General features: G+C 45.9%; 4 protein-coding genes across 5 annotated transcripts in view; 2 read left to right on the top strand and 2 right to left on the bottom strand.

The window, feature by feature from the left end:
- Nucleotides 1-12,375, bottom strand: part of SERPING1 (serpin family G member 1) — a 13,253-nt gene extending 878 nt beyond the window's left edge. The window contains exons 1-7 of the mRNA XM_081275879.1: nucleotides 12,304-12,375; nucleotides 11,711-11,791; nucleotides 9,733-10,174; nucleotides 7,472-7,606; nucleotides 5,227-5,430; nucleotides 4,904-5,040; nucleotides 1,396-1,615 (exon numbers count right to left, since the gene is read on the bottom strand). Of these exons, the coding sequence (XP_081132005.1) occupies nucleotides 1,396-1,615; nucleotides 4,904-5,040; nucleotides 5,227-5,430; nucleotides 7,472-7,606; nucleotides 9,733-10,174; nucleotides 11,711-11,767 (1,195 nt within the window). The 5' untranslated portion in view covers nucleotides 11,768-11,791; nucleotides 12,304-12,375. The remainder of the gene's footprint in view (nucleotides 1-1,395; nucleotides 1,616-4,903; nucleotides 5,041-5,226; nucleotides 5,431-7,471; nucleotides 7,607-9,732; nucleotides 10,175-11,710; nucleotides 11,792-12,303) is intronic.
- Nucleotides 12,376-31,938: 19,563 nt separating this feature from the next.
- On the top strand, nucleotides 31,939-43,545 carry UBE2L6 (ubiquitin conjugating enzyme E2 L6). The gene is made up of 4 exons (XM_081263604.1): nucleotides 31,939-32,102; nucleotides 35,286-35,381; nucleotides 39,567-39,753; nucleotides 41,524-43,545. The coding sequence occupies exons 1-4, from the start codon at nucleotides 32,076-32,078 to the stop codon at nucleotides 41,673-41,675; spliced, it is 462 nt and encodes a 153-aa protein (XP_081119730.1). The 5' UTR covers nucleotides 31,939-32,075; the 3' UTR covers nucleotides 41,676-43,545.
- SMTNL1 (smoothelin like 1) lies at nucleotides 43,352-53,936 on the bottom strand. The gene is made up of 9 exons (XM_081263618.1): nucleotides 53,779-53,936; nucleotides 49,810-50,291; nucleotides 49,447-49,641; nucleotides 49,043-49,175; nucleotides 48,880-48,931; nucleotides 47,725-47,883; nucleotides 47,427-47,541; nucleotides 47,105-47,256; nucleotides 43,352-43,586 (listed from the first exon to the last, which is right to left on the bottom strand). The coding sequence occupies exons 2-9, from the start codon at nucleotides 50,287-50,289 to the stop codon at nucleotides 43,442-43,444; spliced, it is 1,431 nt and encodes a 476-aa protein (XP_081119744.1). The 5' UTR covers nucleotides 50,290-50,291; nucleotides 53,779-53,936; the 3' UTR covers nucleotides 43,352-43,441.
- Nucleotides 53,937-60,228: 6,292 nt separating this feature from the next.
- On the top strand, nucleotides 60,229-63,158 carry TIMM10 (translocase of inner mitochondrial membrane 10). Of its 2 annotated transcripts, none has more exons than XM_081280510.1 (3): nucleotides 60,229-60,357; nucleotides 60,789-60,904; nucleotides 62,656-63,106. In XM_081280510.1, exons 2-3 carry the CDS (start codon nucleotides 60,834-60,836, stop codon nucleotides 62,855-62,857), a joined length of 273 nt encoding a protein of 90 aa, XP_081136636.1. In that variant the 5' UTR covers nucleotides 60,229-60,357; nucleotides 60,789-60,833; the 3' UTR covers nucleotides 62,858-63,106. The 2 variants fall into 2 exon arrangements, with proteins under 2 accessions (XP_081136636.1, XP_081136637.1); XM_081280511.1 differs by having other exon boundaries at nucleotides 60,255-60,395; nucleotides 62,656-63,158.
- Nucleotides 63,159-69,721: the final 6,563 nt, after the last annotated feature.

The following is a 69,721-nucleotide window of genomic DNA, read 5'->3' as shown; positions in this document are numbered from 1 at the left end:
GAAATACATATCTTGGTCTCTGCCTAAAATACCTAACAGCAAGCTCCTAACACCTTCACAATTGCCTTAGCAAATAGGGGAGCTAGGAACATCTTTTTGTTCTAACATTTGGTCTTTGACCCTGGCTCCTGACACTAAACTCCTAATTCCCTCGGAATCTCCTTGGTGATAGGAGTGTCTTTTCTTCCAAAGAGGTGACTTTCGGTGGGCTCCCGGATGGGGGCTAACCTCTGGCATGACCAAGTCATGATCAGAGCTTGGAAATGACAGCCCCATTCCACATCCTCTACGGAGGGGACAGAAGCAGGGAGTGGGTGAGTTAATAATTACTCAGGCCTTTGTAATAAAGCTGCCATAAAAATAATATTAAAGTATGGGATTCAGAGAGCTTCCAGTTAGTGACCACATGCATGTGCAGGAAGGGCTGTGCACTCTAATCCCCTGGGGACAGGAACTCCCTGCCAGCGACCCTTCAAGATTTTGCCCTACTTACTTTTTCATCTGGCTATTTCTCTGTGTCCTTTATTATAATTAAACCAGTAAACAAAGCAGCTCCTTGAGTTTTGTCAGCCATTCTAACAAAGACGAAACCCAGGGAGGGGGCTGTGGGACCCTCTGGTTCATAGATGGTTGCTCAGAAGCATGGGTATCATCCTAGTCTTGAGACAGGTATCTGCGTTGAGGTGGTCTTGCAGGGACTGAGTTCTTAAAGTATGGGATCTGACGCTCTCTCTTGATAGGGAATCTGACTTAAATTGGAGGACACACAGTTTGTGTCTGCAGAGAGCTGTAGAACTGTTTGGGGTGGGGAAGAAATCGCCACCCAGCTGATGACCAGAAGTATCATCAAATGAGAATGCAGAGTAAAGCAGATGCCACATCCTAGAAAGTGAGATTGTGTATGGGGTGGTCAGGTCCTATCACAGGAAACGAAGTGACAGATCTAGGCCTAAGGCCAAAGGCTAGGAAATGGAGTCTCTGTGGCTTCTCCCAAATTCATACCCAGATGCGTTTCATGGGGTGGTTGACTGTTACAGATGCCTCTGGGGAAGGAGCATCCATGACCCACCTTGGCCACTTCACTCAGTGTCTGTGTCACAGTGAGCCATAGTAGAAGCCTCCAAGAGAGCTGGAGATCTGTACTGGTGTTCTGGTTTGCTTCTAACTAGCTCAAGAGTAAGTCATGTAAACTCTGAGTAAGTCTCATAGAGTTTCTGAGTGTGTTTCCTCAGTGGGATCCAATGGGATAATAGCACCTACTCCTTTAACTCGCAGGGTTGAGGGACAACCTGAGATGATAGATGAATAAAAAAACCTAGAATGCTGTGTTTTAGGGGACACCCTCACTTTCATCCTCTGATGGCCTGAGAGGAACCTCAAGCTGCCGGGACTCACCCAGTTTCTCCATGATTGACAGCAGGTCTTGATTACTCTTCACTTTGATGCGGGGCATCATCAGGTAAGTGGGCTGGAACTTGGACAGCTCCAGCTTCTTCATGATGGCCTTGAAAACGGTGGGATTGAGAGCCTGCTCCAAGTCTTCAAGAGGCTGCTTTAGCTTCTGGGGCACCATGATCACAAAGCTCAGGTTGTGCGAGAGCTGCAGCTGCCCCACCTAGAGGATAAGACATGCACCTTCTCAGTCTTCCTCCCCAGCTCTCTCCTGGCCCCCACCTTGGGTTCCAAGGCTGTCTTCAGTGTGTGCTATTTCAACAATCAGCAGCCGGAACTAGTCCCGCTATGCTATGCAATGAAGTTCCCAGCTGGTCAAAACCAACAGGGCTGGACTAACTGTGCTAGTGAGAGGCAGAGGAACCAGCACAGATTTCATCCCTGATTACTACTGACTAGCTATGCAGAGCCCTGCTGTGAGAGCCCTGTGAGAGCCCTTTCTGCCAAGTGGGTTGTGCATGAAGTATATAATCTACAAGCATCACCAGAGTTACCAGGTCAATCCCTTTAAAAACTTTGTTTATTGTGGTATTGGGGACTAAACCCCGTTCTACCTCTGAACTAAATCCCCAGATCTTTTTTTAAAAAAAATTGTTTTTGAGGCAGGGTCTTTACTAAGTTATCTGCTGCCCTCGAACTTGCCATCCTCCAGCCTCAGTCTCCTGAGTCACTGGGATTACAGGAGTGCACCTACCATGCTCGTGTCATTAAAAACTTTTGATGGCACTTCACTGCCTATGAGATTAAGTGCTGATCTGTTGGTACGGCATTCAAGATGGCTCACAGGCTCAGCTTAGCTTGGCTTTCCAGTTTGCCATTAGAAGGACTTTAACTGGGGGCTGGGGTTGTGGCTCAGTGGTAGAGCATCTGCCTAGCACATGTGAGGCACTGGGTTCGATCTTTAGCACTACATAAAAATAAATAAACTAAAGGCATTGTGTGATTAAAAAAAAAAGGACTTTAACTGAGGCTGCCCCCCCCAAAAAAAAAAAAAAAAGAAGTATGTGAGAAGGTGGTGCAGGGCTTGTAGTTCTTGTTCTGGAGCAAATGTCTCCCCTACTGGACATTGGGTAATGGCTGGAGACATTTTGGTGGTCTGGCCAGTGGGGTGGGGCAGGATGTGCAAACAGTGCTACTACTGGCTTCTAGTGAGTAGAAGCCAAGGATGATGTTAAATCCCACAAGACAGCTCCCCACAAGGAAGAATTATCCAACCCAAATGTCAACAGTGCCAAAGCTGAAAAATTCCAGTAAGAGAGGAGTATCATTAGATGACATTACGGTTGGGGTGAAGAGGTAGACAAGAACTTTGAAGAATGATGGACTTTGAATCACTGACCAAAAATATTTACCATGTGGTGGTCTTGAATTTCTAAGCCAATGACCTCAACATACCAGAGTCAGCAAATCTAACTCCTATACTTGGTAAACACCCAAAGTCCCAGGAAGATTTGGAATTTAGCATGGGAATGACATAGTAAACCAATTCGATAACATTAATATCAGGGATTACACTCAGGGTAATCTGTGTTTGCAATTTTCTTTTCTTTTTTTTCTTTTCTTTTTTTTTTTTTTTGGTACCAGGGACCGAACCTAGGGGCATACAAACACTGAGCTACATCCTCAGTCCTTTTTATATTTTATTTAGAGATAGGGTTTTGCTAAGTTGCTTAGAGCCTCACTAAATTGCTAAGGCTGGCTTTGAACTTACCATCTTCCTGCCTCAGCCTCCTGAGCCACTGGGATTACAGACACATGCCACCACACCTGGCCTGTATTTACAATTTTGTGTGTGAATGTGTGTGGTGCTGGGGATTGAACCCATTTATTTACAATTTTTAAAAGAATCTGATATGCTAATTTTTATGCTTTTGGGCAAAAACGTTCAGAATAATTTCATTAAGTTTGAGAATGATATTGGAATGTTAGTTGGGAGTTGATTTACTCTTTAAATTTAATTTGCAGTTCACAAATGGGCTTTAGGTACTAAGATGATAATGGCCATGTAGAGTTGCAATTCTGCACTGTCAGGCATTTGACATGTTTGAAAAGAAAATCAAAGTCAGGCATAGTGGTGCAAGCCTATGTAGCCACTCGGCAACTCAACTCAGGAGGCTAAGGCAGGAGGATCAGAACTTCGAGACCAGCCTGGGCAACTTAGCAAGACAGCGTCTCAAAATAAAAAATATGACTGGAGGTTCAGTGGTGGAGTACTGCGCTAACATGTACAAGGCCCTGGTATGGTGAAAAAAGAAAAAGAAAAGAAACAAACAATACGGGCCCCTATACTCAAGTAGAAAGACAATATATCTCAGGGAGATAGACACTACTATAATCAAATAAGCAAATCAATGACATAATTTTGGATGGTGATTGGTACCATGAATATAATAAGATGGGGTGAATTTACAGGATGAGAATGAGCTGGGGTTTTTTTGTTTTGTTTTATTTTGGTACCAGGGATTGAACTTGGGGGCACTCGACCACTGAGCCACATCCGCAGCCCTATTTTGTATTTTATTTAGAGACAGGGTCTCACTGAGTTGCTTAGCACCTTGCTTTTGCTGAGGCTGGTTTTGAACTCTTTATCCTCCTGCCTCAGCCTACCAAGCCACTGGGATTATAGGTGTGTGCCACTTTGCCAGGTGAGAAGGAGTTATTTGAAAAGGGAAAATGCTTTTCCATTCAACTGACCTCTGAGCTGACACCCAAATAACTAAAGAAGAGCCATATGAAGATCTGAATGAAGAAGGATCCAGGCAGAGAAAAGCTCGAGAAAGCTCCCAGAAGGGAACAAGCCTGGCTGACCAGGAAAGCTGATTTCCCTCCTAGTCTCCTACTGAGGCACCCCCACTGATCTCTATCCTACAGATTCCTGTCTGCACTTCCAACAAGGCTGACACACCCGGTCACCGGGCATGAGATAGTTCACTAACCAGAATCCTCTGGGCTGCATATTCTATATTCCTTCCTTCCCCATCTACTGAAATCATTGTTCAATTTTTGCTAAGGAACTTATGCCTTTTACCACATGTGCAAACATGTCCTTACCACACATATGCACCCACGTGGATATACTTATGCACATACTATGCATGCCACACGCAGGTACACACGAATACACACATACACACAGAGGACTCGTGAAGCCACCAGTCCACCCAGAGGGCTGACTGAAAAGAGAAACAGTTGCCCAGAACAGCAGCATGACCACTCGCTGCCATTCAACGCAGTAGAGCTAAATCAAAAAACTTCAGAATCATGTTTTCCATCTAAAATACAGAATGCGTGGCTCAGTCAAGACTGGAGAAAGGAGGAGGGCAAAAGTTAGGATGGAAATACAGATGGAAGGAGTAGAAATGATGGCTTTGTAAGGATGCACTGCAAAATGATGTGGCCACAGCAGAAACCGAGGTCTGAAACAGGAGCGGGGAATAGGCCAGGAACTTACCTTGGCCTTCAAAGTTGGGTCAGTGAAATGGGCCACAGGATACTTCTTGCTACTCAGCATGGGCACTTGTATCTCAGAGTTTTTTAAGTAGAAGGACTCCATCTTTTTTTTGTGATCAAATGTTTTCTTCCACTTGGCTAAAGGGAAGAAAGGGTGTTCTAATGCAGTTAGGGAAAGGATGAAGAGAAACTGAAGACTCTCCTAGCAAAGAGTGGGACAGGCAGTTTGGGATATGGTTATGGAACTCAGGGTTGGGTGGACTTTGAAGCCAGGAGGATAGGAAGAACCCCAAATGAGAATACTACCTGGGAGGTGTCCCTTACCACTCAGGTAGACAGCATTGAGCAGGACAAGGCGGGTGTCAGAGGGCAGACTGTCCAGGAGCTGGGAGATCTTGTGGTTGGTGTTCTCAGCCACCCAATCGTTGATGAGCTTCAGGCTGACATCACTGTCATTGCTCAGGACTCTGGGGCTGCTGCCATACAGACTCTGAGAGGTGCTCGCAAAACTGTCCCTTATGGCCAGGTCTGTGGGGCAGGTCAACGGAGGGAGGCCCCTGAACACCCTCGCCAGTCCCAAGAGCAAGCTCTGAGAGTGATCAAGCTTCCCAGGGTTGCATTTGCTCATGTTGAAGCAGGGGTCCCTCCCGCTCCTCTATCACAGATGCAGAAATGAGGCCCAAAGGAAGCAAATCCTGAACTAAGAGCAGGAGAGGAATTCCTGGGCTCTCTGCTGGCCACATGACTGTGGCCTGCCTGGCAAGACAACTGGGATGTTAACTGCCATTCGCTTGTATTTCCCCTCTTTTCCTCCCTCCATTCATCAGGGAACAGACTGCTTCCTGGCCTTAGGGGGCAGTTCATGATAAGACTTCCTGACTTGTGCTCTCTAAAGCCCAAATCTACTGGAAAAAAATTAAAAAACAAACAAAGACCAGTGTTTGAAAAAGAAAAATTTCCTGGTCTAAATAGATCAAAGATATTTCCCCAGGCTTTGCTGATGTTTTAGTTACAACATAAGACCCAGAGCCTTGGCACAGCCTGGGGAGAAGCCCTAAAATACTATTGTATTTTTCAGGGGCAAAAAAGGATAAAGTTGATTTATAGCAAGGAAGTAAATGTAATATTTATTGACACCTCTGAGTCATTTTTTCATATATGTGTGTGTGTGTGTGTGTGTGTGTGTGTGTGTACGTGTGTGTGTTCCTGGATATATATATATATCTCCAGGAATTGAACCTAGAGGCATTCAAACACTGAGCCATATCCCCAGCCCTTTTTCATATATTAATTTAGAGACAGGGTCCCACTGAGTTGTTTAGGGCCTCACTAAGTTGCTGAGGCTGGCTTTGAACTCATGATCATCCTGCCTCAACCTCCTGAGCTGCAGGGGTTACAGGTGTGCACCACCATCACACCCAGTATCTTTTCCATATTAAAGAGGATTTTTTTAGGTGAGTTTTATTTCTTTTCTTTTCTTTTTTAAACTTCTTTGTATTTTCTGTATTCTACAATGAGTATTAGCTTGTAGTTAAAAAAAAAAAGACAGAAAATGTTCCTCTTTTATAAAAGGTGCATTAGACCAGATCTGTAATTTTTAAACTTTTTATATAAAGCAGCAGAGCTGTTTTCAAATCATATCACCTCTAAAGCTCACAATATAAATGGGTCTCAGTGAGGTTGGGTAGGAGCTCAGAGACCATCGGGTCCACTTTCCTCTTACAGAGAGATGCCCCACTCCCCACCACTCAGCCTCCCTGATACCCAGCCCCATCATTACTGCTGAAGCAACTCTGTAGAACCCCTGGTGCTCAGGTTTAAAAACGAATGCTTTAGATCATTTTGGAAGAATATTATAATCGATTGGTATTATTGGCTATTTAATAATATAATACATGTAAATGATAGCACATTCCTATAACACAAAAGAACAAAGAATTAGAGTCTCAAAATTCCCTTGACCTAAAAATTAGCAAAAGAATTTTTGTCTATTTTAGGTCTATGGCTCTCTAGCCCTACCTGTTAATGAATACAAAGGGCATTTCTATTCTACTGGTACTTTTTCCCTCCCCCAGTACTGAGAATTGAACCCAGGGCCTCACACATGCTAGGAAAGAACTCCACCCCTTCATTTCTATTCCAAAAGAAGTCAATGTTCAGCTTGGTGGCACATGCCTGTAATCCCAGTGGCTCAGAAGGCTGAGGCAGGAGAATCTCAAGTTCAAAGCCAGCTTCAGCAATAGGGAGACACTAAGCAACTCAGTGAGACCCTGTCTATAAATAAAATATAAAATAGGGCTGAAGATGTGGCTCAGTGGTCCAGTGCCCCTGAGTTCAATCCCCCGGTAGCCTCACCACCCCCTTAAAAAGTCAATGAATACAAATAACTTTTCCAGGTCTCACCAGGGGAATATCCAGCTCTTTCAGCTACTAGATTCTCCTACCAACGCTCTCACCTCCTCTGGACTCCATTCCCAATATTCTAGCTCCAACACTCCCTCTGTCTTCTCTTCCCAATTAGGACCCTCAGGATGGTCCTCTGTAGCTGCTACCCTCACTGAATGCTCACCTGGGCTGTGGAAGATCTGAGAGACTGAGGTGACGCCTGTGGACGAGAACCCCTTCAGGGCCTGGTGGACACAGTCAAAGTCCTTGGGGTAGGAGAGGACGCTCTCCAGGTTGCTCTTGGTGCTGTCCCCAGCCCCTACAACAAAAGACAGAGATGATGGGTTCTTGCAAGAGAAGTGGGGGACCCACCATTTAGAAGCAGGATTGAGTTCCCTGCTATGGAGGGGATCACAGAACACTGGAACTAGAGCCTTCTTTTGGAAGACAATAAGTAGGTCACAAAGATGGGGGCTGGGGAATCTTGAGTAATCCCAGAGTTCAGCTTTTCCATTTAGGCTTTTTGAATATCCCCCTTCCTCTTTCCTATTTCTCTACTTAAACCCAGGCATCTTTCAAAGCCAGGTCTAACCACACTGCCTGTCCCACATTAACCATTATTTAGTTGGCTCACCCTACAGGCAGGGAAGCTAGATTGCTATTTACAGCAGAATCCAGAAAGTCATAAAGAGGATGGATGCTCACACCCTTCCAGTTATCCATTCATTATTCAATACTTATTGTGCACGTCTTCTGTGAAGTGATAACTAAAATTTACTGAGCACTCACTGGGTTCCAGGAATTTTAAGTGCTTCTTCCAGATCTCACTGAATCATTACCCTAAGTCTTCCACAGAAGGACAATTATTATTCCCATTATGCAGATGAGGAAACCAAGGTATAAGGGAATAAATAATTTACTGAATTCAAGGGCACAGAGGTAATAAAGTGAAAGGAGGAGGCAGGAATTGAGCTGTACATTTTGGGCAATAAATAAACTGAAACCAAGTGACTAGAGACATTTGGCAACTTGGATACAATGTGTCTGTCCTCACTGGGGAGCCCGGTGCTGCTGGCAACTAGTGGGATGTGAGGATTCTGGGACTCCAGAGGGAGGATCTTTTTTTTTTTTTTTTTTTTTAAAGAGAGAGCCAGAGAGATAGATAGAGAGAGATAGAGAGAATTTTAATATTTTATTTTTTAGTTATCGGCAGACACAACATCTTTGTTGGTATGTGGTGCTGAGGATCGAACCCGGGCCACACGCATGCCAGGTGAGCGTGCTACCGCTTGAGCCACATCCCCAGCCCAGAGGGAGGATCTTATATCTCACAGCATGGCCTCTAGTAGCCATCCTGGAATTCCCCTCCAGAGTGACAGCTCTCACTCTATTGCTCGTGTTAAGTTGCTTGTGCCAAGTTGCTCGTGCCATTCCTGGGGGAATTACACCACAGAACCTCACAGCAATCCCTCAAAAGAGAAGGGGGTGTAATACTTTTTTGGGCCTCAAACCAAGTCAGGCTCTAGACTATCTATCTGCTTCTTGATTTTTTTTTTTTCTTCTTCTATACTGGAGATTGAACCCAAAGGTGTTTGACCACTGACCTACATCCCTGACCCTTTTCATTTTGTATTTTAATACACGGTCTTGTTAAGTTGTCCAGGCAATCCTCTTGCCTCAGCCTCCAGGGTCACTTGGATGACAGATGTGCACCACTGCACCTTGCTGCTTCTTGAGCTCTTTTTTTGGGGGGAGGGGGGGTTATTAGGGATTGTACTCAGGGGCACTCGACCACAGAGCCACATTCCCAGCCCTATTTTTGTATTTCATTTAGAGACAGGGTCTTACTGAGTTGCTTAGCGCCTCGCAGTTGCTGAGGCTGGCTTTGAACTAACAATCCTCCTGCCTCAGCCTCCAGAGCCTTAGTTGTAGATGGATACTATGTCTTTATTTATTTCTTTAATGTGGTGCTGAGAATCGAACCCAGTGCTTCACATATACTAAGCAAGTGTTCTGCCACTGAGCTACAACCCCAGCCCCTGCTTCTTGATCTTTTGAGATATCACCATCTCTACACATCAGGGCTCAGGCTCAGAGAGGTGAAAGTGACCTGCCAAGGTCACACAGCAAGCATTACCATGATCTGTTCTAGGTCAACCTCTGATGATTTCATCTCCTTTACAGCATTACCTTGAATATGGTGGTTTGGGGGACCTTGTTGTCTATGTTCTTGATTAGCCCACAAGGTTTTTTTTTATAAGACATAATGCCTATTAAATCATTTTGGAATAAAGGAATGTTCAAGAATAAAAATACATGCCACCACCAACACCCCCATGTAGCCCATTTTACAGCTTCCTCCCAGTGGCATAGCTTTGCAGGTGTCTGGGTTGGTGACACTTATGGGAGGGTCCCACCTCTGGCCTGGAGAGAAGTCAGTCTTACCAAGCAGGAGCTGCGTGAGGAGACTGGCGATGCTGAACGGGGAAAAGGCCATGTTGGTCTCAACCTTCTTCGTGGCTGAGAAGGCATGGTAGAGCTTCAGGGAGAAATCGACCAAGGCTTCCCCCAATTTGGCCTCCGCTGATTTGCTGTCCACATCAGAGCAGATGGTGACAGGCCCTGGGCAGAAGGGCCCAGTAGGGGTCTGAGTGGGAGGATCGGTGGGGAGCTGGGTAGTTGGTTGGGAGTTGGATTCACTAGTGGTGGTAGCTGTCAATATGGTGGACGAGTTGGTTGTTGAGTTGGTTGTTAAGTTGGCTGTTGGCCAGGAAGACGGACTCCTGGAGACATCTTCCTCCAAATTCATGCCTTTGCTTTCTTCTGGCAAGCTCTCTGGATCCTCGGCACTGTAGCTGGTGGCATGAGGATTTGAGGAGGCTCTGCCCTGTGGTCCAAGAAACTGAGTTGCATTTTTCATACAAAGCACAGTCCCCTGAAATGCTCAAAGCAGGAAGAGGAGCTGGGGATATACAAAACATTCTGTACTACTTAGCAATTTCTGTTATAGTCTGGCGGGTGAAGGGCCTGCCTTGGGACTAAGATCACAATTCTTTTTTATTTTAATACAATATCTTTCTTGATTTATTTGGATGTGGTGCTGAAGATTGAACCCAGTGCCTCATACTTGCAAGGCAAGGGCTCTGCCACTGAACCACATCCCAGCCCTAAGATCACTATTCTTGAGAGCTGGGACAATGCTAGGGGCAGAGCATTTAGGATATTCTCTGCAGAAGATGAGGGGTAATCTTGGATTCTGTTATCTCTGACCCACTGCTGACATGTAGGGGATGGTCATCTTAAAATATCCACCCGTTTTGACTCATTTGCCTGGTCAGCAAGAGACATTCCAGCTTGTGGCCCTTGTTCTAGGGGCACTGGATTTTCAAATTGTCAGTTGGAACCCGCTAGTGGGTACTGCAAACAATTAGCATTCCCAAAGGAAGGACAGAAGAAAGGGTGGGAAAGATGGGGGAAATGGGAGAGGGGCAGACAGAAAAGGTAGTACAGACCATTTGAGGCCATTTTGACTCTCAAAGGAGATTTAACAATGTCTGGCAGCATTTTGGGTTGTCATAAGGAGAGAAGTTGCTACTAGAATCCAGTGGGGAGAGGTCAGAGGTCCTACAAAACATCTCACATCAGCATAGGGCTGCCCCTCAGTGATTTTTTCCCCAACTCTAATTGTCAACAGCTCCCCAGCTGAGAAACCAGGTATTATCCCCATTTTTCAGACAGAGAAACTGATCCTGAGACATATTAAGTAACTAGCCCAGAGTCTCAGAGATTGGAAGGAAAAGCCAGGAGTCAAACCCAGGTCTCTGAGTCAAGTCCCACCCCCGCGCCCCCACCATCGCTCTTAACTACATCATCTGCTGAATCTCAAAGGGCACCCAGGAAGCCGACTCCCCCAAACAGCACGCAGCACCCACTGCGTGGGAAGCAAGCAAAAAAAAAAAAAAATCACCTTTCTCCTGCACCTGAGCTTTTAGCTGTTATCCCGGACCTCCCTGTAGTTAACCTCTACTGAGGCCCAGGTGTGTCCCTCCAGGGGCCCCTCTCGGAGACCCAGCGTCACAGCAGCCCCTACTCTGCTCGGCTCGGGTTCAGCAACCGCTATCCTCTCCTTGCCCTCGGTGATCCTCCAGCCAAGCTAGGCTGGTGGGCAGGGTGGGGTCTCCTCTCTCTTTTATAAATCAGGACAGGGAGGGGGGGACCTGTCCAGGGCCACACAGCTTGTGGCCCGCCAGGATTAGAACCCGCGTCCGTCCGGGTCCGGGGCTCTTTGCACGCGGGAGAACGCGGTGCAAACTTGACACGTGCGGATCCAAGAGCAGCTCTCCTCATTCTCCGGGGCCTGAAGGGTTAATTCTCGCCCCACCGCCACCCCGTCCCATCCCCACCCCGCGAAGGGGCCACTTACCCCTGCCAGCAGCAGCAGCAGCAGCAGGAGGGTCAGCGGGGTCAGCCTGGAGGCCATCTGGGCGGCAACGTCTGCCGCGACCTGCGAAGCCAGCCCGCGTCGGAACGGGGCCGGAGGCTGGGAGCTCAGGGGGCCTCCACCCCATCCCCGGGCCCGCCCCCACTCGGGTCGGGCCTCGGCCGCGGTCTCCCAACCCCGCCTCCTCCCTCCGGGGACCACCTTCTCCCTGGCCCCGCCCTCTGTTTTGTTTTCCTCAAACCGCTCCCCTTTCCCGGCACCGGCCGGCCCTCCCTCTCCCCCAGCCCGGGTCTCAGTCCATCTGTTCCGTCGAGGGGTCCTGCGTTAGCCAGACAATAAGGCCACAGGCGGCGGGGACGGGAGGTCCAGAGGGGGCTGGGCACAACAGCTCTGGGGAGGGCGCGGGGGGAGAAGAGGAGGAGGAGGAGACCCAAGTCTCTAGTGGAAACCTCCGCAGAGACTTTGGAGGTCAAAGCGAGCAGAGAACTGGAGGAGAGAGGAAAGGAGACTAGAAGACCCCCCTCCCCAGGCCTCTTCACTCTGTGGTTCCCCACCTCCACCCCCCAGCACCAAACCTGCTCCAAACTCCTAGTCACTAGGCAGTATCAGTGCAGACTGAGTGCTTAAGTCCCACGGGGTCAGGGAGGGTGGGGTGTGGGGGGCCGGTCTTAGCCATTGGTTGGCCCAGGACACTGCCCAGTTACAAATTAAGGATGATTGATCGCTGCAGTGAGTTCCCGTAAATCGGGCCGAGTGGTCCCGCTTCGTGGGCCAAGCTAGGAATTTAGTCTGAAGCCCCTTGGGTGCCGGCTGGGATGGAGGAGCTTGGAGCAGCTCTCAGTTCTAGGCAACCAACCAACACTTCCTCCTGTCCTCATGGGTCGTGATGAAAACGGCAGGAAAGTAAAATGGGCTCCACAATTTACAAGGAATAAGGTTTTCTGGAATTGCTTATCTCAGTGGATCCACAAAGCAATCTCTGGGAAACAGGACTGGCTGTGTCCATTTGATAGTTAAGAAACCAATTCAGAGCAGTTAAATGTCTAACCCATGGTTACCCCCACTTGGAGGTAAGCCTGGACTTGGATCTAAGTCTCCTGAAATCCTAACCTCAGCCCACCATCCCACTTTGCCCCTGGTAGGTATTAATTCTGTTTTATCTCTTGGAAACATAATCAGTGGTTCTCGGTGTAACAGACAGGGAATCTGAGGCTCCCAGCTCACCATTCACCTCAATTAAAAAACCGAGGCTTAGGTTCTATCCCCAGAACTACAAAACAAAGACGATGATGTTGACAACAACCCAAAACAAACAAACAAACAAATCTAAAAACTGAAAGCTGAAGTATATGTTGGTGGCTAGGATACTACAACAGACCTAGCTATGGGACCAACTTGCTGTATGACCCTGGCAAGTTACTTTCCTTTATCACCTAGTTGTCCTCTCAGGGTTGCCAGATAAAATACAGGAAACCCAGTTAGATTTGAATCTCAGAAGTACAACAAGAACAACAACAAAATTTTAATATAAGTATATTCCATACAATCTTGGGATATACTTATGCCAAAAATCTTTGTGATTGTCTTGCATCAGAAATTCAAACTTAACTCAGATTCTCTATTTTATTTGCTAAGTTGGACAATCCTCCTCCTCTGCAAAACAAGGAGGTTGCCTCTGATGTGACACAGTTCAGGTGTGATGTTCTATAACCATCTTACCCCAGGCCTCACCCTCTAGCCATGTTTGGCGCATTAAGGAAAGTTTGCTGCTAGTACCATTTCTGCTACTCTAAGCAACCCACCAAAGATAAACAGGAGAACATTTGTGTGTCTCCCAGGGGGTCCTTGGAAAAGACCCAGAAAGAGTCAGCTCCAGCTTTGTGCTTTATTCTCTGTAGTCCCTTGGGAACTTCCTAAGCCATGGGGGAAATTCTGTAACACCAGAGCCATCTTTGCCAAAGCTGCCGGGCTTCTCCATGCCCAGGGCTCAAGCTGATGACCTTACAGAGACTGAGCTGTGAATTCTGGGAAATGGGCAAACCAAACAAAAAGCCAGTGGTAGAAAGCAGTTTCATTCACGAGGGCTTAACTACGCGTTTAAATCCACTTTCTCGTGCATTCTCATGACTCCTGTGAAGTGGGTGCTAATATTAATCCCATCTTAAGTGAGTGAAAAAGAAAATGAGGCTCAGAGAAATTAACTGATTCACCTCAAATCATGTAGCTAGGGATTGACAGAGCCAGGATGTGGACCTAGTCTGGTTGACCTTGAAATCCTTTATTTATTCTTATAAATGACTAAAAGACACTGGGTGTATTCTGAAGTAGGCAGCAGAATAAACATCCTGAGTGTAGCTGCAGGGTTTCTAGTGGTTTGTGGGCCAAAATTTCAGGTTGGACCAGGCCCAGTGAAGAGATTTTCCCAGACTATGGATTGATCTTCATTTTAGCTCCTGGCCAAAGCTGCTTCTGTACTCTGGACATGCTTTGCCAGGACTCTCCTGCCTAATGAAGCTGGAGTTGAAACGCACTTAATCAAGGTGTTTCCAAAATTTCTCCGTGTGTGTGTATGTTTATATATTCAGTTACCTGTAAATCCAGTCCTTTCCCAACTGGGGCCCCGTTCAGCATTTCTCCACCATGAGGACCTTTCCTTCGAGTGCTAAGTGTGCATGGCTTCCCTCTTGTGCATTTCCTGGTGTTGGATGAGGTTCAAGTTCTCACTAAAGCTCTTGCTCAAAAGTAATTTTATCAAATTTTTCTCCCAAGCAGGTCCTTTAGTTACTAAAGGCCAAATTGCTGTAACTGAAGTCTTTCTCACACTCTATACCTCTATAGTTTTTCCTCTTAAGAAAAAATTATCCAAAATTTGTCAGTAAGGCAGAAGATTCAGGACACACACACACACACACACACACACACACAAACACACAAGCCAATTTTCTCCCATCACTCTTTGACCCAGCTTTGGCATCCTGATGGTTGCCCCTGGAAGGTTTTCTTCATATATTTGTGTGAGAATGATGTTTCTGCAATTTTGAGATCCATATGTGGGCACATGATTTCGTAGGGTCATGGGTTCTTTGTCTTCACCGAGCCCTGTCTCTTACTTCCTTCAGCACAGTCTTCTCTGGAGAAGGACACAGGTTTGATCAGCATGTGTGAGAGCTGGTGGGGGCTCCTGGTGCTGTTGCCACCTGCCCCCCAGGCCCCCACATCCTAGTCAGTACTTCTCTCACCAGCCCTGACTTACCTGGGCTCTGTCCTGCTCAACTCCCCAGAGACGCACTGGGAGCCTTCCTAGGAGTCTCACTGGAGACCTCATTCACAGAATCCGGCTCACTACCCTCTTGTCATCCTCCCATCAATCTGTAACCGGAGCAAGGAGGTGGGTGGGGATGAGCCACAAAGGTGGGGTTAGATCCAAATAAGTGTTGAGTCGCAAACACTCTAACCCCCAGATTCATACCATATTTGAAGACTCTGGAAAGTCTAGGAAATACTAAGCTTTTCAGAATAGAACAGAAAGGTTGAGGATTCCGCATGTAGATGTTCCACAGTGGTTCATTTTCTTATTGATCTAAAGACCCTTCAGATTATTCTTTTAGTCATTGCTACAATGTCATTTAACTACTTTGCAAAGTTTTTCAAACAACTCAGACATTTGTAAGATTAAAAGTTATTGGGAACACCAGAGACTGAGGTATAACTCAGTGGTAGAGCACTTGCCTAGCAAGTATGAGGCCTGGATCCCGTCCCCAGTACTGCAAAGGAACAAAAAAAGTTATAAAAGACACAACTGCTGTTAACCAGTCCAAGTGTATCCTCTCAGACTCTCCTATTTATTAACTTTTATACATCTCACCCCACACATGATTTATTTTTCCCCTTTTCCTTCTTCCTCCTCCTTCCCCTCCTCTTTTTCTTTGTAGTATTTGAGATGAATCCAGGAGTGCTCTACCACTGAGCTACATCCTCAGCCTGTTTTACTTTTTATTTTGAGACAGGGTTTCTCTAAGTTGCCCAGTGACCTGGAACTTGTGATCTTCCTGCCTCAGCATCCCAAGTTCCTGGGATTACAGGTGTGCACCACCATACCTGGCTCCATAATTTCTTTTCTTACTGGATGTTATGGTTTGGATCTGGAACATTCTCAAAAAAAAAAAAAAAAAAGTGTGTGTTGAAAGCTTCGTCTTTAATGCTTCAAGCTGCAGAGGTGAGGCTTTTCGGCAATGAGTGGATCATGAGGACTCTGACCTCATCCGTGGATTAATCCATTGATAGCTGAACGGATCACTGAGAGGTGGAGGAAGTAGGTCACTGGGCATGTGCTTGAAAGGGTTCATCTTCTCCAAACCCCACCCCCATTTCTGTCTACTTGCTACCATGAGCTGAGCAAATTTCCTCCTCTATGCCCTTCTCCCATGATGTTCTGCTTGGGGCCAGCTGACCACGGACTGAACCTCTGAAACTGTGAGTCAAAATAAATATTTCCATGCCGGACATGGTGGTGTGTGCCTGTAATTCCAGTAACTCAACAGGCTGAGGCAGGAGGATGGCAAGTTCTAGGCCAGCCTCAGCAATTTTGCAAGGCCCTAAACAACTCAGCAAGATCCTGCTTCTAAAAAAGGGCTGGGGATGTGGCTCAGTGGTTAATTTGGGTTCAATCCCTGGTCAAGAAAGACAGAGAGGAAGGAAGGAAGGAAGGAAGGAAGGAAGGAAGGAAGGAAGGAAGGAAGGAAGGAAGGAGGAAAGAAAGAGTGGTGGGGAGAGAGGGAGGGAGAGAGGAAGGGAAAGAAAGCTTTTGTTCTCTAAGTTGTTTTTATCAGGTGTTTTGGTCACAGTGGCACAAAAGCTGAGTAACACACTGGATAAAGTTTCCTGAACACTGTTCCCCCTCATTCTTTTCAACAGCTGCATAGTATTCCATATGTACCAATAGAGCACAATCTCTTTGATCTCATACTGAGCAATATTTGGGTTGACTCCTCAATCCCCCTACCTACCCACCCCCGTGACAACTGCAGGCTGGTTCCAGAAGGTTACCTAATTGTTTGCCCACTTCTACTGTCCTTGTGCAGCTGCTTGGCTGGTTGCTCTGCCCCCTTTCTACTTCCATTCTTTGCTCCAGCTCTGTTGCCACCTCTCTGGATAGACAGCCCAGATTTGGACTATTGACTCAGCTGTGAATTTGGTCTTTTCAGATTGTGGTCTCTTGTGTTGACCTGTGCACTGTTCTGGAGGGTGAACGCGCCTGCCCCAGTTGCAGGAAGCCAATGAACCTGATTCATCCAACATTCTTCTGTGACTGACAAGGGCGGGGAGCCACCCCTCTGTCTTTGCTCAATTGCACCTGAGGCCCCTATGGTCAGATTTTGCTTCAACCTCTACAATGCAATTACAAGTCATCACCCAGTATGTCTCTGCCACAGATTGTAATTTATATATATATATATATATATATATATATATATATATATATATTTTTTTTTTTTTTTTTTTTTTTTTTTTTCAGATAGAAGAGTGTCTCTGCCTTTCCCCTCCCAGCATCACATACGATTCCACACAGTGCAGAGAGGAGAAAGGGTATGCCTGTGCCTTTGCGCCACACAGACTTTGCTTCTCTGCTTATTACCTGTCCAAGGGAACTTAACCCCTCTCAGGAATCATAGTTACAAAATCTGGATGTGGGTGATGCCGTCCACTTTGCAGGGCTATTGTTGAGGGTTAAATAAGATAGGTTTGAAGGCACCTGAGAGTACTTGAAAGTGATAGTGGTTATGATTAGTTCCCTACTAACTGCTTATTTGGGCATCATTGACTAATTTTTCATAATTTTTCAGAGAAAGTCACCACTTCTGTTTCTCAGGAGGGTAGTCAGGCACTGGTAGTTCACGACTGGAGTTTACAGTGATAAGTGGGTGTGTTTGTTCTGGAAACAAGCATGTTTGTAGGACCACTTGGACGTTCCGTTTCATTTTCTGATGACATATGTGATGCTGGCAGAATTTGCAGTAGCTACAATGTGTTTCTATCAGTTAAAAAGCATTTACAGGCTGGGTACAGTAATGCATGCCTGTAATCCCAGTGGCTTGGGAGGCTGAGACAGGAGGATCATGAGTTCAAAGCCAGCCTCAGCAACAGCAAGGTGCTTAGCAACTCATTGAGACCCTGTCTCTAAATAAAATACAAAAAAGCGTTGGGGATGTAGCTCAGTGGTGGAGTGCCCCTGAGTTCAATCCCCAGTACCAGAAAAAAAAATTTACAGTGACAGGGCTGGGGATGTGGCTCAAGCGGTAGCGCACTCGCCTGGCGTGCGTGCGACCCGGGTTCGATCCTCAGCACCACATACCAACAAAGATGTTGTGTCCGCCGAGAACTAAAAAAAAAATAAATATTAAAAAAAAAATTCTCTCTCTCTCTCTCTCTCTCTCTCTCTCTCTCTCTCTCTCTCCTCTCTCACTCTCTCTTTAAAAAAAAAAAAATTTACAGTGACATATAATTCATCAAGAAAATTACAGAAGAATAAATATACAACTTAGTGACTTTGGATGACCACGCAGCCTGGATACAGAGGCTGCTTAGTCTTAGGCCTGGAAGATGTTCTTATCTCCATTTGTGCTGTAGGCCTCTGTTGTGAACATGCTCCACCAGATCATCAGTCAGGTCAGAAAGCTTCCAGGCTCAAGCCCCTTCTTCATATTTATTGGAGCGGGAACCACTGGAGCAGGTTATAAGTGATGCCTTCACCGTTGTTCAATCCAAACTGGGTCCCAACAATTAAGACAAATTCTACTCAGTGAATGTGGATTACAGCAAACTGAAAAAAGGAGGTCCAGATTTCTAAAGCTGCTTAGAAAGAAGGTTTTTTCAGAAGCCATCTACACACTTTTCCACTTAACTAGAAAATATTTCTCTTTCAAATGCATGAGATCAAGTTGATTAATAAACCTACAAAACTTGGGAAAAAAAAAGAATGAATATACAATTTAACAAAACATCATGAAACTACCATTCATCACCCAGTTTAAGAAACAGAATTTTATTGGCAGTCCAGAAGTACACTATGTTCTTCTCAGCCACAACTCCACTCTGCCATGGGAAACCACCATCCTGATGCTATTGAATATCATTTCCTGGGGCTGGGGCTATAGCTCAATGGCTTGCCTTGCACACATGAGACACTGGGTTGGATCCTCAGCACCACATAAAAATAAATTAATAAAATAAACATATTGTGTCCATCTACAACTAAATAAATACTTTTTAAATATTTATTTATTAGTTTTAGGTGGACACAGTATCTTTATTTCACACTTATGTGGTGTTGAGGATTGAACCCAGTGCCTCGTGCATGCTAGGTGAGCGCTCTACCACTGAGCCACAACCCCAGCCCTTTTAAATGTTTTTATTTAGAGACAGGGTCTCACGGAGTTGCTTAAGGCCTCTATAAATTGCTGAGGCTGGCTTTGAACTTATGGTCCTCCTGCCTCAGTCTCCTGAGCCACTGAGATTACAGATCAAGAGAAAAAGCAAGTAAAAAAATTTTTTTTTTCTTTTTCTGGGTACAATTTCTCCTTCTTCTTCTTTGGATATCACTACATTTCATGGCTTCTCTTGCAGTCATGTGAGCCATAAGACTGAAATCTAGCTAATGAAATGCTGGTGGAAGGTTTTTCTAGGCCTGATCTTGAAAATTTTTCCATACATGAAATTCTTTTCTTCCCCACTGTTGACCAGATGTTAATGACTGAGATTACTCTCGAGGTTTCCCACGGAAGAGAGCTGAGTGTCCGTCAGCCTTTAGGGTGTCTGAATGACACTGTGGTGTGGAGCCACCTGATCAGGACCATCACTGTTAGGGTTTATCTAAGCAATAAATAAACTTCTACCACTTCTATTGTACAAGGCACCAAGGTTTGGGGTTGGTTGTCCTAGCTGTTTGTCCATCTTAACTTACATTTCCTATTTTTCTATTGGGCCTTTTGATTTAGGAGATGTTGTGGTTCCAAATCTTTTGTTGGTCATATATGTTGCAAATATATTCTACCCTGGGGCTTTCCTTTTCATTCTATTAATAATGCCTTTTAAAGAATAAAATGTGTTCATTGTAATATCACTCTTTTTCTTTATGGCTAGTATTATTTTGTATAGGTTCATAAAACTTCCCCTTCTGTGATCAAGAATGTGTTCCTGGGCTGGGGATGTGGCTCAAGCGGTAGCGCGCTTGCCTGGCATGCGTGAGGCCCGGGTTCGATCCTCAGCACCACATACCAACAAAGATGTTGTGTCCGCCAAATACTAAAAAATAAATATTAAAAAAAAAAAGAATGTGTTCCTGTCTTGTTATCTTTTTTCTTTTCTGTGTGAATATGAAATCATAACTACGCCATTTATAAGTTTGTTACCTGGTAGACTAAGTCCTCTTCGACCTTCTAGAAGTTCTCTGCCTTTTTTTTTTTTTTTTTTTTTTTTTTTTGCAGTGCTAGAAATTGATGTGAGGGTCTCATGCATGCCAAGCAAGTGCTCTACCACCCAGCCTACTCCCTGCTCTTGTTTTTTTCTTATTTGTTCTAATTAGTTTACATGACAGTAGAATATACTTTGACACATCCTACATAAATGGACCCTGCTCTTATTGATTGCTATATTTCTTTCCCTTTTGGTATTGGAAATTGAACATAGGAGCAGTCTACCACCTATCAACATCCTCAGACCTTTATGTTTTATTTTGAGATTGGTCTTGCTAAGTTTCCCTGGCTATTTTTTTAATATGTATTTTTTAGTTTTAGGTGGATACAATATCTTTATTTTATTTTTATGTGGTGCTGAAATCGAACCCAGTGCCTCACGCATGCTAGGTGAGTGCGCTACCACTTGAGCCACATCCCCAGCCCCTGCCCTGACTATTTTTGATCTTGTGATCCTCCTGCCTCAGCCTCTTGAGTAGCAGGGATTACAGGAATGTACCACTGCGCCCAGATCATGCATTTCTGTATATATTTAGAATCAGCTTGTCAGGTCCCACAAAATAAAATAAACAAAAAAAAACAGGTTGGAATTTTGACTAGTGTTACTTTACATCTCTAGATCAGTTTGGGGTGAACTGACAGATTTATAATAGCAAATCTTCTAATCCATGAATATGTTATAGCTTCAGAACTATTTGGGGCTTCCACAAGGTTTCTCAAAATTGTTGTATACTTTTCTCTGTAGACATATTCCACTTGTTTTTGTTCATTTTATTCCTAGGTACTTGATATATTTTATGGTTTTAAACATAGTTTATATTTTAGTCTAATCATATTATCAAAAAAATCATTTTTTTTTAAGCTGGGAGCAGTGGTGTAGGTGTGTAATCCCAGTGACTTGGGAGGCTGAGGCAGGAGGATAACGAGTTCAAATCCAGCTCAGAAACTTAGCAAGGCCCTTAGTAACTTAGTGAAACCCTGTTTCAAAATAAAAACTAAAAAGGGGCTGAGGATGTAGCTCAGTGGTCAAGCTCCCCTAGATTCAGTCCCCAGTACCCCGCCACACCCCCAATCATTTTTTCCCCTAGTTTTGGATTTTTGTATTTACTTCAGTTGTTTCAGCTTCTCAATTTAGTTGAGTTTAGGTCTTTGGTCTTGGATTTGAGCCCTCTGCTTCTACCTCCAGTTTGAAGTATGCCTGTAGATAATGGTAGAAGACTAATCAGCCTCTAACTCAGGGACTGGGGAAGATCCATCTTTTCGTACATCCTTATCATCGGCAGATTTTTCAGTAATATCCCCAGCATAAATCATGAATCTACTTCCTTTTTTTCTCCATCTGGGGTCATGACCCCAAGCAGCCACAGCCATCTTTCATCAGACCACCAGATAGTCTCCTAACCATGCCCTTTCCATCTGTTTTCTGATCCACAGCCAGAATTATGAAACTACACATTCATTTTCCATGACACACCATTTTGCTAGGAAGCCACTTAAAAAGCTTTCTTTTCACGTGTATAATGAAATCCAGACTCTCTTTGCTGGCCTATGAGACTAGGTCCAAGCTGGCCTCTGTCTCCCTGTCCAACTTCCTCTTGTATTACCCAAACCCCATTATTACATCTAGTCCCTGGCTTTCTAGAAGATTCTAGAAAATGCCTTGATGCTTTTTGTGCCAGGAGTACTTCTTCATCAATTTTCTACATGGATAGCTCATTCTTTTTAGGAGAGTACTGGGGATTGAACTCATCCCCAGCCCTATTTTGTATATTTTTTTTCTATTTAGAGACAAGGTCTCACTGAGTTGCTTATTTCCTTGTTTTTGCTGAGGCTGGCTTTGAACTCAAAGCCAGCGATTTGGGATTACCGGGAGTACACCACCACATCTGGCAGCAGTTCATTCTTCAGGATGTAAAATTTAAAAGATCTTCCTCAAATAGGGCTTTCTGACGCCATCCCTGTTATTCTCCATTATAGTGTCCCTTTGGGTTTCCCCATCACAGTTATCACAAAAAGGACAATCATTTTATTTGCTCTTTGTTTACTTGGTTGTTATTTATTTTCCCCACTAAATATCTAAAGGATATTTCATAAATGCCTGTTGAATCAGGGAATACATCACGCCTAAGCTGAAAGACAGAAGTTCTGAGGTCAAGGACCCCTGACCAGGGCCAGGACAAACTGAAAAGCTTAAATGACTCTGCACCATGACAATATGACCATGTGTGTCTTTGAGAGTGGAAGGGTAAATGACTTGGGAATCCACCCGGTACGAAAGTTCACCTAGCTAGAGGCAACTTGAGAGTCCCGTCTGTTGATGCCTAACAGCCCCGGTTTTTTCTGTTACATCTCCATCCTTCATCTGAGTAAGTGACAGGATCAATACCAACAAATGGGGAGCATGTGGTGTTCAAAGCAGCAGACCAAGACTGCACACCATGTCATCGGCTAACTTTGGCTATGCCCATTGTGGTCCAGGGTCAGACTTCTTGCCTGCCCCTGGGAGGATCCAATTTCATTTCTGGTGTGTGCGACTTCCTGTCAGCCCACCACCTGGCGCACAGCAGAAACTCAATAGATATTCCCTGAACAATTGAATTGGCAAAGTCCTTTGATACTGGCTGTCAAGGACGCAGATTAAGTTGTCCAGCTGTGCCTTCTCTAGCAGTTATTTTCCCCTCCACGCCCATCCCTATGCCCATCCCTTCCAGTGTCTTCTAGCAGCTGCTACCAGGAGGCTGGTGGTGCCTGTTTCCTCCTCTAAGCAGCTGATAAGAACAAGAGGAAAGACACAAAAATATTGTGTGGAGGTGGGAGTGGGGAGGCAGACAGCAAGGGGAGGGGGAGAGCAAACTGGCCCCAAATTCCAGAGAACCAGCTGCATCAGGAGAACATAAACACGGTCAGGGCTGGGGCATGCTCTGCATTCCACTGCCCCTGCCCCAGGGACCCTCAGTCCTGCTTCCCTTATGCCTTCTAGTCCTGGGTTATTCTCATTCGCCTACTAAAAGCACCTCTTTATTAAGTAGAGAGAACATTTAAACACGAACACGAGTTGTTCTACATTTGCATGTGAGCAGTAAGGAAGTGATCTTTTGGCAAAAGTGGAAAATCCTCGCAAATCGGCTCCGATTGGTCCTTCCTATCTAGCCCGGCCGTGTTGTATAACTACCTAACTTCACTTCTGGGCTTACTCTTTCCGTTTGGTTGGAAGCTTCCTTTTGGGACCCTGCTTTAGGCCACAGAGCAGCTCCAACTAAGCAAAAGTTCCTACCTCACAGAGCTCATCCTCTGCCTGGAGGGTTTTTTTTTTTTTTGTGTGTGTGTGTGCAAGGATTGAACTCAGGAGCACTTGACCACTGAGCCCATCCCCAGCCCTATTTTGTATTTTATGTAGAGACAAGGTCTCACTGAGTTGCTTAGCACCTTGCTTTTGCTGAGGCTGGCTTTGAACTCAAGATCCTCCTGCCTGAGGCTGGGATTACAAGTTGGCCCACCGTGCCTGGCTCTGCCTGAGTTTTTTTTTTTTTTTTTTAATATGTTTTTTAGCTGTAGATGGGCACAGTATCTTTATTTTTATTTATTTTTATGTGATGCTGAGGATCGAACCCAGTGCCTTACGCATGAGGCAAGCGCTCTACGACTGAGCTACAGCCCCCCAGCCTTCTGCCTGAGATTTTAAAGACTCACCTTTCATCTCTCACCACTGTTCCATTTTGCCATCCAGAGAGCTGCCCCAGGAAGCTGTGTCACTGATGGATTCTGGCTTTCTGGCCAGGCCTCTGGATTTTCTCTTCTTCCTCCTCTCCATTAAGTTAAAACAGAAAAGCAGGGGGCAACTAAAACCCCGGGGGCCCTTCTCTACACCTCAGGATGGGTCCTGGGATCTGAATGTGGTTCCCTGGGTGACACAAGTCAGTGCTGGTCCTTTGAAGAAGCCCCCCAGTCAGAATGCTAATAATTTACTCTTCTTCAAATCCCCCACCACACCCCATGCCTTTTTCTAATAAGGTACGGCAGCCTGGATTTAAAGGGACTTTGTCCTTCCTTGTGTGGGCCTCTCTGAAGAAGTGGTCTGATGGAAATAAAACCCAATTCTGAAGTCGTTTCCTCCCAGGATCCTCTGGGAAGCTGTCTCCCCAGGCCCTGGGGCTTGGCAAGAGCAGGCTATGGGGTAATTTAGGAACTTCCCGCATCCCAGTGGAGCTGGTCCAAGGCCAGTGGGGAGGGATCATCCTATTCCTGGGAATGTGCAGGGGTGGGGGGTGGGGGAGAGTGGCTGAAATGCCTCATCTGAACATGCTGCAGGGTCTGGATGGCTGAACCCTGGTCCCTGCTCCACAAGGTGTCACATCCCCAGAGCCCAGTCTTCTTGTCTGTAAAGGGAAGGGCTTTCATTTTGCCATATTCTCACCCACCCTCCCTCCTACTATTATTTACTTTTACATTGTTTAGAGACAAGGTCTCACTTGCTCATTTTGTTTACCAGAATGCACTTATATAAAGAGGGAATTTGACATCTTCTCTGTAAATGCAGCTTCTGGCTCTCTGGCAACTTTGTCTGAGATTATAGGTGGGTGTAGGGAGAGTTCATCTCCCTACAGGAACACTAAGTAAGTGAGTAAACCCCATTGGCAACTCTGTCTGAGATTATAGGCGTGTTCCAGCACACCCAGCTTCATATGAAGTTTTAAAAGTGCAAATCAGTGGATGGTAGGTCTCTTTTATACTTGCCACAAGTAGAATGAATCAGGGTCAAGCAGGCACAGCGTCTTGAGCCCACTTCTAGGTGCCTGCAAAAATGCTTTAATTTAATTTTTTTTTAATTAGGAAAAAATGAATATGATGATAGTAATGAATATATTCTAGTGAATCTATCTAGCCAGGATTTTATTCATTTTTTGTTTGGTTTTGTTTTTTGTAGTAGTGGGGGCTGAACCCAGGGGGGCTCTACCACTGAGTTACATCCCTAGTCCTTTTTATTTTTTTACTTTGAGCGGAGGTCTTGCTAAATTGTGGATGCCCACCTCAAACATGCAATCCTCTTGCCTCAGGCTCCTGAGTCTCTGGGATTACAGTTGTGATCCACCATTCCTGGCTGGATTTTATTCTTATTTATAACAATGCAATCATAAAATATAATTTTAAAAAATCTAAACCAGGCACAGTGGTGCATGCCTGTAATCCCAAAGGCTCAGGAGACTGAGGCAGGAGGATTGCAAGTTTGAGGCCAGCCAAGCAATTTAGCAAGATCCTAAGCAACTCAGTGAGACCCTGTCTTAAAATAAAAAATAAAATAAAAAAGGGCTTGAGATGTGGCTCAGTGATTAAGCAGCTCTGGGTTCAATTCCCAGTAAAAATTCTATGGAGGAAGGGAAGGGACACAATGAGACAAAAGTGCACTAGAATAAATGTAGCTATAAAACGAAAATAGAACACTATTACTACATTCTGTCTGATTCTGTCTGCTTAAAGGTATACTGAGGCCTCTTCCCTCTTTCTTAGAAATGGAGATTAGCATATGTTAGGAGTTAAACTGAGATATCAACAAGGATTTATTTATTTATTTATTATTAAAAGATTTTTTAGTTGTAGATGGACACAATACCTTTATTTTATTTATTTATTTTTACGTGGTGCTGAGGCTCGAACCCAGGGCCTCGCACATGTTAGGCGAGCGCTCTACCGATAAGCCACAAGCCGGCCCCTCAAGAAGGATTTAAAGAAATTGAAAAATACTTTCTCATTCCGAGATTTTTTTTTTTAAAGCAGTGCTGGGCCTTCACATATGCTGGGCAAACACTCTGCCTCTGTCTACACTGCCAGTCTGGTGTTTAGGTATCCAATACTGTCTAAAAAGGTACAGTAGCATGCACCTGTAACCCCAGCAATTTAGAGGCTGAGACAGGAGGTTTGTGAGTTGGAGGCCAGCTTGGGCAATTTAGTGAGATTTTTTCTTAAAATACAATTTAGAAAGGGCTGAGGATAGAGCTCAATGGTAGAGTGCTCCTGGCTTCAATTCCCAATTCTGTAAAAAACAAACCAAATATCACCCAAAATGCTTTGGTGGGTTCATCCTGAGCTTGGAAGACCCTGGATTAGATGATACTATTGAGGACAATGATAATGTTGATCATTATGTTATTGTGATCCGCATTTGTTGTGAGATCTTACTGAATACCAGGCTCAGTTTAAAGTTTTTTAAAATATTCAAATCATATTCAAATCTCATACAGTTCCCACAGTGACACTAGAAACAAGATATCATTATCTCCATCCAACAAATAAACTAATGCTTAGAGCAGTTAATCAATTTGTTTAAAATATCAGAGTTTTAAATTCAGGTCTGCTTGACCTTCAATCTCATGCTCTTAATCACTAGATTACACTTCCTATTTTCATTTCTCTCATTTTAATTAATTTTCTTTAAATATGTTGTATTTGCTTATAGTTCTGAGTGAATAGTTTCTTTACTTAAAAGTTCGATTCCAATTTTACTGTGTGACTGGAGGACATGTTAAGTGAAATCAGCCAGACACAGAAAGACGGATGCTGCATATTCTTAGTCATATATGGAAACTAAAAAGGTTGACCTCATAGAAGTGGAGAGTAGAATAATGATTCCTAGGGGCTAGGAAGGGTAGCAGGAGGAGAAATAGACATAGGTTGATAGCAGGTATGAAAATACAATTAGATAAGAGGAATAAATTCCAGGGGTTCTATAACACCTATTCTAGGGTGACTATACTTTATAGCAACTTATTAGAAGAGTTCGTAGAACACAAAGAATTGGTAAATTTTTAAGGTAATGGAAATGCTAATTATACTGACTTGGTCATTACATGTTATATACATGTTTTAATTATCATACTCTATATCATAAGTATAAATATGTATAATTGTTATGTGTCAATTGAAAATAAAAATTTAAAAACATTTTTAAAAAATAAAAAAATGATGAAAAATTATCATGTGAAAAAATTGGGGGTGGTGGTTACTGGGGAGTGAATCTAGAGATGGTTTACCACTGATCTACATCCCCACCCATTTTTATTTTAATTAATTATTTATTTATTTGTGGTGCTGGGGGTTGAAGCCAGGGCCTTATGCATGAGAGGCAAGCACTCTACCAACTGAGCTATATCCCCAGCTCCTCATTTTTATTTTTCATCTTAAGACAGGCCCTTACTAAGTTGCTGAGGGACTCATTAAATTTCTCAGGCTGGCCTTGAACTTGTGATACTCAGGCCTCAGCCCTCCTGAGTTGCTGAGATTACAGGTATGTGCCAGCACACCCAGCTTCATATGAAATTTTAGCAGTGCAAATCAGTGGACAGTAGGTCTCTTCCTACTTCTTTCCTAAGACACTCAGTTTCCCTTTCCAAACTATTAAATCACTTTTACTGGGAATGGGGATATAGCTCAGTGGTAGAGTGTATACTCAGTATGCTTGAGGCCCTGGGTTCAATCCCCAGCACCATAAAAACAAATCAAAAACACTCACCTATTTCTTAAGCATTCTCCCAGGCTAGTCTATAACTATTCAAAGATAAGTTTTAGTAAAAGGTAAAATCCTGACTCACACATGTACAATATGGACACCAGTTAAGGATTTAATTCTACTCATTAATCATGAACATTCACCCACTAATCCTGGGACTAATCATTGGCAGCTCTGCCTGAGTTGGAGGAGGCCCAGAGACAGAATTGGAGGGGACATCAGAGCCCACCTTAAAACCAGTCAAGGAAGGGGTACACAGTGGTGCATGCCTGTAATCCTAGTGACCAGGAGGTACTGAGGCAGAAGGATTGCAAGTTTAAGGCCAGCCTGGGAAACATAGTGAGACCCTGTCTCCAAAAGTAAAAAGGCCTGCTGGTGTGGCTCAGTGTAGAGCTCTTGCCTAGCACGTATAAGGTTTGATTTCAGAACCACAAAAAAAAGGGAAAAAGAAAAAGAGCAAGCAAGGACTCAGATGTGCATATCACGTTGCATGAGTCAAAGGCAGCCTGTGGTCTTCTGTTATAGCAGACTGAGTAAACTAACACTTCCTGAAACGTCAAATAGACATAGTTATTGTTGTAATCACTGTTGTCACGGTTACCTCTCTTGTCCAAAGTCCTGCAACCAGCAAGTAATTGACTGGTTGAGCCAGGTGGAGGAAGCAGTTTCCCTGAGTCAGTAGCCTGGGGTTTTGCCTCCTGGCGGATCAACCCTCTCTTCTTTAATCTTAAGGCAGGACTTGCCTTCTCTGGGGTGCAAATTTTTGGGGTGTGAGATGATCAGGAGGAGGAGGTCCCTTCCTTAATCAAAGAAGCAGAACATTCTCTGCCTCTGGTTTCTTTTTAGCTTCTTTGGGCCCTAGGGAGAAAGGACGGGCTGAGGTAGTTCTGAGATGAACTCTCCGTACCCTCAACAGGATCAAACCCAGAGAACAGGTCTGTAAGAAAATTAACTACTCCTAGCTGGACGCAGTGGCACATACCTATAATCATAGCAACTTGGGAGGCCGAGACAGGAGAATTACAAATTTGAGGCCAGCCTCAGCACCTAAGCAAAACTCCCAGCAACTTAGTGAGACCCTGTTTCAAAAATTATAAAACAAAAGACTGGAGATGTATTACAGTGGTAAAGTGTCTCTGTGTTCAATCCCCAGTACCAAAATTAAATCAATCAATTAATCAGTAATAAAAAAAAAATTATAAACAGAAAATCACCTGCTCCTTACTAGCTCAAATCCATCTCTCAAAATTCACAGAAGGTTCAGGGAGACTTCTGAAGTCCCTTTTGCTTAGAACACTGCATTATAAATAAATAAAGTGCTTTGGAACCTAGAGGGTGGCCCTCACCTACAGGGATCCCATTGTATGCTTGAAATAAATAGGCAAGGCCTGGAGCTGGCAAAGAAGAGTCTTGAAAAGTCCATCCTGGAATCCCTTCTCCTTCATTTTTGCTGTCTACGAATGAAATGTCTCTTCTGCTGGATAGGGAAGATACAGAGTGGGCCTCCCCCCTGCCTAGGTCCCGAGGAGTGCTCAACACAGCACTTGAATAAGTAGGTGCTCAGCACATTCTGTTGAATGGCTAAATAAATGCCAAGGACTAATCAGAGAGAAGAAGCATGGGTCTCCTCTTTTTTTTTTTTTTTTTGTACCAGGGATTGAACCCAGGGGTGCTAACCATCTACTCAGCCCTCTTTTTTTTTTAATATATATTTTACTTAAAGACAGAGTTCTCACTGAGTTGCTTAGGGCCTTGCTAAGTTGCTGAGGCTGGCTTTGAACTCTCAATCCTCTTGCCTCCTCCTCTTGAGCAGCTGGGATTACAGGCGTGCACCACTACACCCAACGGCACTGGGTCTCCTATTAAGGAAGGCAGTATTATTTTATTTTTTTTTAAAGAGAGAGAGAGAGAGAGAGAGAGAGAGAATTTTTTTTTAATATTTATTTTTTAGTTTTCGCCGGACACAACATCTTTGTTTGTATGTGGTGCTGAGGATCGAAACCGGGCCGCATGCATGCCAAGCAAGTGTGCTACCGCTTGAGCCACATCCCCAGCCCAGAAGGCAGTATTATTAAGCAAGTAAGCCCAGTAGCTCTTCTCCAACCTGCTCATGCACTCCTGGGAGGCATCTATTATTTTACTATTTATTATATTATTATTATTTTAAAATATTTTTTATTTGTTGATAGATCTAATTTATTTATATGTGGTGCTGAGAAGCGAACCCAGTGCTTCACACATGACAGGCAAGTGCACTACCGCTGAGCCACAGCCCTAGCACTATTTATTATATTATTATTGTTATGACTGTCATTTATGGTCCAGCATTCTACATTAAGCTCTTTTTTTTTTTCAGTTAAGTTTTAAGTTTTTGTTTTGCAGTGCTGAGGATGGAACCCAGGGCCTTGCATGTGCTGGATAAGTGCTCCACCATGGACCTCCATCCCGAGGCCCTGCATTAAATTATTTACAAATACCAACTCATTGTTCCTCATATGCACTGTTAATAGCCCCATTTTACCGATGTGGGAATAGAGGCACAGGCAGGCTAAGTAATTTGCCTAAAGTTATTCCACCAATAATAGTGGAATTCAAACTTGTTTTTTTTAGCTTCGATTTGTCATTTTCAGAGTTTCCCTGTGTCTGTGAGCTAAGTCTACAATGGTCCTAGGAAGCAGGTAGGAGTTTCCATGGCTCAGCTGAGAACATGCTGCCTGTGGAGCAGATGTGGAACTTCGACCCAGGTCTCCTCAGGGCTTGGTCTGACACAAAGATCTGCACTGTGAAAGCGCATGAAGGCCATGCACCTGGGCCTCCAAACTGGGGGGATTGAGGACCCATCCAAGGATGAGTACAAATTCACTTTGGGGATGCAGGACTTCTGTAAGGCAAGAGAAGGAGGTTTAAGGAGTGTAAACAGAGACCTGAGCTCCACACTGTGAAGTCATTCAGCCTGAGCTACACCAGCACCTCCCTTTTGCTCATGGGCTGTTCCCTCTTCTTGCAAGTCCTTCCCTCTCTGCTCTTACTCTAGCTAACTCATCCTGCTCCACAAGTCTCTTGGAATTTTCTCTCTTCCAGGAAACCTCTGCCCCATTCTGGGGTGAGATCACATTAGCCTTCTCCAGGCTCTCATAGAACCAGGTCATTCTCCTATCAGCATCATTAAAAATGAATAGGCTGCATTTCCTCCCTCTGTCCCAACAGCCTGAGAGCTTCTCCAGGGACAGGGACCCCATGTTCCCATGATAATTGAGACTGTTGACCAACGGTGTGTTCACATGCCTAGGTTCCCTCATCGGCCTATGCTAAAGAATTGTTCACATGACTAGCACATAGAAAGTGTTCAGTTCAAGTTTATTGAATTGAATTAAAGAGAATTGTTGGGCCAATACACCCTACACCTTAGCAGAGAAGTCGTATGGTTCTAAGACATTTAGATAAAAACTATGTGAGGAACTAGCCGATTTCTGGGTTGAGGGGGGTGGGGGTGAGGAAGGGGGGCTCCTAGCTAGTTCACCATTGCAACGAAGATCTTCTCGAGATGCTGTTTCGTGTCTTGGGGCTTCGGCTATCCAACTGTTTCCCAAATCAGCATATAACAGGCGCTTACTACACAGTAAGACTAGTTAGTAAGAGACTGAGTGGTTGACAAAACCAACCCCCTAACAGCGCCTTCTTGCGGTGTCCGGAATAAACTTTGCACTTCCGTCACCAAAGGCTGGACAGCGCAACGGATCCCCAGCGCCAAAGGAGCGATCCTAGGAGGGAATATAGCCTAAGCCACACCCCTCGCCTAGTTTTAGAATGGGGCACTTGGCGCACGAAGGGCAGGGGACTGGCCAAGGGACTCTGGGACTCTTGATGTTGGAGGGACTTAGGGTGGTGGTCCGATGGTGGAGGCCACCAAGCGACCTGTCGCGGAGAAACGTTTGCACAGCAGTCATTCGGTATTTTCTTAGGGCGAGTGTGCATTTGGGGGGCTGATGGAGACCGGAGAGCCCACGGCGCGGCTGCAGGCTGGGACCGCTCCCGCGCGATAGCAGACCTGGCACGGCGCCCCCCAGCGGAGCGCAGGGACCCCCGCAGCCCGGCGCATCTAAGGCGGACCTGCCTGGTCTCCAGACGGCGCGCGCTCCCCAGCTCCGGGACCATCGCGCGGGGACCCGGCCGCGGCCAGAGCGTCCTCTCTACTTCTCCCTCCGCGTCTCTGCGGAGCAGGTGGGAACAGGTTTACACAGCCGGGAGTGGGACCAAGTGGAGCGGAGCGTGGGCGGGGCTCGGGAGGTGTGGCCCTTGGGGCGGGGCGCACGGTGTCCGCGCCGGAGCCAGCGGCCCTGCCAGAGCCCGCGGGCGCCCCAGATTCGGTGCCAAGATGACCGCCAGCAAGCGAGTGGCGAAGGTAATCGCGTTTGGGATGACGCCTTTCTCGCGGCCCTCGGTTCCCCGCTCCCGCCGTCCTCTCCGCCGCTCCTCCAGCGCTTTATCTATCTATCTATCTACCTACCTACCTACCTACCTATCTATCTATCTATCTATCTAGGCTGGGTACCGGGGTGGCCGAATCCCAGGCATCCCCGCCCTCTCGCTAGAAGAAAGGGTCTGCCAGAGGGTCCGGAGCTGGAGTTTGGGGTTGGGGTGGGGAGGGTGCCTATGGGGTGGGAATGTCACTAGCTTCCTGAGCCGTACTGGGGGTGACGATGAGCCAGTTCCCCCAAACTGGTTTCAGTTTCACTTTTCCTGGAAACTTGTAACCATTGAGTGCATCTGGATGCAGAAAAGGCCCTCGGGGCCAGGCGCTCAGCTGCAGCGATTATGGGGTGGTCTACGAACAGCGATAACCAGAACCAACTCCTTGCCTTGGAATAGCCCATGGCCCATCCCATACTTTGATACCTACATTATCCGAGTTCCGAAAGGCGGGGAATGCTGCTTAGGATGTGTGTGTGTGTGTGTGTGTGTGTGTGTGTGTGTGTGTGTGTAGGAGCGATCTATGGGTGTTCTCTGGAAGAAACGAAACGGAGGCAGCCCTGGAAGGCTTCCTGGAGTAGGTGGTCTGGTTGCATTCTTTAGGCAGATGTCGAATATGTAGGATAATGGCCCTGTGCTAAGAGGTAGCAGGGCAGCGACGAACAAAAATCCTATCCCTTTGGACTTTCATTCCTAACAGGGACACAACTTGAAGTAAGATCTGTAAGGATAGGGAGGGAGCAATTTTCCCCAGGAGGTGGGAAAATCCAGGGTGTTTGCAGGATTGGGGTGTGGCCAGAATTGGAGGGAGAGGGGGAGGAAGAGCAATTCTGGTGAGGTGACATGGGCATCCCCCCCACCAACCTTTGGAGCTCCTGCTAGTGCCCCTCTGCTCTATGCACTTAAGGGGCAGACAGCATTTTCTTGTCAGAGGCCGGGAAGGGACATCTATCTGTACACTCAGAGGAGGCTCAGCCCAGAAGAACTGAAATCTGAAGGTTGGCAGTGAAATGGGGCAGAGGGTCTTCCCCACCAAGTGGGGAGAAGACTGGAGCTGGTATTTGTCACTGATGGTCTTAAGCACTCGGGATGTGGGGGTGTGGGGGGTATTAACTCAGGCAGTTTACATAAGTTATTTCATCTAATTCCCCTAGCAGCTCTGTGAGATAAATAATACCCCCCCCCTTTTTTTCAGTACTGGGGATTGAACCCAGTGGTGGTTTACCACTGAGTTACACCCTCAGCCCTTTATGCTTTGAAACAGGGTCTCACTAAGTTGCTGATGCTGATCTCAAACTTGTGATCCTCCTATGTCAGCCTTCTGAGTAGTGGGATTGCAGTAGTGTGCCACTGCACTTAGCTAATGCTCCATTTTTACAGATGAAGAAATTGAGGCTGAGAGAAAATAACTCAGCTGTCCAGGGTCATTCAGTAAGGAATGATGGAACTGAGCTTGGAGCCCAGGCTCCTGTCATGGGTCCTCAACTAGCAGCTTCTCTATCCCTTTCTTTTGTACATATGGCCAAGTTTCATTTTATTCACAAGTAACATTTTTTGTTTTTTTTAATATTTGGTTAAAAAAAATACATGTTTACAGTTGAAAATTTGGAGGAAATCAGCAGGCTTGTTCAGTGGCTTCTCTACTTTCATTTTCGGTTCCTCTAAGTCAGGTGATTTCCCATGCTGTCTTGGGAAAGAACTGTCCTAGCTTGAGTTTCAACATCCTCGGGCTTTGGGAAAGTTTTGGCAGAACTCACCTAAAAGAGATAAAGTCCATGTGTTCCCAGTTATAGAAAGATACAGAAAATGCCCATTGCAAATCTTGACCTTTCAGCCTTGGGCTTCATTCTTGCCAAAGAGTCAGACAATACTGAGAGCAGGATTTATAGTAGTAATGATATGCCCATTGTCTGGGGTAAAGATAAATGAGGTCATGGAGTCTGGGTGGAGCAGTTTGTTGGGCAGACAGGAACACAGGTGAGAGATACGAGAGGCGGGAGAACATGTCTCTGTTGGGCAGGGGGAAAGAAAGTTCAGATGGCCACATAGTGGTGAAGGACCCCTCCTCAACTGTGGGCTGGGTTTGGCGCTTTCTCTCCAAATCCTTTGTTTACACAAGGATTTCTCAACCTTGTGACTATTGACATTTGGGGCCTGGTAAATTACTTTTTTTTTTTAAGTGCTGGATGTTGAACTCAGGGCTGTGCGCATGCTAGGCAAGCCACCGAGCTATACCCCTAGCACCACCAGGTAATTCTTAGAGTTGTTTATCAATATCTCTAATCTTTACCCACTAAATTGCAATGGAAAATGTTTCTAGGCATTGCCAAATGTCCCCTGGGAGGTAAAATCAGCCCTAGTGGAAAACCACCCATTCATCTTTCCAGTGAAATATGACCTGGCCTTGAATTTGTATTATCCCCTCTTTTCCCAAATGAAAGGCTCTGTAGGCCCATGGGATGGATCCCCCAAAGGGCTGGGAAGTGCCCTTTGAGAAGTGGGGCATGCTGAGGCTCACGTCTTGGAGAGTCACAATACACCATAGCATTCTAAAGGCTCTGAGAAGTCCTGCAGTGAAGGAAGCGGTTTTGCTTAGTTTTCCCAAATATACTTGACCGTGGAACCCTTTTCCTGTAATAACCATTAACCTTCCATGGGACACCTATCCACATTTGCCTGGTCTAGGCCCTGTGCCTTGGTGCCTGTCCCCTTCTCTGCATGGCAGACTCCTATTTATTCGGCACAGCCTGGCTCACAGTGTGCACCCTTTGCGGAGCCTCCCTGCTTCTCTGTCTTTCTTATTATGAATCCACACATAATAGGACAGGATTAAGTACCTGGATTTCAGGAAATAAAGGTTCCTAAGACATATGTTCCCAAGTCTCAATACCTGGAAGAAGTGATCACCTACTCCTATGTCTAGTACCCCTAGTGGTGAGGCCAAAATCAGATGTTTTAAAGCACACAGTGCCATGCGGCATACCTGCTATATGCTCAGTAAGTGGGGGCTTTAACTTTGCCAGGTTCTGCTCCCAGAATGGCTTGCCCTTGGGGCGGGGGCGGGGGCTGAGGTAGTAAGTACCAGACCCACTGACCACTCAATTGCCTCTTCCAGGAGCTGGAGGATCTGCAACAGGAACTTCCGCCTTACCTGAAGCACCTGTACTGTGATGATACCAATGTCCTGGTGTGGCATGTGCTCCTCCTGCCTGTGAGTGTCCATGGGGGTCCTGGCTTTGGATGCGGGGTACCATGGGCCAGTGGCCTGGGCAGGGAGGGTCTGGGTGAGGTGAGAATGTCCCCTGCCTTGGGGCTCTTGTCCTGAGGTTATCCTTGGTGGAGGGGGTCTCTCCCTGGATTGATTGCTCTGAGTTCCTGGGAGATTGCTGAATATGTCAACGGACTTTTGGACTTATTAGAGACCCTTCCTCAGTAGCCACCAAGGCCACCCCAGAAGCTTCAGACAAACAGCGTCAAAACGAAGGAGAAAACTGGGTACGGTGACATGCCTCTGTAGTTCCCAGGTGCTTGGGAAACTGAAGCAGGAGGGTGGCTTGAGTCCAGGAATTTGAGGTTGGCCTTGGCAACATGGTAAGACCCTGTCTTTATAAAAGAAAAGAAAAGGGGTTGGGGATGTGGCTCAGTTGGTAGGGTGCTCGCCTAGTGTGCACAGGGCCCTCGATTCAACCTCCAGCCCCACCAAAAAAAAAAAAAAAGGAAGAAAAGAAAGAAAGAAAAGCTGGGTGTGGTGGTGCACGACTGTAATCCCAGCAGCTTGGGAGGCTGAGGCAGGAGGATCATGAGTTCAAAGCCAGCCTCAGCAATTTAGCAAGGCCCTAAGCTACTTAGTGAGACCCTGTCTCAAATAAAAAGGCCTGGGGATGTGGCTCAGTGATTAAGCACCCCTGGATTCAATTCCTGGTTTAGAGAGAGGGAGAGAGAGAGAGAGAGAGAGAGAGAGAGAGAGAGAGAGAGAGAGTCAGTCTCTTGGACCTTTGCAGGCTTTGTCAAGGGGTAGGACTGAACTTCTAAGTTTCTGAGTTAATAGAACCTGCTCCCCAAAACCAAAATGTATTTTGTTTTCTTTCGAAGATCTTATTTCAGAAGATCACCCATCTCTACTGTTCTCCTTTCTCTCTGTTCATTATTTGGTAGCATCTTGATAAAATCTCCCTTTGAGATTAATATTGAAAGAAATATTCCCAAGAATCTAGCAGACTATGAGATCTCAGTTTTGTCATCTAATTATTGGTACTGAAGACATTATCTTTGAGAAATTCATCTACACACCTTTGGTGACTTGAAAATAAAAATTATTTTTATTATTACTAGCTTTTTGTTGCTCAAAGCTCTTTTGGAATATTAAAATAGCAAGATGTCTCATTTAACCCAGAACTTGGGAGTCAGTAGGACTTCCTCGGCTAAGTATAATGCAACTTGAAATCCTTGGTCTTGTCCAACTTCACTTGATAGATGAGGAAGCTGAGTCTTACAGAAGCTCAGTCACATAACCAGCTTGTGGCAGAGGTGGGACAGGTCCCAGAGCTCTCAGCTCCATCTCTCTGCAACCTCTGAAGACCTGGGCAGCCAGCAAGAAGGCCCTGCAGACAGGATGCAGGATGCCCCCGCCCTGATCTGAGGCCTTGCCCTGGGCCTTATCTCTACCTCACAAGGCCTTTTCTCATTATCAACACCATAAAAACCGGTCATTCTCTTTATCTACCCAGTTGTTGCTTCATTTTACCTCAATACACCCATGGCCACTGTGGGTTTCCAGTTTACCCCCCATTAAGAAGGAGCTCTGCGAAGATCCTGGCTCTGGGCTTGGTGCAGCTCAGTGGTAAAATGCTTGCCTAGCCTGTGAGAGGCCCTGGTTCCATCCCCAACAAAAACAGAAACCAAACAAAACAAACCCTTGACTCTGCTGAGAGGTACTCATGTCATTCTGGCTTCCTTTGCCCTGCGCTTTCAGTTTGAAGGGTCAAAGGACTTGGGGCTTTGGAACCTGCCCAAAGGCCTCTGTGCAGAGATCACCAAGTTCTGGGGTTCCTTCCTTCTACGGGTATAGAACATTGGTCCTGTGAGGAGATGTAAAATCGACAGTGCTATGTCTCTGTCCCAGCCCCACCACTGTGAACTTGTGCTGAACTTGACGTTCCTTATTTGAAAATGGAGATGCTGGTAGATGTGAGTTTTCCTATGGATCATAATAGCTGACATATATACAGTGCTAGCCAAGTTCAAGGTCCTGCTCTCAGTTGTCATTTATTTATTTATTTTTAGTACTGGAGATTGAATCTAGGGGTGTTTTACTACTGATCTACATCCCCAGCCCTTTTGAGACAGGGTCTTGTCAAGTTGCTGAGGCTGGCCTCAAACTTGTGATCCTCCTGCCTTAGCCTCTAAGTCACTGGGATTACCTGTGTACTCCACCATGCTCAGCTTTGTTCTAAGTTTTTTTTTTTTTTTTTGACATAAAGTCAATCATTTCATCCTCACCTAAACCTTATGGAGAAGTGTACTGTTGTCCCCATTTGGAAGCACAGAGAGGCTAATTCCTTACCCAAGATCATATAAGTGGCAGAACCAAGATTCACATCCAGGTAGGTAGCTCCAGAGTCCATGTAACCCCTACACTCTTCTGCATGTCGACCATTATCTCAGAGAGCACAGAGTAGGTGCTCAAGAAAGTCTTCAGGCCATTTCAAGCCTGGAGGACCTCCTACTGGTTTCTGGAAGTTCCCAACCCCTAGGGAACTCTGGTCCTTGAGTTGGTACTTTTCAAAAAACTGATGGTAAAATATATATGAACAAACTTTACTGTCTCAACCACTTTTTTTTTTTAGACAGTGTTGCCCAGGCTGGTCTCAAACTTGCAGTCCTCCTGCCTCAGCCTCCTGAGTTGCTAGGATTACAGATGTGCACCACGCTTGGCTTCATTTTTAAAGATGTTGCTCAGCTGAGTGCAGTGGTGCGCAAATGCAATCCCAGCAACCCAGGAGGCTGAGGCAGGAGGATGGCAGGTTTGATGCTGACCTGGGCAACTGAGTGAGACTCTGTCACAGAATTAAAAAGTAAAAATAGAAAGGACTGGGTATGTAGTTCAGTGGTAAAGCACCCCTGAGTTCAATCCCCAGTACCTGGGGCAGGAATACAGTTCAGTGGCATTAAATATGCTTGTGTGGGTGCTCAATCGACACCACCACCCATCTCTAGAACTCTTTATCCTTCATATTGAAGTTCTGTGCCTATTCAACAATCGCTTCCTCATTTCCCTATCCTCCCAGCACCTGCTAACCAATTTTCTACTTTATTTTTCAACGAATTTGACTATTCTCTGTCCCTCACATAAGTGGCATAATGCAATATCTGTTGCTTTTTCTGGAGTATTTCATTTAGTGCAATGTCCTCAAGGTTCATCCATACTGTAGCCAGTACTTCCTTTGTAAGGCCGAATAGTGTTCTACTGTGTGCATATGCCACATTTTGTTTATTCATCTGTTGATAATACCTGGTTTGCTTCTATCTTCTGGCTGTTGTGAATAATGCTTCTGTGAACACCAATGCACATTGGTATGCAATACCTGTTCATGTCCCTAATTTCAATTCTTTGGAGGATATGCCCAGAAGTAGAATTGCTGGACATATTCTCTTTTTAATTTTGGGGAAGTGGGTAACCAGGGATTGAACTTAGGGGCACTCAACCACTAAGCCACATCCCAAACCCTATTTTGCATTTTATTTACAGACAGAGTCTCATTGAGTTTCTCAGTGCCTCGCTTTTGCTGAGGCTGGTTTTGAACTTTCGATCCTCCTGCCTCAGCCTCCCAAGCTGCTGAGATTACAGGTGTGCACCACAGCACCTGGCTCTCTTTTTAACTTTGTGAGGCATTGCTGTACCTTTCCCATTTTCCATCCCCAAGCCTCTGAGTTCTTAGCATTTCCTCATTCTCTCCATTCCACCACTCACCCCACAATGACAACCTTCTCTTCTACTTGCTAACAACTAGAAGGAGAATGGTCTATCCTTCTCCTGGGCTGTCTTCCAGAAAAACCATAAAACTGAGATGGTCCTTGTAGCTCATCTAGTCAAACTTTATCCGTTTTTCAACTGAGGAAACTGAGATCCAGAGATGAGAGATGGCGCACTCTTGGTCAGACAGTGAAAGCCAGGGTCACATTTTCTGATACTAGTGTCCTTTTGTGATTCCACCCTTCCACTAATCTGTGGCTCAATTGCCAGATGAATGAAGGTGCTCTTGATTTTTCCTGGGGGCACAGGATGTCTGAGACCCTGGGATGGGGACAGGGGCAGAAAGGCCAGTCCAGGGCCCCGGAGGAAAGTGATCTTCCCGGAGCAGCTCTGCGTCAGAGCTCAACCTTTCTCTCTGCACAGCACCAACCTCCCTACAACCTCAAGGCCTTCAATCTGCGCATTGACTTCTCCAAGGAGTATCCATTTAAGCCGCCCACGGTGAAATTCACAACCAAGATCTACCACCCCAATGTAGGTGAGAGTGGGGAGGTCTGCGTGCCCCTCCTCAGCAAGGAGAACTGGAATCCTTACATCAAGATTTGCCAAGGTGGGTTGGGTCTGGCCCAGAGGAGGGACTGGTCTGGGTGGAGGCTATTGGATTTAAGTTAGAAAAGCCTAAAAAAGGGGAGATAAAAAAAATGAGTATCAGTTGAACCTGATGTGGTATAGAAGGGAATCTCCTGAGATTCTGAACCTACTAGCCTGCTCCTGCTTCTGTTCCTACATCTTAGGCAGGTGAGACAGATGAACTTGGCCATGGTTCATGGGAAAGAGGGCAGATTCGGTGTAGAGGGAAGGGCCTGGGATAAAAAGGCCTGCTGCTCCATCCGTGGACTTTGGGCAAACCTCTGTGCTTTTCTGGAACACAGTGCCCTAAATGACAATGGAAGGGATTGTCCTGGTAATGATACTGCCCATCACTTAACAGAGCCCATCTAGAACTGTGCTAAGTGCATCACCTGCCAACTTCATCTAATTGCAGCAGCCATCCTCTGAGGAGGGCCATCATGAACCCACTGAACAGACAGAGACACTGAGGCAAACGAGAGGTGACACAGGAGCCAAAGTTGGCAAGGGGCAGAGCTTAGCTCACAGTGTGGTCCAACACAACTTTCTGCAGTTCTGGAAATGTTCTGTGGCTCTGCTGTCCAATACAGTAGTCACTAGCCCATATCCAGCAAATGAGACTGGATTTTTAATTTTAATTCTTTAAAAAAATTTTTTAAAAATATTTTATTAGGGCTGGGGCTGTAGCTCAGTGGCAGAGTGCTTGCCTTGCATGTGTGAGGCACTGGGTTCAATCCTTAGCACTACATAAAGATAAACAAAATGAAGTCATGCTGTCAATCTACAGCTATAAAAAAACATTTAAAAAATATTTTATTAGTTGTTGATGAGTCTTTATTTTATTTTATTTATATGCAGTGCTAAGAATTGAACCCAGTGCCTCACATATGCTAGGCAAGCACTCTACCACTGAGCTATAACCCCAGCTGCTTAAATTTAATTCTTTTTTTTTTTTAGAGGCATCAATCTTTAATAACTTACAGGCAAATGCTAAAAAATAGTTAATAATAATACAGAGAACACACATGGCTTATAAAAAGGGTTGTGGATCTACAAATGTGAGGGAGAGATCTTGGTATTTTCACACAGACACAAAAAATAAAGACTATTGTGACTGGCAAATTTAATTCTTAATTTTAATTGAATTAGATTTAGATAAGCACATGTGGTTAGTTCTAGAGCTGATGGTCTTCATCGGTGTTTTTTTCTGGGTAACCAGAAATACTTAACCCTGAGAAACAAAGATCCCTGGAGTGGTGGAGCTGCGCGGGGAGTGGTCCCTGGATGGGATTCAGGGCATCTGTGAAGCACACTTCACCTGGAACTGTGTTTGTGCATGTGCTTAGGGAGACGGCCTGCCACTTTCCCTGGGGTTCCCAAAGGCTCCTGTGAATGAGTAAAGCTATGGAGCAGCAGTCGTTTTCAATCTTTAGCCTTAGAACTCTTTTCCCCAAACCCAAGTTAATTTGGAATCCCAATATAGCAGATAAAACCAGAGTGGTTCTTGTTGAAGGGAGGGTGAAACCCAGAAACCCCATATCTCATGAGAAGCTTGTTACTGAGGACCACTGACCCACTGAGCCAGAGCGTTGGGTGTTATCCACCTAGAATGATGGGGACGTTTGTTTTCTTTGTAGAATCATCCTAAGAGATGGGATCTCCTTGGGGTCTCCCCAGAGGTGGTTCAGGGGATCCTCCTTCCAGGATTTCCCCCTCTAACCTGCTGTTCTGATCTGGCCTCTCTTCCCAGTCTTGGAGGCCCTCAACATGCTGGTGGATAAACCCAATCCCAGGGAGCCCCTGCGGGTGGAGCTCGCTGACTTGCTGTTACAGGACCCGGAGCTGTTCAGGAAGAAGGCTGAAGAGTTCACTCTTGAATTCGGAGTAGACCGGCCCTCCTAATTCCGGTCTGGCCCCTCTTTGCTTGGATCCTTTGCCGGGTGGAAGGACATACCTTGTGGACTTAGGCCAGAGTTCCTAGGAGGCTCATGCCCTGCTCATATTTTCCTTCTTAGTTGCTGCACATGACTCTATACATGGGGTGGGAGTGGGGCTGCAGGCATGTGCATGCTGTGTAGACTCATTCCCAGGTTCACCTGGCCACAGGTGTGCCCTTCCCACACCCTTTATCTTCCCCAGAGCCAGCAGAGTTTAGGTTTGCAGAATTATAGGCCGTTTCTCCAGCTGTCCCTCTTAAAGAACAGGTCATCTTCCAGACCAGCTGGTGGTAAACCAGAACCCCCCAGGACCCTGGCATTGAGGGGTGGGGGCAGAGGGAGACACGGTGGGAGGCAGGGTCCAAGGAAGACGTTATATGTTCCACTGATTGAAATCAGCCAAACTACTGAGAGGTGTGGACAGATTCAGATACTAAGCTTTTTGTTTTCCACTAATGAATCACAAAATGAAAAAAGTTTATCCTCCAGATCAGCAATCTGACTACACTTTTGAAGACCACTGCTATCCTGACAGGAGTGGGACCTCAGGCTGTGAGCTGTGTGCCCTCCAGGATCCAGGGGGAGTCATAGGACCCATATGCTGGCCACTCGTGAATTGTGGCCTTAGGCCAGACTCCTCAGTGAGGGGACGGAGCTTTCATCAGGAGAGAGGGCTGGGACTTAGCTGCCATCTAGCAACTGGTAGGGCCCTGTAGTGTGTTTTCTCTTGTATGTGGAAGCTAGAGACACCACAAGGGGAAAGAGTGAGGGGATTTCATGAAAGTGGAAGGGAGACCAGTAGAGGATGGGAGGGAGGAGAGAGGGAGGAGAGGGAAAGGGGAGGTATTGGGCAATGAAATTGATCAAATTGTTGTATACACATACAAATATAATGAACCCCACTATTTTGTATGATTATAATGCAATAATAATAATACTATAATGATAATAAAGGTGTGACCCTGTTTCTCATGTATATTTCCCAAATATAAGGGATGCTGGCCATGAGAGAATAGGCCATCCTTGGCCGGGGGTGGGGGGCTTCAAACAGCGCACAGGGATAATACCCACATTTTACAGATGATGTACCAAGCACAGGCACATCAATGGACTGCAGGGGTCTACTCTGCCAATCAGGTTGGAGCCCACACCCCTTGCAGCCATGCCAGCCTGAGATTTTGTGATGGTTGTTTGTTTGTTTTTGAGCAAACACACTGCAATGGCTGATAAAGCCAGACAGGATTGTTAACAAAATGACAACCAGCTCCAGGTTCATTGTGATGAACAATGGAACAAGGAAAACAAACAGAAGCTTCAGCCCCACAGTTGGAGGGATTAACTTAACCCACAGGAAGAACTTTCTGGTTGCCATTGTAGTAAACTCCTACAAAATTACTGACATCCCAGGGACAGAATGTGCGTTATCTCAATAGAGTCACCCCAGACCCCAGCAGCCAAGTTTGGGTATGATTTCTAGAGAAACTTCTAGCTCCGGTCCTGCAGTTCCCCAATTAGGGGAAAAGCGTGGAAAGAGCAGAAGAGAATTGGGAAAAGTGCCCCCAGTGGCTCAGAATGTACTTTGGCCACCACTTATTGAACACTCATGGGGCAGAGTCCAGAGAGCAGAAAGGCAAGACGGGGTTTTACAAAAGTATTTTTAATGCAGTTGAAGCTGGTGCTACCGCTGGTCATCTGGGCACCCTGCTGCCTCCACCCACAAGGCCTGTCAGCTCATTTCTTCTTGGTCTTCACCAGCCCTTTCTGCACGAGGCTGCGGTACAGCTCCTGGATGTAGGTGTACACGCACTTGGAGTCGGGCACTGCCAGCCGTACCATGTCATCTACCTCCAGCAGCTGGGCACAGTCTGCCAGTTTCCTGAGGGATGGGTGGGATGAGCATCAGAGCAACACAGGTGAAGGATATGGGAGCCAAGGACACGGGCAGGGTTAGCTCAGGGAGGATGAATCTTATCAAACCATGTATGTTGGAGCTGGAAGATTGTCTAGCCAGCCATCCCACTGTATGGATGAGATAACTGAGGCCCCGACTGATTTAAAACTCAAACCCAGTGGGGCATGGTGGTACATGCCTGTAATTCTAGTGACTCAGGAGGATGAGGCAGGAGGGTCCCAAGTTCAAAGCCAGCCTCAGCAATTTAGCAAGGCCCTAAGCAACTTAGCAAGACCCTGTCTCAATATTAAAAAATAAAAAGGGCTGGAGATGTGGCTCAGTGGTAAAGCGCCCCTGAGTTCAATCCCTGGTACAAAAAAAAAAAAAAAAAGAAAAAGAAAAAAAGAAACAAAACCCCTCAAACCCAGCCGGCTTTGATTCCAAAGCTTCCATGTCCTCAAATCCTTGCCTGGGAGCAGGTCTCTAATTCTACATTAACCTCCTCCTTCCATACATTTGTCTATCTGTCCAGAACTCCTGCTAGGCCAGTCCCCCAAAAGGGCAGAAAACAAATCCTAGCCACGGTGCTGGGGTGCAGCTGTAGCATCCACAAGAGCTCCATTCATTCTGACTCTGTGTATTTATTCAGAGCCTACTGTATGCCAGGAACTCTTCTAGGATCCAGGAATTCAGCAATGAACAAAGCCCAAACTTCCCCACTCTCGTGGCACTGAGAGTAATCAAACCTGTGAAGTAGATGCCACATCAAATGGTGAGAGGTGCCAGAGAGAAAAATAAGGCAGGAACAGTAAGAGTATCCGCTCCTGTGTTAGAGGGGGGATCCAGGATTTTTCTTAGGTTGCTCATGATTTTTTAAATCATATGCATATCTGGGGACAGGACTAAGGATGGAGGAAACAGCACTTACAAAGGCCCTGAGACAGCCATGTTTGGTGTGTTTGAGGGGCTGCCAGGAACTTGGCAGTCTGTCCTTTCCTTCTAACTTCCCAGGTGCCCTGTGAGGCCATTTGATACTCAGCTTTGCTGAGGCTGATAAGCTGAGCTAATTGCTGTTGGGGGCCTCACTACCCACTGTCAAGTGCTTTATCAAATAATTGCCTTTGGATGGTCTCACTTACTGGTCCTCAACCTGCCTGCAGAGGAACTGAGACTCAATATATGGGGGATTTGCTCCAGGTCAAAGTGAATGACAGCTGGGACTCAACTCTAGACCTGCCTGATGCCTTTGGCACCTGCTCTGAAGCTGGGTCTCAGCAATTCCAGGCTGCCAAAGCCACCGTGGACACTGGCAGTAGGAGAGAGGAGGGCCCCAGTGGAAATCCTCTCTTGGGGCTGAGACAGCTGGGCTGAAATCCAAGCTGGGCTGGCCAGGGAGCTGGGGGAGGGATGCAGACCCGAGCATTTCGAAGAACAAGACAAGCAAGCTCCCTGCAACCAAGGCAGTGACCTCAGCCCCAGGAGAGGCAAAACCCTTGTTTCCAGGGTGGTAGCACTGGCCTCAATTCAGTCTTGGCCGTTGCCTCCCCTTATCTCAGGATTCCATGGGAATCAGGAAAGTTCCGGAACAAAGTAGTCAAATGTAGTGACTGGGCAGGGGGCCCTTACTTTTCACAGTTGATCTTTGCACCAAACACTATGATAGGAAGCCTCCAGAGATGTTAAGTGAGCTTCCCAGTCATCCAGTGGGAAGGAGGGGTCGAGGTTCAAACCGAGGAGCCTCTGCTCTGTTCTCCTGCGGCTGTGTCCGCCTTCTCTGCTTCCTTTCCCTTTTCACTGTCCAACGCCTCCTGTCAGCCTCTAGGTGTCCTCTGATTATTCCTCCTGCCTTCCTGTGACCCTGCCTGGCTTGGCACCAGACACCAGGCAGCTGTGGGAGGCCAGTGGCCTGTGCCCTCCAGGCTGGGGATATTTGGCCGGGTCAGAGCTGAATGGCCTTCTTTCTGATGCTCACGATGCTCCCTACAGCCCAGCCCTGCCACTGCCCTCCTGCACAGAAAAATTCAGGCAAGCTCTCTACTTGTATCCACTGCAGGATTGTGGAGGACAAAATGAGACCATCCAAGGAAACCCCTTGGCGGAACGCCTGGTGCCTGCTCACTGGACTCATGAAACTGTCATCATTAAAGGTGTTTCTGAGCCCAGGGTGGGACATGGTGCTCCTCACTGCCTCTTGCCCCCACCCCAAACACCCCCATCCTATCCCATGGCAAGATAATGTGGAACTGGAAGGAACCTTCTGGAACCTTGAGTCTGGTGTGGGGTTTATTTTTCCCTTCCAGTGCCAGAGTTGGAACCCAGGGCCTTGATGGGTTAGGTAAATGCCCTTCCACCCGTCTACACCCCTCACCCAGAGCCTGGCGGTTTCCAGAGGGTATCCTTGCTGTTCTAGGACCCTACAGACGTGCCTCGGGGGCCATCTTGGGAAGGGAGGGGAGGGCGCTGAGCTCTTCCTAACCTAAAAAGTTCTCCCTTTAATCTGTTTTGTAGTTGAACATTCACTTAAAGTTTTCTTTGAGGAAATCAGCCGTGAAGAAGAAAATGTTGAGAAGCTCAGATCAATATTAATCCTTTCATGTTGCTGATGGGGACATGCGATCCCCCCTGCAGGTTGGTGGCCAGACCTGGATTAGATTAGAGGGCTCAGCTGCCCACGCCAAAGTGCTCTTACGTTCTCATTATCTAGTCCCTGTCTCTGGGCTTTGGAAATACATATGGGGTCCTTCCCTGGGCCTCAGAGTTGCCCTCTGCACAGCCCTGTATCCCTCCTGGTAACTCAGAAGCATCTCCTGTGTTCCTTCCCAAGGCCGGAGAGATCTCCTGGGCTGAGCTTTTCTTGTGTAGAGGTGGGGGCCTGGGGCTAAGGCTGACTTTGGAGCAACGATTCTCTGTCAGGCTGTGAAGTGAAAAATAATCATCATAGCAACTGTGGAATCATTCATTAGATTGTGGTAACACAGCCAAAGTGCCTACTGCACTGGGTTAGGAACTGTTACAGGAGCTTGATTATTTTACTTGTTCCTTACAAGAACGCTGGAAAGGAAATATCATGCCTATTTTAAGAAGTTGGACTATGAAGGCTCAGGGAGGTAAAGAGACATGCCCAAGACCACGTAACCGACAAATGACCGAGCTGGAGTCCGACCCCTATCTCTGCAACATTCCTGTCTAAAACAGCAGGCCTGTCTCTTCTCTGTCCCTTACCCTGCCTGAATTTTCTTGATGGCATTGTCACCGTTTGATATTATTTTCACCTCTGTGTGTGTGTGTGTTTATCCATCTTGAATGGGCCCCCTGGGCGAGCAGGGGTTTTGCCTGTTGAAGCCACTGACGTTTCCCCAGAGCCCGGTGCTCCATAGATACCTGTTGATACATGAACGTGTGGCCCGACATCCACCTGACCACCACTGTCCACCCCTGTGACTCCAGCCCACTCTTAGGCGGCCCGAGCTCCCAGCGGGCCTGCATCCTGTGGCCGAGCTTACTCTGCAGTGGAGAAGGCCAGGGTGAAGTTGTGTCGGCGCTTTGTGGGGTCCAGCTCCGCGTAGTCAAAGGCATCAGGGAAGAACTTGTGGATGAGAGCACAGAAGGCCATGCCACTGCTCCAGCTGGAGGAGAAATTCTGGATATCCACGTGCTGTGGGGCCAGGGGTGCAGAGGGCCTGGTGACCCTCGGGCCAGAGGGCCTCAACTTTGCCCCTTTCTCCCTCCCTCTCTTTGGGGTTAGCACCACGCAGGCCCTCCCCAGCACCACCACCCTGGGTAAGGGTCCCCTGCCTCACCCATGGGTCCCCGTTCTGTGCTCACCTCGTAGTTTCTTGTCATGGCCCGGCACCACTCCAACAGCATGTTCTTGACCCCGCCAATGGCGGCCCCGGCTGCCTTAGTATTCCGGAACAGGGCGGTGGGGCCCGAGGCTGCCCTGTGAGAGGGGAGAGGTGTACAGGCTTCCCCAAAGGGCCCCACTGGGAGGAGTCCCAGCACCCCAATGTCAGTCCTCCTGCCCTGGCCTGGGCTGTTCCCATCGGCCCTCAGGCCTACAGCCCTCCACCCCTCCCATGGATCCCAGGGCAAGCCCAGCTCCCGCCTGCAGCCTGCTTCCTACCCGCCAAACTTGTCCACAATGGCTTTGCGATTCTGTGCACGGGGTCCCCGGGGCCGCGTTGGGACTGACACCCTGCGCTCCGGTGCCTTCTCCTTCTTCTTCTCCCCGGAAGGAGGGGACTCGGTAGGACTCTGAGGCACATCGCTGGGTGAAGACTCACTATATGCAGAGGTCAGAAGTATGAGAGGAGTTGGGACCACCCGTGGGCAAGTGCAGTTGTGGTGCCTGTAGTCAGTGTACACTTACCCTGTGCCCAGCACTTGGAGGGGACGAGAAGGAATAAAGAGGCTCAGCCTAACTTTGGGGAGCATGTGGTCTAGTGAGGCCACATGGGCAGACTAGGACCCATCTGAGATCTGACCTGAGTTTGGATCTTGGCTTTGCTTTTATTTGCTGTGTGATCTTGAGACTGTCACGTCACTTCTCTGAGCTTCAGTTTCCCCATCTGTAAAATGGGGATAAGAATACCTACTGACAAGGCGATTCTAAGGCCTGCAGAATAAGGAGAATGGGAAGCACCTGGAGATGCCTGCCACACAGCACTGTGACTGGTGTGAATAATCTGGGTGTCTTTCCCTAAGAAGGACAAGGAGGTGGATTTCTGTGGGATGCCAAGAAAGATTCTCATAATGACTGAGGTTGTGCAATGCAAGCACAAGGCTGGTTATCCAAGACCTGCTGCGTACAGGGCACCATACACTTTATGTTCATGTCATTTAAGCCTCACAATAATCCTATGAGGTGGATACAATCGTTATGCCCACTTCACAGATAAGAAGAGGTTAGGTGACATGGTCAAGGTCACACAGCTGGTGTCAGAGCCATTGTCCAAACTCAGGTTTTTGGATCATGCTCTCATGGATGATGCTGATACCATAGGATTCTGCACTGTAAGGCAAGCAGCTCCTGGGAAGAGTCAGTGATGCCGAGGAGGAGCCCCAGCTGTGGAGCGGGAGGTAGGCCATGTGTCCCTCATGCTTCCTTCTGTCTCTTACTTCTTTGGTTTCCTGGGCTCTGCCCTGGGATAGGAGGCAGAATGCCAGGAATCCTGGAACATCCTGAAATCAGGTGCTGGAGGCCCAGACAGAGGTGACGATAACTTGAAGGGAGCAGGATGTAGGGCATTTGGAGCTGAGCCCCAGAGCTTGACCTTACCTGGCTGAAGGACTGGTCTCTCCAGAAGCTGCAGAGTCTGGGCCCAGTCCATCTGCAGGAGAGAATGGGGAGGGAAGCTGGGGCTCTCCACAATGTGCCCTTTGCATCTGCCTCCCCAGGGCAGCCCCTGCAGCATCCCGGGGGTTCACCAGCTCTCACTCACCTGGGCTGAGGCTGGGGCCTTCCTCCGTGGGGCTCTCAGGCCACTCCTCAGGGGAGCTGGGTATCACCGCTGCTCCTTCCTCTGACTCTTTTTCCTCATTCTGCTCTTGCTCTTCAGTGGCATCCCCTGGCTCCTGTATTGAACAGGATCTGGTCAGGCTCACAGTCATACAAGCCCATGCCCAATGCTTTGTGAGGACCACAGAATGATCTAGAAGTCAGCCGGGAGTCACAGCGCTGCATCCCTGTTTCCCGCCACCACCCCCAGGCTCTTCACATCTGGGAGGAAGACTGGACCTTCCCAAAGGAATAAAGCAGGGAGGACTTGCTCCCTGGCGAGCAGAAGACTCCAGACCTCCTTGTTGGTGGGTGAGGGGGTGTCTTCCTCTTTTCTGCCTCACTCACCACCAACTCCTTTGCTTCAGAGTCAACCTCCTGTTTCCCATCCACCTCCTGGGGTTCTTTCTGCTCCTCCTCTTTCATGGCAGCCTTCTTCTGAGATTCAGTCTTGGTCTCCTTGTTGGCAGCCTCCTCCCCAACGGCCTCCTTGGGTTCTGGCTTGTCTTTGTCCCTTATATCAGCTTTCCCCCTAGAATCAGGCTCAGCCGCTTTCTCATCAGCCTTGGCCTCTTTCTCCTCAGCCATGGCTTCTTTCTCACCAGCCTTGGCCTCTTTCTCATCAGCCTTGGCCTCTTTCTCAGCAGCCTTGGCCTCTTTCTCCTCAGCCATGGCTTCTTTCTCACCAGCCTTGGCCTCTTTCTCATCAGCCATGGCTTCTTTCTCACCAGCCTTGGCCTCTTTCTCATCAGCCTTGGCCTCTTTCTCATCAGCCTTCTGCGTCTCTGAGGCCTGCGTGGCCTCCTCTTTTGCCTCCGCCTCCTTGGGTTCAGATTTGGTCTCTTCTTCCCCGCCAGTCTTCTCCCGAGAAGCCACTGTGGCCTCTTCCTTTCCACCATCCTCTTTTTCAGGTTCAGCCTTGGCCTCCTCCTTCCCACTGGCCTTCTTCTGGGATTCTACCTTAACCTCATCTAAGCCGTTGGCTTCCCCCTGGCTTCCCACTGGCATGCCACCCTCGCCTGGTGCTTCTTCCTGCTTTCCTGCCCCTTCTGGAGGCCCCTCTTTGATAGTCTGCCCAGCTGTGCCTTTGGTCTCCTCCTCCGCAGAGCCACCTCCTGACGTCCCAGGGTTCTCTGTGGTCGGAGAGACGAGGGTCCCATCCTCAGAGGGTTTTCCTTCCTTCTGCTCCATGTCTGGAAAGAGAAGTCAAGAGGACCTGCTCATGCTCCATCCCTGCATGAGGTAGAGACCCCACCTTCCAAGAGTTCTTGTCTGGGAGTCAGGATGCCTGTGGGTCAGGCCTGGCTCCCCCATTACTTGGACACGATACTCACATATCCACTTGTTCTGGGGTAAATGAAGGCTACAGTACCGCTTCCCCAGAGGTGGGGCAGTTGGGCCACATTGACTTGATGTTGGGTGGTATTCACCTAACCCCCGCCCCCAACACCCTCGTAGCTTCTGGCTTTGACTTTAAAGAACATTGGCTCACATGATGCCTTTTGGATGATTTTGCTCCCACTCCCCGCCTCTCTTTTCTTTTCTTCTTCTTCTTCTTTTTTTCTTTTTTTTTTTTCAGTAGCAGGGATTGAACCCAGGGGGACTGGAATTACATACATACACCACTGTGCCCAGAGATTTTGCCTCTGTGTTTATTAAGCCAGTGAAGTGGCCACACTTGGATCCTAGCATCCTGGAACACCTGTGGAATAATTGCTACTTGCCCCCCTAGAACTCAAAGCAGGCAGGAGTACCTAGACAGAATTATCTCTGTTTTGTTTCCATTGTAGGTATTTTTACAGTTACTATTTCTGGCAAGTGATATTGAGTTTCCATTTCCAACAGTGATATAAAGTGTCTTTTAAAAATACATTTATTGAATTTTAAAATAAGTTAATTCAAAGGAAGGCATTCAGGAAATTGGAGTACAGGCAGTGCTAGATGTAACTAAATCATAGAGGTGGTGTAAAAAATGCTGAAATATGGGAACCCCTGGGCCAGCTGCTCTCTGAATCACTGCCAGACTGTGGTTCTCAGAAAAGGTGGGCAAAGAAGAGTTTGTTTTGGTAAAAAATAGAATCGTATTCAGGCTAGCTTCTGCAGGGAATTCTCAGCCTCCAAGTGCTCCTGGAAGTGTGTGAGACATCATTCTCCTATTTCAGTCCTGTGGATACTTAAGGTCTACAAATAACAGGTGAGTAGCGGGACAGGTCCAACTCCTTTATTCCCCTGCCTTTCTTGAGGGGGTAGTTACAAAGAAAACAATCCCCAAATAGGGCTCAAGGCATGACTCAGACCATAAGAAAAGTGGTCACTCTTGTCACTGGCTAAAAATACTTCCTGCCCTTGGCAGTACTATCTTTCTTGGTGATAGTGCCCAGGGCACCTGGGTAATTGGGACAGAGCACAGGAGGCAGGAAGACATGCAGACAGGGACAGGGCTCTGTTCCTGCCACCCATCTGGGTCTTACTGCCCCCAGATCAGAGTCCTGGGGTCCTTAGATTTGGTGGCCTCAGCATTTCCCAGGAAGGAGGCTGGGTTCATAAAGAGGCAGTCTATAGAGTCCACCCTCCTGCTCAGCCCCCGTGGTGCAGCAGGCCCAGCAATGTATCAGAGTAAGGAGGAACATGGTCCTGGGCGGTGGCACTTCAGTAGAGAACAAGGAGGTCCTGGACCTGGCTTTGACCCCCACCTTCTAGTCACCAGATCTGAGCCCAGGTCAACTGCTTCTGACTCTCAGGGCCTTGATTTCCACTAACAATGACAGGCTTCATCTAGATCCCATTCTATGGACTGTGCTGTGTGGGAAATTAGGGTCTCCCACCATACTAATAAGGTTTCCCATGGACGTGGGAGAGAGATGTATTCTCTGACCAAAGTTCTTCTAGAAATAGCTTGCACTTCACTTAGAGTACACGGCTTCACTGGCACCCAGTGGATCTCATATGGCCCCTGGTAAAGGAAGCGTAACTTTGCCTAACCTCCAAGTTACTCATTTTTCCCCAAACCAATTTGCACGGGCTTTTTTCTTCCTCTGCTTTTTTTTTTTTTTTTTTTTTTCCCTCTTATGGGACTATTTTCCTGAAGAGCATCTACTGCCCCCTGGAGCAATACCATGTCCAGCAGGATAGGCAGAACAGCTTGTCTGAAGGAGCCACACAGCCCTTTCCCCTCCTGCTCTGTTCTTGAGGCAAAGGTGGGTGAAGTAGTGGTGAAAGTCAATGATTGGGGGTCTTCCTGGGATCAACCCCAGCTCCCACTGTTTAGTAATGTTGTGATCTTAAGCAAGCTACCTACCTTCTCTTGTTTTAATTTCTGGGGATAAAAGTAGGCCCCACCCTCAGGGGATGATGGAGGGTTAAGGAAGCCAGTTTGGAGGGAGCACAGCACACATCAGGTCTCAGGGTGGAGGTTGGATGCACCCTGCCTGTGCCAGATAAGGTCCTGACCTGGCCTCGAGGACATTTGTTAGTAAAACAAGGGAGAGAGAACTGAATGTCAGTAAGATGATGACAAGCCCTTTTTATACCCCCAAGTGTAGCAGTGTTGGGCTGAGACGCGCTGAGGACTCCAACCCCCTTCTCTCTGTCGGCACATCACCCACCAATGGCCATCCTGCATGCTCATCTCCTCAGCTCTCCACCCTCCAGACTGATCATAAATAGACGTGGAATGAAGGAGTCCCGACTGCTGAGGGGTGGGGACAACACCACCCACACCTGCACTCACAATTCCCAAGCAGTTGGCAGCTCTGCCTTACCTGGTCCTTCCTCACTCTGGCCCCTCTGAATTATTAGCCCCACTTTGCAGACCAGGAATTTGAGGCTCAAGGAACTGAGGCCTCTAGGACCAAAGTCATAGGAGAATAAAATGGCCCAGACCATAGCTAGAACCCAGGCCTCCTGACTCCCGGAGAGAAACCATACACAGACACTGCTCCCAATAGCTCCTCAGCCCAGTGTCCCTTCAGAGGTCCCACAGCAGGGACACCTCACCTGTGGGTAGAGCTGTCAGGTACGGCTGAGGAACTCCTCTCTCTTCTAAGTGCACACTACTAGGTCCTTCGTGAAAGTCTCTCCACCCCCTCCTTCCTGTCTAACTCTCTACTTCCTTCCTCCTTCCTTCCCCAGGAAGCCCCCATATCATCCCTGTTTTGTGTCTAAAGCAGCACTGCAGACAGCTCCCTCCAGCAGGAAGAAGAAATCCAGGTTCCAAGCCCCAAAGAGCATGAAGGATGCCTGTTGTTTCTACTGATTTCCCCACCACCCACCACTACCCAATCCATCTTCCAGTGGACTTGAGGCACCCCCTCTTCCCACTCTTCCCACTTGGCCAGAGACCCTCCCTTGGAGGTGTTCCTCTCAACAGCTTAGAGTCCACCTCCCAACCCCACTGTACTGGCAATACCCCCAAAGTCCCCTCCACCCTTTGAGGTCTTCCTCATGGATGGCCACCTGCAGGCTACTCTGTAGATGAGTTCAAGGTTACCAACTCCTCAGGATCAAGTCCCTGGGCTCTGGCATCTAAAGAGAGTTGACATAGTGGTGGAGAAAATTAGAGAGGAACCTGGATTTCTCTAATCGTAGGATCCTTCGTGGAAGCCCTGGCCCTTAGAAGGTGGGCGTAGGGATTGGCAGATGAGGAGCGACACTTAGAAAGGGGCGCAGGCCTTCTCTTACCTGGAGGCCTCTGCCTGGGCTTGGGAGCTGTCGCCTTTCTCTAGCTGAATGGCCTCACTCCCGGGCTGCCTTTAAGCCCCAGTGACTTCTAGCCCCCAGCTCATGGGCCCGCCTCCCTCCCGCTCTTCCTCTCCCCTTCCACCCCACCCCACCCCCACTGCTAGAGGCCTGGGCTGCCTGAAGAGCATTGTTTACTGCCCTGTTGGTACAACACTTTCCCCTGGACTGGGAGGCTCAGATTTCCCCTGAAGATCTGACAGGTGGCACCTTTCAATCACGCTGTGTCCCTCCCTCCCTGACCCGAGCAGCATCAGTCCTGCGATCACCTTCCTTCCCAATGTGCCCTGGCTCTGGGGACCCTGACAATCACTGCAGAGCCCATTTAGGGCCTGGTTCCCAGTCCTCTAGCCTCCCAGGCTCATCCAGACCACTGTGGCGAGGTCTTGTGCGTTCTCTCAGCCCCTGGCCCTCAATGTTCCTCCATGCAGTCTCTTTCACTCTCAGATCAAGCAGCTGCTGAAGGGTGGGCTGAGGAGGGGGTGAGTGGGCCAGCTGCTGAAGCAGAGGATGTCTCAGGCTCACACTGGACAAAGATTTGAAGGGGGAGGGGAGTCTAGAAAATACATAATTCCCGGGTTCTGTTTTGAGCTCGAGTAAGTGGTAGGCTTTGAATGCATTTCTCTGCTGAACTGCAATTTTCCTTAGTACGAAACCAAAACATGTCTTTACCCTCGCTCTGTGTCCTATGGTCTAAGAAAGGTGCCATTTTGGAGAATGTGGGCAAGAGACATTCCTGCCACTTAGGAGACTTGTGACTCCTTCAGTTAGGCTTTCCCAGACCCATCACTCAGCCACTGCCTCCATTCTGTTCCTTAAATGTATTGACTCTTTTCCAGACTCAGACTTGTTCTTCCTTCTGTTCTTTGCAAGACTGGCTCCTTCTCATCCTTCTGGACTCAGCTCAAATTTCCTTTCCTCAGAGACTCTTCCATGACCTTCAGTTCCTCTCCCGCATTTCAGCCTGTTTTGTGTTCTTCATAATACTTAATGGAATCTAAAATTACTTTGTTCATTTCCTTCTTCTCTAAGCTCCATGAATCCAGGAAATTTATCACCCATGCTCATGGATGTATGTTCAGGGCTTTGCAAATGCCTGGTGTATATTAGATGCTTGATAAATAAACAGCAAATTAACTAACAAATTAACTGATCAATAGAAGTATGGAATAGGAACTGGGGTCCTATGCCTGGGATGATCTGGAATACAGATGGTTTTGCACAGCCAGGTTTAGATGCCAATGGTCAAACAGTTCAATACGAATGGCTGCTGGCTGCCTCTAGTATTATGTTCCCTTCATCCAACCAGAGTTTATCTGTCCAAGACTGGTGAGTGCTTCTACTTCTGTCTTACTGTCCTTTTTCTTTTTCTTTTTTTAAATCCATTTCTCTCCTTATCTTACTGCCATTAGATACTGAAACCAACAAAATAGTCAATCAATCATCAAAACTTATCTTAGACAATTCTTTTACTCATTGATTAAATGGTTTTTGAATACCTACTAGGTGCTGGGAACATAGCACTGAAAACAGATCATTTTAGTAAGCAAGCCAATAAATTAAAAAAAAATATGTAGTATATTAGACAGTGACTGGTTCTATAGAGAAAAGTGAAACAGGAAGAGGATGGGGAAGTGGGGATTTTTTTGGGGGGGATGCACTTTTAGATAGAGTGGTCAAGGAAGGAATCACAGAGGCGGTGGTACAGGAGGGAAGAACTGAAGGAAGTGAGACTGAACATGGGCGAACTAGGGAAAGAGCATTGCAGGCAGAGGGAATGGCAATGGAGAGAGGGAAACATATCTGGCGTGTTCAAGGAAGAGAGAGGTGGTCAGCAAGCTGGAGCAGAGCGCTGGGCCAGGAGAAGAGTTGGACATAAAAGGCAATAGCAGGGATCTGGCAAATCATGTAGGGTCTTGTCGGTAACTCTGTCCCTTTCATTAAGGATTTTGGCTTTTGCTCTGTGATTGGGAGCCACAGAAGTGTTTTAGGTTGGGAAGTGATATGGTCTAACTTTAGTTTTTGACAACATCACTCTGGTTGCTGTTTTGAGAACAGTTGAGGGGGAAGCATGGGCTTTAGAAGTGGGGACACCAGCTAGGAGACTCTCTTAGTGACTCAGATGCAAGATGAGGTGACTTGGACCAGACTGTCAGCAGTGGAGAAGAGGATAAATGGTGAGGGACAATAACAGCAAAGGCCGTGATGAAGACTGGACCAGCTTTCTCTTCAAGTTGACAGAATGTTCTCTCATTAGCTCATCTCAGGGCAGTCCAGGGAGGACACCTGTCTTTGTATTCTCTGTACCTTTCATGAGTGGTCAGGTACCAATGGGGACATCCTGAGTGACAACCCTTCATCCCTTCTCTGCAGTTGAATTCCCATCCAAGAAGACAATACTGACCCATGGTGAGTGGCAAATACACAACTCCCCTGTGTAAGGCTGGGAACAAAGAGAACTCAGGGTAGAGGGAGAGGCCAGAGTTTCAGCATGGTGCTGACAGAGATCTGCAGTTTTGGATAACATATCAGAAGTTCAAGGATATCCTCACAAGCTGAAGCTATCTAAGCTGTCTTTTTCAGGGACAATTGGAGATTCCTACTTGTGGGTCTCCAAATGTCTGACTATGTAAGTATAGGAGAAAGACACAATCTCACAGTAAATAATGACAACAATAAAATCATTATCAATAAGAATAATGTTTCTCAGGTGCTGATGGAGGGTGACATGGGGAATTGCTGTTCAATGCATATAGTTTTAGTTATGCAACTTGAATGAGTTCTAGGGATCTGCTGTAAAATAGATAATGATGTTTCATTATACACCCATGTATTTATGAAGTGGGTAAGTCTCATGTTAAGTGTTCTTACACAATTTAAAAAAGAGAGGCCCTTTTGATAAATTGGGGGAAATAGAATATTTGCATTAAATCATATTAATAATTAAATTATATCAATAAACTACTATATGGGGCTTGGGATACAGCTCAGCCTGTATGAGGCCCACGGTTTTGGTCTTCAGCACTGCAAACGACAACAAAACAAAATAAAATAAAAACAAAACAAAAACCTATAATTTTGAGGGCATGGAAATAGAATTTTTTGGGAAAAAGAACTTCATTTGTTAGAGATTAAAAACAGATGAAGAAAATATAACCAAATGTGAACAATTGTTAAATCCTGGAGATGGATATATGGAAGTTCAATAGATTATGCTTTCTACTTTTCTGTATGTTCTAAATTTGTCCTGACAAAAGCCTTTTGAAATGAGAACAATGATTTCTTTTTATTGAGTATCTATCATGGATTATCTTCTTTACTCACATTGTCTTTTTGATTTGTTTTCCTTTCTATAGAGATTTTTTAGGCTTTTTATTGTGAAATAATTATAGGTTCACAGGAAGTTGCATAAATAGTAGAGATAGAGATAGACCCTGGATACTCTTCACCCAGCTTCCACTAAAAGTTAGATCTTGGGAAGGGAGAAGGTGGAGAGCAAGAGTAAGTACTGGGGACTTAATTGGAATAAATTATACTCCAGGAATTTATAATTTTGTCAAAATAAATCATAGTATTATGTATAACTATTATGACTAATGAAAAATAAAATCTTACATAACTACATATAATATCAAAGCCAGAAAAATTGACATTGGTACAATATAGGTGTATATTTCTATGATTTTTCTTTTTCTTTGAGTTGTTAGGGATTGACCCTGAGGTATATCCCCAGCCCTTTTTATTTTTGAAACAGGGCCTCCTGAAATGGTTCAGGCTGGCCTCAAACTTTAGATCCTTCTCCCACCTCAGTCTCCCAAGTAGCTGGGATTACAGGAGTGAACACCCACTCTTGGCCATAACACATTTAGATGCTTGTCACCATCACCTCAATCAGGACACAGAACCATTCTATAACCGCTCAGATCTCCCATGTGCTACCTACACTTCCTTTCCTCCACAAGCTTTCACCTCTAGCAAACAGTGGTCTCTTCTTCATCTCTTCATCATTTTGATAATGTTATGTGAATGGAATCATATAGTATATAACCTTTCAGAACACCCAGTAAGTATCCCATTTAAGAGTCAAATTCCTTCTGTAAGAATCCCTCTCCTTTTTCCATGCAGCTTCTTAGTCATTCATAATATGATGAATGTATTTTCAAAAGCAAAAATGAGTATGTAAAAACGTGGATGTGTAACCGACATGATTCTGCAATCTGTATACGGGAAAAAATGGGAGTTCATAACCCACTTGAATCAAATGTATGAAATATGATATGTCAAGAGCTATATAATGTTTTGAACAACTAATAATAAAAAAGAGAAAAAAACAACAACAAAAACAAAACAAAACAAAACAAGAAGCAAAAATGAGGGCAGGATATGTCCATTAAAACATCTGTACTGGGGATCAGAGTGTAGCTTAGTGGGACACTGAATGCTTAGCATGTACAAGGTCCTGGGTTCAATCTCCATAACCCCCCAGAATCTGAAAGGAATATCAGAGCAACATAATTCATCATGGCCCAAATCTGGAACAATCAAATGTCCATCAACAGAGAAATGGATACATGAATCCTGGTATATTCATACAATTAAATACTAGGCAGAGACAGAAAAGAATGAACACAGACATACACAACAATTCGAATGAAATCTTACAGACTACTTTAAGTTAAAGAAATCAGGGACAAAACAAAATAATGCATAATTTTATTTACATGTGGTACAAGAACAGGCAAAACTAATCGATGGTGATAGAAGTCAGAATAGTAATAACATCTAGAGAAGGTGTATTGACTGGGAAGGAACATGAGATAACTTTTGGGGGTGCAGGAAATATTTTATATCTTCATCGGGGTGTAGTTATATGTATGTAAAATATTTTTAAAATTAATTCTTAGTAGGAAGTTTAACTGGAAATGTAACTTATTGGGAGAGCACTTGCCTATCATGTGAAAAGCACACACACACACACACACACACACATATGCACACACAATAAATAAAGTTTAAGACTGATTTGTTTTACATCATTTACTATATAAATGTTATACTTCAATCTTAAAAGAATCAGGGCATAGACTTTTATGAAGATGAGTCCTAAGGGCAGTAATGGAAGGCTGATGTTTAAAATTAAGAATGTTGGGGCTGGGATGTAGTTCGGTGGTAGAGCTTAGCATATGTAGGCTCTGGGTTTAACACCTACTATCCCTACCCCAAATCAGAACTGTTTTTGGGCAATTACAAAAGTATAATGATAACTATACATATAAAATGTCCACCCCACCTCCTCCAGTGGGAAATGTAGTGTTGCGTCTGTCCTAAATTTTCATCTTGTAAATGAATTTATGGTTCAGGGCGTCTAATAGAAGTTGAATAAAACAGATTTCATACTTGTCTCCTCTTTTGCAATAGAAACCATATCTTGCTTATCTTTGCAGCACCTGGCACGATGTGTGTGGAAAGCAGGAATGTTCAGGAACACACAGCCAATGGAGCATTGGTTCTCAAATTTGTTTGCACATAGAAATCACTTGGATTTTTTTTTTTTTTTTTTTTTTGGTGGTCGTGGTGGGTGTGCTGGTGATTGAACTCGGAGTGCTTTTACCACTGAGCTACTTCTCCAGCTTTTACTTAGTTATTTATTTTTATTTTGAGACAGGGTCTCATCAAGTTGCTGAGGGAATCGCTAATTTGCTGGCCTCCCTTGTGATCCTCCAGCTCAGCCTCCCGAGTCTGGAGAATTTGAAAATTTGCTCTAACCTCAGAGATTCTTATTTAATTGGAACTTGTGGGGCGGGATCTGCATCTCAGTTAGTTTTTCTTCCACACTGGGGAGCTTTGCCACGTTGCTACATTCCCAGCCCCGCCCCCTTTTTTTCTTTTAACTTTTCTACTTTTGAGACAGGATCTTGCTAAGTTCCGCAGGCCCGCCTAGAACTTGCGGTCTCCCAGCTTCAGCCTCTAGAGCTGTTAGGGTTACCGGCGGGCGCCGCAGTGCCCAGATGGGAATCGAGGTTTTTTTTTTTTTTTTTTTTTTTTTAAGAGTCCCAGGGAGTTTCAAGGTGCTACAGAAACAAAGGGCCGCAGTTTGGGGGTGTTCTTTCACCTTCACACATGACTTACGCGCAGGTGGGTGTGAAGGTCGCTGACTTGAGTCGCCAGCCCCTTTCCTACACCAAACACACTCAAACTTCCCGGGGATGACCCCACGAGTCTTGAAGTCTCATCAGGCTGCAGGCGCTCTGCACACCCCACACCCCTCTATGGTACGTAGGCGTCCCCTCTAGCATTTGAAAGTCCCCGTCCCCCTCGGCCAGCCGGCAGCTCCCTCTCTATGGTAGAGGATTTCCCAGCAGCGCCTCAGTGGTATTTCTTTCCGGATCAAAGAGGAGGCGGGACTTCTCTCCCGGAAGTGGTCCACGTGCTTCCGCCGTGATCTATTTGGGCACCCGGCAAATTTCTAGTATTTGCTTAAATTGGCGACGCGGTGGGCACTGTGTCTTGCACCAATCTGTGGTGAGTGAGTCGTGGCCTTTGACCTCATGGTTACTGAGGTAATGGCATCGCCATTTCGGAGATGTAGCCGTTGGACCGGGGTCCGCAGCACCTCGTTTTCAGCGTCGAGTCCAATTTCCAGGGCCCTAGAGGTTGGGTCCCGCGGTTTTTGTGTTCCTCCGGTGTCTCGATCTTCTCCCGGATAAGGGTGACCTCAGGGACAGGGTTCAGGGTTCGGGGGCTCGTTTTCCAGGACCTTCAATGACATCCTGAATGACCTTGGGCTAGGCACTGACCCTTTTAGGGCTTTTCCCCCCACTTCTGGGAGAGGGATGGTTAAAGCTCGTTGGCTCCTGTCGGTCCCACGCCCTGTGATTCCTTGGAGTCCGCTAGTCCCTGGGAGGGAGGGTGAACGGGAGGGGGTCGGTTCTGAGGCTGATGGCTGCTCCTAGGACTAGAAGACCAGGAGGAGGTTCCCTGCACGGTGCTGGGCCGAGATGGATCCGCTTAGGGCCCAACAGCTGGCAGCTGAGCTGGAGGTGGAGATGATGGCGGACATGTACAACAGGTAAGGAGAGCCTCTCTGCCTAACCTGTGTTGGAAAATTAGCCCTGATCACCCTTTGCGAAGGCAGAAGTGGATGTCTTCTAACAGATGCGTTTCTCACTGTGGGGAACTTTGAGGCCTGCCTTCCCCATCCCCACCCCATATTTAGTACTAATGTAGATGCAATATAGAGTCACTAGAAGGACTTGGGAGTTTGGTTGGGATGGAACTGGCTTGAAGGAGCAAGAGCAAGAAGAGAAGCTCTAAGAGTCTCTGGTTAGTTTTCAAGAACAGTTGAGGCCGGGTGTGGTGGCACACACCTGTGATCCCAGTAGCTCAGGAGGCTGAGGCAGAAGGATTGCAAGTTCAAAGCCAGCCTCAGCAACTTAGGAAGGCCCTATCTCTAAATAAAATATAAAAAAGGGCTGGGGATATGGCTCAGTGGTTAAGCTCCTCTGGGTTCAATCCCTGGTACAAAAAAAAAAAAAAAAAGAACAGTTAAACATTTGTCTTTTGACAAATAGTTCCTTTAGTAGTTAATATTTACTCTGTCAGGCATTTGTCAAGCTTTTTATATGCATTATCTTTTTTTTTTTCCCTTTGGTGGTACCAGGGATTGAACACAAAGGCACTTTAACACTGAACTACATCCCTAGCCCTTTTTATATTTTATTTTGGGCCAGAGTCTAGGTTGCCCAGAATAGCCTTGATATTGAGATCCTCCTGCTTCAGCCTCTGGCCTCCCTGGAATTATCGCATACTCTACTGCACCCAGCTGCATTATCTTTTTTTAATTCTTAAAATAATCCAGTGGGTTAATTTTATTAGTCCCATTTTAAGAAGAGGAAATTGAGCCTTCTACAGGTTAAAAACTTCATCAGGGCCCACGCAAGTCAGTAGCAATGTCAGGTCTAAGTACATCAGTATGACTCCACAACTGGTGCTCTCAGTGATTTGGCAAATCTGGGAATAGTCCTGGCTCCACCAGGGATTATACTATTTGATAAACATTTCCTCATCTATAAAATAGACATATAATAGTACCCACCTCATAGAGACATTAAAAACATTAAATACAAAGGGCCTTTGCATCAAGCCCAAACAGGAAACAATCACATATTTGCTACTTTTATCAGCTCAAGTTCTGTGAATTGTTTGATTTGGTCTTGGAAGTTATAAATTAGAATAATTTGGGGGGTAGGTACTAGGGATTAAACCACTGAGCCCCATCCCTAACTTTTTTGTTTGAGACAGGTCTTGCTAAGTAGTTTAGGGCCTCGCTAAGTTGCTGAGGCTGACTTTGAACTAGTGATTCTCTTGCCTCAGCCTCCCCAGCTACTGGGATTACAGGTGTGTGCCACCACGTCCAGCAGAATGATTTTTAGATGTAGACTGTGAAGTCAGACTGCCTAGTTCTATGTGATCCTCAACAAATTACTGAGTCTCTCTGTGCCTTAATTTCCTCATCTGTAATATGAGGATAATGATGTGCCTATCCCACAGAAGTATCAGAAGGATTGCATAAAAAGAATCTATGTAAAGCTCTTAGCATGAGGCTTGTTATACATCCAGCATTCAACAAATAGTCATTGTGTCTGGGCTCAAAGGAGGTTCCTACTCTCTGAAAACCCTCCAAGATGTTTGAAGTGCAAAATGAGGATTCACTCTGTTTTCTTGGAGGAGATGAAATCAGTATACAGGGTTGGAATGACTGTGGGTTCCTGGGATGTCACAGGATGCTTCTTGCTGGACTTTATCCTTCTCTCTCCCCAGAATGACCAGTGCCTGCCACCGGAAGTGCGTGCCTCCCCACTATAAGGAAGCAGAACTGTCCAAGGGCGAGTCTGTATGCCTGGATCGATGTGTCTCCAAGTACCTGGATATCCATGAACGGATGGGCAAAAAGTTGACAGAGTTGTCTATGCAGGATGAAGAGCTGATGAAGAGAGTGCAGCAGAGCTCTGGTCCTGCATGAGGTCCTCAGACAATATACACCTGGGGTGCACCTTGCTCCTCCCATTTGTTTAATAAAAATGCCCCCTATTGGGTGTCTGTGAAGACTGCCAGGCCTAGGCTCTCTCTGGAGCATCTCCAGGAGCCCTGGGTGTGGTAGAACTGTCTTGTGGAAGGGATAGTTGTCACACTGGTATGTGACTTGTGTATGTTTGTGTGTATGTGTATATATATATATATATGTATATTAAAGCAAGTTTGTTGACACCTACTATGTTTAAAGCAATGTGCTTAGTGTTTGGAAATAAAAAAAATCAAACACAGCCTCTACCAGCAGAGGGAGTCCAAGATAGTGTTTTAAGAGTATGAACAGTTAAAGGCTGGGGATATAGCTCAGTTGGTAGAGTGCCTGCCCTGCATGCATAACACACAAAAAGTATGAACAGTTAAGATAGCTTAGATTTGCACCTGGGATCTGTCTCTGGCTGTGTGACCCTGAATGTGATATTTCTCTGGGCTTTAGCTTTCCCATCTGTAAAATGGGGATGATCAGAGAGCTATTGTGGAGATTAAGTGAGTTTATATGAGAAAAACATATTAAATGCTTTGCTGACAATAGCATAATGACTCGGGTGTAGGAAGCACTAACTAAATAGTTTTTAAAATTTTGAAATTAAGTGGAGACAAGCAGGCATTTCCACAAATGATAGAAAGATGTAAAGGAGAGTGTGAAAAGTAGATGGGATTTGATAGAGGGCAATGTCAAGTTGTTGAGGGACCCAGCTTCATGGTAATCCAGGCAGAAACTGAGTAACAGCCACTGTCATTCAGTGCTCACCTGAATCAGACTCTGCTCCTCACCCTTCATACAATATCCAAGCTAATCCACCTGTCTAGGCTAAAGGTCCTATTGGGAAATGGAGGTTCAGAGAGGTGGAGTACAGCAAGCTTACATCCTGTCTGAGGAGTCCCCTTAGAGGACTATACAGCATTTAGACAGTGCGTTGTGCCAGGTGGGATTTTGGTTGACCCCGTGGCACCTGTAGCAGTACCATCAGAGTGGGTCTTCATGGTGGAGATGTCTGGGATGGAAGTAGGTTATTGGAGATGGAGTAAAGGAGAGAATAGAGGCAGTGAATTTTGGGCTTACATGTGCAGGTTCAGGCCAGACTGACTGGGTTTGAGTCCTGACAGATTTTCTAGCTGTATGATCTTGGGTGGGCATTTAACTGCCTCATTTAACCCCCTAATAAAAGTATTGAGATGCCTAACTGGGTGGTCATCAAATTTAACCATTAATAACTAAAACACTTTGAAAAGTGCCTACCTTATACTAACCCATTTTGTCTCATTGTCCCCGATGTGAAACTTTAAAAAACAAACTAACAAATATTAGCCTATTTTAATGTACTGTGTTGAAATGTTTGTGTCAAATTGAAAATTTGGGACTTAGTGGTTTATGTATTCAATAGGAGCTCTTTTCATTGCTAAGTTTGGCAGGAGGTGGAGACCCCAGATGGACCCCTGTAAAACTCAAAACCATTGTCTTGCCTTAGGCATAGGCAGAATGTTAAGGCTCCTTTCCAGGTACTGCAGTACAGTTTGGGCCAACAGGTGGCACTGTCTGCTCACAGGTCTGCCTGCCTTGGACAGTTCCACAAATGTTTATCATTTGTTCTCTGCTAGTGTCATACTTGGAAGAAAGGGACAGTGCTGAGACAAAACTGTACCTGACCTCAAGTTTATCCAGGAATGGTAAGAATTTTCCATGCATAGCTGGAACAGATAGAAGTGTGGAAAAGAGGTTTCCACTGAGTAATAACACTTATGAAGGCTTTGAAGAAGCAGAAATGGGGAGTACTTGTACTGAGGAAGCAAGCCACAGCAAGGCTGGGATGTTGAGTGTGAAGAGAGATGGAGCTGAGAGACAGGCCTTGACGGCTGCTCCCAGTACAGTTCCCAAAGAGCCTAACTGTGTTAAGGGGAATTTGGATTTTTTCCTACTAAGAGCATCAGCGAACAGTTGAAGGAATTAAACCCTTCAGTGACAATGACATCTGCATTTTAGAGGCTCACTCTCACTATCAGCCAGGCAGATAAGTGGTAGGTGATGGTAGGTAATGGATTAAAGGAAGACGTGGCAAGGAGGCAGTGAGGAGGGAAGGGATGATGGAAGAATGGCTTAGTTTATTGAGTTGCAATAGCACACTAAGCTCTGTGCTAAATCCTTAAGTACATAATTCCAATTAATCTTAACCACAGCTGTGTGAGGTAGGTGTGAGTATTCTTGTTTTACAGATAAAGAAGCTGAGAATCAAGGGTTAGTAACTTGCCTAAGTCATGCAGCAAGCAGGTAGCAGAGCTGGGATTCCAATTTAGACACCAGAGGCCACTTTAACCACTACCTTAGGATTGAGGGCAATGGTCCCTAGTGGGAAATATGTCTGCAGTTTCACATTTTGTTTAACAATATTTGTTATTGGCCTGCTACATGCAGGATGCTATGGCAAAATGTCCAAAGTGAGTTAGCTAGACCCTGCACCCAGTGTGCAAGAGTGCTGGCTGGGGTGGAGAAAAGGAGAAAGAGAGTTTGCACTTAAAGGGAGTAAGAAAAATGGATTAGGCCCTTTCTGCCTAGGAAAGAGTAATAAACTCTTAATCCTCAAATGTGTTTTTGCTTGATTATCAATTTTAAATATCAGGAAATGTCTCACAGAAATCTGCAATTCCGTGTTTTTCAAAAAGTTAGATGAAGCTAGGCACAGTGGTGCATGCCTATAATCCCAGCAATTTGGGAGGCTGAGGCAGGGGGATCGCAAGTTTGAGTCCAGCTTCTGCAACTAAGTGAGACCTTGTTTCAAAAAATAAAAAGGGTTGGGTATGTAGCTCAGTGATAAAATGTCCCTGGGTTCAATCTCAGTACAAAAAAAAAAAAAAAAAAAAGGATCTGACAGTAAGCATTCCTAGTTGGCAGCAGTCTGTAGGATGGGCAGAGGCTTGGCCATTCACCAAACCTACCACCACTAATTTCTTCCGTCCTTCTCATCATCTGCTTGACTTGCAGGCATCTGGTCTGGGTCTTTAGCTCTGGGTGTTGAGATGAACTGGATGCTACATGAGAAAACATGTTAAATATCTGTAATAGGCAGCTTGAAAGATCACTGGAACCTCCCTTGAGTATGTACTATACCTTCAGACTTGCTTCTAATAAACAGAACTGGCAAAAATGAGGGGATACCAATCCAAAGTTAAGTTACTGGTGGGACGCTAACTCCAAGATTAAGTTACAGAAGATTGCAATGTCTAGTAGTGCCTCTCCCTTTCTCTTTTCTTCCCTTCCTCTTGCTTACTCTGATGAAGTTAAGCTTATTTCCATGCTGTGAACTGACCTGTGAAGAGACCCATGTGGTTAGGAACCAAGGGCAGCCTCCAGCCAACAGCCAGCAAGGATCTGAATCAGATCCTTCCCCTACCGAGCTTTCAGAAGACTGCATTCCTGGCCCACACTTTGAAGTGTGTAAGAGACCCTGCAGCTTAGTCCACCTAAGCTGCACCCTATCTCCTGACCTACAGAAACTGGGATAATGTTGTTTTAAGACAACATGTTTTGGGGTCATTTGTTACTCAGCAATGGATAATAAATACATGTATAGATAACTAATACACAACTGATGCAATTGACCAAGACTGATCATTTCACACCTATACCTAGAATGTGCCAGGTACCATTCTAGGCACTTGGGATGCATCAATAAACAAAATAAATAAAGATCCTTGCCCTCTTGGAGAAAGAAAAAAATATATACATGGTTTCATATAGAAGTCTGGGTGAGCGGTACTGTTCTGAAAGGAAGACAGCTCCTTCAGCATTTGGGGAAAGCTTCATAACCTCTTTCAGGTTTTAGACAATTAAAAAGCTGGCAAAGTGGGGCATGCTTGTAATCCCTGTGACTCTGGAGATGGAAACAGGAGGAAATTTGAGGCCAGCCTCGGCAATTTATCGGGGCCCTAAGCAACTTTTGATCCTGTCTCAAAACAAAAAAAAACTAAAAAGGGCTGAGGATGTGGCTTAGTGGTTAAGTGCCCTTAGGTTTAATCCCCAGTATCAAAACAACACAAACAACAACAACAACAACAACCCTTTAAAAAACTGTGAACCATTTGCCCAACGCATGTAGGATTTTGCATGCAATTATAGAGATTTTCATAAGAGCTTTTATGGGCTGACCTGAGAGGAGTCTTGAGACAAGTATTGTTTTAGGTGCTGAGGCAAAGAAGAAACAAGATTTAAAAAAATTAGAATGGGAGACAGGTGTTAAAAACAGGTGCTTTCTGTGATAAGTGTTAAAAAAGATGTTTAGGGAGTATGGAGCGTTATAAAAGAAGGTTCGTGCACCTTCTAGCCTGGGTGCTCAGGGAAGGCTGCCTTCCAGAAAGTGATCAGTGTTTCGAAGGTTGGGTAGGAATTTGCTAGGAAAGAGGTAATGGGTGGGAGTGTAGTGTGAAGAAGGTGGGTACAGATACTTGACTCTGAGCCATATAGTCCATCAAAGGAAACAGACACAGCTTGATGAGTTTTGTTAAAGGAGAAAGTCAGTTGTTATATAGGTCACAAAGCAAAGGGATCTATCAAACAAGTTATTGTCCTTGCAATCAGGCACTAAAAGGAAGTGACCATTAAGTCAAGATCTGAAGGGCTGGGTACCAGGACACAAACCTATAATCTCAGCTTTTCTGGAGGCTAAGGCAGGAGAATCACAAGTTCAAGGCCAGCCTGGGAAACACTCCGAAACCCTTTCACAATAAAAACTATTTAAACAACACTGGGGATGTAGCTCAGTGGCAGAGTGCTTGTCTAGCATACTCAAGGTCCTGGGTATGATCTCTAGTACTGGGGGAAAAAAAAAAGTCTGAAGGATTGCTTAGTGAGGCCAGAGCAGGGGAATGTTCCAGCCCAAGAAGAGCTTGAGGTGAGAGAGAACATGGAGCATTAATGAGTAGGAAGCAGGTTACCATGGTGAGAACAAACACAGGAAAGAGACTAAAAAGGAGGGCTGCGTGCAGCAGGTGACTCAGATGACACAGGACTCAGGGGCTGTTATTGAAGTCTGTCATGAGAAGGGTCCTCAAATGTCATTTCCTCAAGGGTCATGAGAAGCATCTCAAGGGAAATGACCCAATCAAATCTGCATTTCTAGTAGACTATGCCCACTGGAAAGTTGGTCATGTGCAGGGGTGGAACTGGGAAAGCCATGTTGGAAGGGTGGCAAGAAGTTCAGTCCAGAGCTGTGGACTCGGGTGGGGGAGTGAGGGAGCCTGGGAGGGCTGTGTATGGAGGTGTGGGTCTTCAGAAGGTAGGAGCCACAGGCTCACTGGCAAGTTGGCTATGGAGAAAGAGACAGCAAAGTCTGGGATGATTCCAGTTTGGTGGCTTAAGCCCTGGGAGAGGTGGTGCTTTTACTGACACAAGCAACAATGGAGGAGAAGCAAGTTGTTGGGGAGGAAGGTCAATTTTGGTCACTCGAGATTACTGAGCATGCCTGTGGTCTTAGAAGATTGTGCTACATTCTCTTTCATCCCATGTGGGTCATCCATGCTGGTCCTCATCTACCTCCCAAAACCTCAGGTGTCCTCCTGGTGTAGGATAGTTCATGTGCTGTTTCTTCCTCTTGGGGGTTGATAAATCCTACTGACTCTGCCCCAGAAAGCTATTTTCAGATCACAGCATACACATCAATCACCCTTAGACTTCCCCATGACCACCCTCCCCCATCTAGATCAACTCCCACCCATGATATGTTCCCACAGCAGTGTATCTTTATCCTCCATGGCATTTCCTGTAGATGAAATTACACTCAATGTGTAACTATTTGACTCATTTATGCCTCTGTCCCACTGGCTGTTCTTATCTGTCTTCTTCACCATCCAATCTCTAGTTCTTGATGTATATGAAGATGTATATGAATTTTTTATGTATATGATTTTTAAAAAATTGAGATATAATTCACATACCAAAAAATTCTCTCTAAATTTTAGAGTATATGATCCAGTGTATCTTAGCATATTCACAAAGCTGTACAACCATCACCATTATCTAACTACACAACATTTATTGCCACAAGAAGAAATCCCATAACCATTAGTAGTCATTCCCCATTTCCCCTCCTGTAGTTTCTCACAACCACTAATCTATTTTCTGTCTCTATGGATTTGCCTTTTCTGGGCATTTTATAAATGCAATTGTATGTGGCTTTCTGTATCTGGCTTCTTTCACTTAGCATAATTTTCAAGGTTCACCTATGTTGTAGCTTGTATCCATACTTCATTCCTTTTTATAGTTGGATAACATCATATTGTATGGGTATTCCACATTTCATTTCTCCATCAGTTAATGGATAATTGGATTGTTTGTGCTTTTGACTATTATGAATAATATGGCTCTGAACACTGTGTAAGAGCTTTTATGTTGATCTAAGTTCTCAGTTCTCTTGGGTATATATCTAGGAATTACTGGGTTATAATGGTAAGTCTATGTTTAACTATACAAATAGGATATGCCAAGTGGTTTTTTAAATCAGCTATGTAAGTTTTTTGACATTCCTCATGCAAAGTTTATAGTACGTATTTTTTTTTATTATTGGTTGTTCACAACATTACAAAGCTCTTGACATATCATATTTCATACATTAGATTGAAGTGGGTTATGAACCCCCAATTAGTATGTATTTTTTTTAAAGAGAGAGGCAGAGAGAGAGAGAGAATTTTTTAATATTTATTTTTCAGTTTTTGGCGGACACAACATCTTTGTTTGTATGTGGTGCTGAGGATTGAACCCAGGCCGCACGCATGCCAGGCGAGCACACTACCACTTGAGCCACATCCCCAG

This window comes from Spermophilus citellus, assembly GCF_964194105.1.
Source record: "Spermophilus citellus genome assembly, chromosome: 2".
In the NCBI taxonomy this organism is placed as follows: Eukaryota; Metazoa; Chordata; class Mammalia; order Rodentia; family Sciuridae; genus Spermophilus; species Spermophilus citellus.
The sequence above is the reverse complement of the archived record's forward strand: the minus strand, read 5'-3'. Positions and strand labels throughout refer to the sequence as shown.

What these genes read in the sequence shown, in the direction of transcription:
- UBE2L6 (XM_081263604.1), top strand. Translation starts at nt 32,076, where the DNA reads ATGACCGCCAGCAAGCGAGTGGCGAAG. An exon ending in GGCATGTGCTCCTCCTGCCT is followed by an intron (nt 35,382 to 39,566) that starts GTGAGTGTCCAT and finishes CTCTCTGCACAG; the next exon opens with CACCAACCTCCCTACAACCT. An exon ending in TTACATCAAGATTTGCCAAG is followed by an intron (nt 39,754 to 41,523) that starts GTGGGTTGGGTC and finishes CTCTCTTCCCAG; the next exon opens with TCTTGGAGGCCCTCAACATG.
- SMTNL1 (XM_081263618.1), bottom strand. Translation starts at nt 50,289, where the DNA reads ATGGAGCAGAAGGAAGGAAAACCCTCTGAGGATGGGACCCTCGTCTCT. An exon ending in GAGACCAGTCCTTCAGCCAG is followed by an intron (nt 47,884 to 48,879) that starts GTAAGGTCAAGC and finishes CTCTGCATATAG; the next exon opens with TGAGTCTTCACCCAGCGATG. An exon ending in CCATGACAAGAAACTACGAG is followed by an intron (nt 47,257 to 47,426) that starts GTGAGCACAGAA and finishes CTGGCCCCACAG; the next exon opens with CACGTGGATATCCAGAATTT.
- TIMM10 (XM_081280511.1), top strand. Translation starts at nt 60,834, where the DNA reads ATGGATCCGCTTAGGGCCCAACAGCTGGCAGCTGAGCTGGAGGTGGAG. An exon ending in ATGGCGGACATGTACAACAG is followed by an intron (nt 60,905 to 62,655) that starts GTAAGGAGAGCC and finishes CTCTCTCCCCAG; the next exon opens with AATGACCAGTGCCTGCCACC.